This window comes from Tenrec ecaudatus, chromosome 5 (assembly GCF_050624435.1).
Source record: "Tenrec ecaudatus isolate mTenEca1 chromosome 5, mTenEca1.hap1, whole genome shotgun sequence".
NCBI classification, from domain to species: domain Eukaryota; kingdom Metazoa; phylum Chordata; class Mammalia; order Afrosoricida; family Tenrecidae; genus Tenrec; species Tenrec ecaudatus.
This window is the reverse complement of record NC_134534.1, coordinates 64,105,663-64,177,751: the sequence shown is the minus strand read 5'-3', so window position 1 is coordinate 64,177,751 and position 72,089 is coordinate 64,105,663. Positions and strand designations below refer to the sequence as shown.

General features: G+C 39.8%; 1 pseudogene; it reads right to left on the bottom strand.

Annotated features, from left to right (window-relative positions):
* Positions 1 to 34,672: 34,672 nt before the first annotated feature.
* On the bottom strand, positions 34,673 to 35,990 carry LOC142449102 (serine/threonine-protein phosphatase PP1-gamma catalytic subunit pseudogene; annotated as a pseudogene).
* Between the last annotated feature and the right edge of the window lie 36,099 nt (positions 35,991 to 72,089).

Genomic DNA, 72,089 nt, shown 5'->3' with positions numbered 1-72,089 from the left:
AGCCAAGTGTCTGTTATGCATTGCCCTGGTCACCAAAAGAGAATAGACCTGGTGGCCCTAGGCAACTGAAGGGCAGAAGAAGTGGCTCAAGCTGCAACTCTAAAAGACAGATCTAGTGTTAGCTGTGTTCTGCCTGCCCGAATCCCCCTCGCTAACAGCCCTAGCTCAATATTAGACTCCCCAAGAACTTCACGAGTACTTGCTACAAGCAAACACGGAATGGCTGATACTTGCTGCTGGACAGCTGTGACATACTAGCAGGACGTAAAAGTAAAAGGCTCATAAAGCAGCTGCCTGCCTATATGCATCTGGGCTCAAGCAAGCTGGCCGGACTAGTGCAATTAGATTATTGGGCTCCTCAAGTTGGCAAAACAGCAGAAGTAGTAGCTGCCTGTCAGAGCTGCCTGCGCTCTGTGCCCTGATGGGACCAGAGAACGAGAATGCAAGTTAAGGAAGCACTGGGAAGTAGATTTTAGAGAGATTAAACCAGGACAATGGAATTACAGGTCTTTATTAGTCTTTATAGACACGTTTTCAGGTTGGATAGAAGCATTTCCCACCAAGAAAGAAACTGCTCAGGTAGTAGGTAAGAAGTTACTAGTTGAGATAGTCCCTAGGTGGGCTGTGCCTGACACCATTAGGTCAAACAATGGGCCCAGATTTGTTGCTAGACCTATACAAACATTAAGAAAAATGTTTGGACTCCAGCTGCTGAGCAGGCGGTCAAGGAACTCAAGAGAGCCTCCCCCCCCCCCCCCCACTGCTCCTGCTCTAGCTTTGCCTGATATCACAGATTTGTTTTTTTCTCTTTGTGAAAGAAAAAAGGGGAATCATGAGGGAGTGCTGGCTTAGAAGTTAGGTCCCTGGCCAAGCCAAGTGGTTTAGCTGTGAAAGAAGCAAGACGAGGGCTGAGGGGCCGTCCTGCGTCAGAACTATTGCAGCAGTAGCCATACTAGTGAGAGAGGCGGATAAACTATCACTGGGTAAACACCCGGTGATCAGTCCTCCGCCTACCATAGAGAGCCTGCTGCAGCTGCCTCTGGCAAGGTGATCTCCAATGTGTGCCTCGCCCAGTATCAGGCTTTACTCTTAGACCATCCTAAAACAACCTTTTCAGCTGCTTTCCCACCAAATGCAGCCACTCTGCTACCTGAGGCTGACCCAGAGGCTGTCCTCGAGGGTGGTGACGTAATCCAACTGACCCAAAGTACCCAGCCCAACCTAAGCAACACCCACTCAAGAAGCCTGAACTCACCCTCTACACGGATGGAGGCTCTTTCATCAAAGTCAGAATGGCTAGAGCTTCAGTGGTCCGTGATGACCCTATCTTGTGGTCCAACTTCCTACCAGCTTGGACCTCGGTGCAGTGGGCAGAACTAATTGCCCTTACCGGTGCTCTTCTGCTGGCAGATGGTAAGACGGTAAATATTTGGACTGATAGTCGATATGGGCTTGCTACACTTCATATGCATGGGATGATATCTAAAGAAAGAAGTTTGCAACCTCAGAAGGGACTGACATTAAAAACAAGAAGGAAATTTTACAGCTGTTGGGAGACATCTGGGTACCCAGCCAAGTGTCTGTTATGCATTGCCCTGGTCACCAAAAGAGAATAGACCTGGTGGCCCTAGGCAACTGAAGGGCAGAAGAAGTGGCTCAAGCTGCAACTCTAAAAGACAGATCTAGTGTTAGCTGTGTTCTGCCTGCCCGAATCCCCCTCGCTAACAGCCCTAGCTCAATATTAGACTCCCCAAGAACTTCACGAGTACTTGCTACAAGCAAACACGGAATGGCTGATACTTGCTGCTGGACAGCTGTGACATACTAGCAGGACGTAAAAGTAAAAGGCTCATAAAGCAGCTGCCTGCCTATATGCATCTGGGCTCAAGCAAGCTGGCCGGACTAGTGCAATTAGATTATTGGGCTCCTCAAGTTGGCAAAACAGCAGAAGTAGTAGCTGCCTGTCAGAGCTGCCTGCGCTCTGTGCCCTGATGGGACCAGAGAACGAGAATGCAAGTTAAGGAAGCACTGGGAAGTAGATTTTAGAGAGATTAAACCAGGACAATGGAATTACAGGTCTTTATTAGTCTTTATAGACACGTTTTCAGGTTGGATAGAAGCATTTCCCACCAAGAAAGAAACTGCTCAGGTAGTAGGTAAGAAGTTACTAGTTGAGATAGTCCCTAGGTGGGCTGTGCCTGACACCATTAGGTCAAACAATGGGCCCAGATTTGTTGCTAGACCTATACAAACGTTAAGAAAAGTTTTAGGCACAAATTTGGAATTACGCAGTGCCTATCACCCTCAGAGGTCAGGGCAATTTGAAAGGATGAATCAGACCCTCAAAGAGACCCTAGCTAAATTAACTCTAGAGACTGGCTCTGGCTGGGTGGCTCTCCTACCCTTAGCATTGTTATGTGTCCAGAAATTGCATGCAGGCGCTCCACCTAGTACATGTTGAAAATGAGAGGCAGGTCAGGGAAGAGTACCAGAACTCCAGGTCCACACACATTCGCAGTATACATCTGTGGAGATCTGGCCCTGGTAAAAGACATGAGTCCACTGGTTAAAGCCCCACTGGACAGGCCCTTACTCTGTTGTTCTTTCCCCCCCTACTGCCGTTAAGGTAGCAGGACTCCATCCTCGGATCCACTGGAGCCACTTAAAGCCAGCACCTCCTGATACCTCCAAGTGCTGGAAGGGGTCCTCAAACTTTTTAAACAGGGGTCCAGTTCACTGTCCTTCAGACCATTGGAGGGCCGGACTATAGTTTAAAATAAAACTATGAACAAATTCCTATGCACACTGGAGGAGTTGGTTGCTAAGCAGGACAGGTATTTCCGGCAAAACACCTGGCGTGCTGGATAAATGTCCTGCATGTGACCCGCGGGCCAGTAGTTTGAGGATCCCTGTGAGGGTCAAGCAGCACCCGCAGGGGACCCACTTAAGTTGACCATCACCACCAGGCATGAGCCCCATCTCCCTAAAGCCTGGTGCAGCTACTCCCACCACTCCCAATGACCACCAGCCTCACGGACACTGACTGATACTAAAAGCGTATGTGCTGTCTCGTCCTATGAGTGGTACTAACATCCCAGATTCAGGTTTGACTTGTGTCAGTTGTGGCCCAACTCCAGATCACAGGCAACAAATAGAGATTTTAGTGTAAGAGCTGCAAGATGAGCTAGTGTCACAGGCAGGGCTGGAGAAACAGTGCATGGAATGTATTGGAAACGCAATAGAGGGTGTGGTAATCTCAGAGATGAAAAGTCTTGGCAGGGAACTGAAGCCTATGTGTGCCCCATCACTGGTCCCAGATCCTGTCATAGTGAAGGACAGTGTCATTGTGTGTTATGGAGCTGTGTAACAGAAGCCACTGGGTAGACTGTTTCCCCCTCTGACCCATATTTATTTTTTTAGCAGAGAGACAAATGAATGTAAATCCTGCAAACTAACTCATTGTAATCATATCACATTCAACTCAAAAAGTATGACCCAACCTCAAGGGGATCTGAGCGGGACTTGGGAAAAAGTTGAGGATTTAGATCACATGTTTCAGGCACTGACCAAGGAACAGAGTTCACTATCCAAAGAAAAGTTCCTCCCTTGAACAAAGAAGGCACTAATAATTGGCCCAAATGAAAACCCATAGGCCCTCTTGCACCCATTGTGGTCCATCCACCAACCCCATCAACCTTTATAAATTCATTGCCAACCCAAGAGACCACCTTCCCAGACAGCTGCCTTGTCAGTTCAGACAGAGATGAAATATTACAACTGTTAGACGCAGTATTTGCTTTTTCCAACTGCGCCAACTCAACATTACAACTGATAGCGTTCTATGTTTAGATCCCGAGCCTCCTCTTTGTGTAGGATTAGCTGTACCCTGAGTGAACAGCAGTCCATTAAGCCTGTGAAGCTTGAGTCTTTGGAAATGGTCTGCCCTGGGACATCAAACCCTGAGTGACTCTGGGAGATGTCTCAGGGGCTGGAGCTTGCATTGTAGGTGGTGCCCATTCACCGATTATGGCCTTTACCATGACACCTGTAACCAGACTCTTACTATAGCTAACTTTACCCTCTTCCCAAAGAATAGCACCAATGGCTTAAAAGCCTCAAACGTTTGTATGTCCCTATTCTTAACCAGAGTAAAAATTCAGAGCTGTGCATTTTGGTGCATGGGGTGTCCCAAGGATATTTTTTTAGTGGAGCAGAGTGAAGAAGATTTAAACCTTATCACAGGAGATCGCCGGTACCGCTGAGCTGCCCCAATTTTAGTCCCATCACTGGTAGGCCTGAGAGGGACAGGCTCCTCAGCCATTGGAACTTCAGCTCTTGTCACTGTCCACCAGAGCTTAGCCTAGTAAAGTAGTTGGGTAGATAGTTCTTTAAGAACATTAGAAATAGCCATTGATACTTTATCTGAAGCAATAGACTCACTGGCTGAGGTGGTCCTCCAAAATAGAAGATTAGACCTGTTGTTTTTCAAACAAGGAGGACTTTGTGTTGCCCTAGGAGAAGAGTGTTGTTTTTATGCCAATAAAACAGGGATTGTGAGACAGACATTATCACAAGTCAGAAAAGAATTGGCTGAGAGACAGAAAGTAAGAGACCAAGGGCAGAGTTGGTTTGAAAAATGATTTAATGTGTCCCTGTGGCTAACCACCCTCCTATCTGCCTTTGCGGGGCCAACTGCCATTTTAATTCTTTTGTTAATTTTAGGTCCTTGTGTTAAAAATGCTTTAGTGAAGTGTGTGCTGGCACGAATGAGTAAGTGAAGTGACGTGAATGGCCCTGAGACGACACTACAGATAGAGTATCACCAGCACATGACACTGAGTTAATTGTAGAAGAACAAGGTCCAACGGAGTCAGGAGACTCAGAATTGACCCAAGACCAGTGGGGGATGCAATAAGGATGTTAGATTGAGTCTGAGTCTGAAATAAGAATAGTAGACAACAGGATGTGCCCAAGCTGGTGAAAATGTCAGCCTTATTGCAAAATGTTCTGCTTTTGTACACTGTAACTTTAGAAAAAACACATGTTGGTACAAGCAGCTTTTGGAAAGAAACCAGCAAACTGAAGATAATGCAAAGTTTGCTTTAAAAAAATGAACAAACACACCTGTGTGCGTTATGCCTATCAAAGCTTGTCCCAGGTCGAAGCGTGGGGTCCCCACTCGGTACCTGACAGAGTCTGGTGTGGTCCCTCAGTGTTGAGTCTGGGTTTGAACCCAATAGTCCTCTTTGGGCTGTATTCGTTCTCTGCTCATTTTGTCTATTCAACAACCTGCTTACATATAGACTTTTCAAGGACACATTTCAATTAATATCAGATGTATATTTAGAAAAAAATGGCTTATTAAAGACTTATTAAAATACACATGTAGGGTTTCTGTTCTTGGCTAACTTGGATCAGATGTTGTGGTAGGTTTTGTGTGAACTTGGCCGGGCTAGGATTCTCAGTAGTGTGGCAATAATCCTCCATGAAGTAATTTAAAATAATGTAACTAACTCAATAATGGGATCTGCTGTGAGCAGCCAAGCAGTTGTGGGAAGATTTGGGTGAAATACAACATCCTGCCTCCTAGTCAGATAATAGCCCTGGTGCAATTGGAAGCCGTTTCCTAGGGGAGTGGCCTACTTCCTCTATCAGTTGATGCTATGGGGAATCTAGATGACTTCCTGCTGGATCTTGATCATGTGTTGGGTTCATGGACCTTCAGTTCTTTGGTCTTAAGCCACTGGCTCACCATATTGCCTGCTAACCCTGGGACCATCTGCAGGCTGACTTTTGGCCTTCCAACCTTGGACTTATTGGCCTCTGAAGCGACAAGTCTGACCTGCTGACCTTGGATTCATCTGCCTCTGCATCTACCAGTCTGTAGTCTTCTTGCTTTGTCTTCCTTCTTCCTGCTTCATCAGTCCTTGAAGCTACAGGAGTCAAGCAAAGCCTCTTGCTTAACATGTGACACATGGGCTTCAACTGGACTGAATGTTCTCACTTCTACATTGTGTGAGATGATTTCTGGATGCAAACCTGTGCTTCTCTCCCTGTCTTTGAAAGATATAGATAGATAGATAGAGAGAGAGAGAGAGAGAGAGAGAGAGAGATCCCTAGTGGGTTATACGCATTGGGCTGTTAACTGCAAGGCTAGCAGTTCAAAACCACTAGGTGCTCATCAGGAGAGAGATGAGGTGTTATAGTCGCAGAACCTCACAGGGCAGTTCTCCCGTGTACTATAGGGTCATTATGAGTTGGAATTGATTCAATGCCAGTGAGTTTGAGTTTGGAGTTTGTGTTGTCTTTTTAAAATTTAGTTTGATATATAAATACATCAGTATCTGTATCTATCTATCTTTCTATCTATCTGTCATCTATCAGTGGTTTTGCTTCTCTAGAGAACCCAGTCCAACATAGATGTATTAATATAGTAATGATTTAAAATCAAATACCCAGAAAGTCAAAGAATAATGAATTCTTTATAAGAACATAGAATACATACTGCCTTTCATAGTTACCTCCTGCAGATATATTCTAAATGGCAACTAATAATGAATTCAAGAGCGACATTTGGAATAAATTTAATAGTGGAGATAAAAAGTAAGGAAAGGCGTCTCATAAATACTGTAGTGATAAATAATAATTTGTTACATTTGCATGGGAGAGAATATACTCAGAAATAATTTAATGCAACACTTTTAGGATTCTTTTGCCACAAATATATATATTTGAGAAAAATAAAATTATATGTAGATTTTAAAAAGCTAAAAAACCAAACGACCTCAAATTAGCGAAGAACTGTTTTCGTTTTGTTTTGAAATTGGTCATGGTGGCTTTTGTGAAGCACTACAAATATATCTTTTCTGGATTTGTAAATAAATGATCTAGGGAATCTTGTTTAATTATATTACGTCTCTAACAGGTGGTAGGCAATTTTACTTAATTTTTTCCATGCTGACTACTGAATTTCCTTTGCTAATAAAGTTTTATGCCTCAGGGACTTCTATGTTTTAAGCCAGAGACCACCCGCCACGGAAGTGCGCGCATCATGTACTATCTGTGCTTCTGATATTTTTCTCCAGAGAAACATTCATTTTAATTTGCCCCTTGTGTGTTCAAAATTCTGCAACCTCTTTTTATGATTGCATATGCACCTACACATGCTTCCTTTTCATTAAGCTTAAGTCCTCTAAGCTTACCCTTTCTGATTCTTTCTTTCCCATGGCTTTCTTGTGTGGGTCACTTTGTCATGCTCCCAGTTTTCATCTGACTGGGAACTTTTTCACTTGGAAGTGAGCCATTGGGTTATATCCTTCTTTTAAATATCAAATTGAAAAGAACTGCCAACAGAAAGATTAACTGAAAGAAAAGTGTCATTTTCTAAACTGGTAAGATCAAGTTCTCCCTTAGGAGTTTTTTGTTTGCTAAGTGATATCTACAGTCCCACTAGTATTTTTATAAAGTTCTATGGTTTCATTTATAATCTTTTAACATTATTTTGAGTTTTATGTACATTTTAGACAGATTAAAAGAAATGTATTTAAATTTAGTTATGATGTTTAAGTTTATTTTAAATCAGAAACCCAGGTAGGTTAGTTTGAGAACTTTTAAAAATAGGAATATTTAGAGTGGAATTTATTGATGAAAGTTTTCTCATCAAACCAAGATTATCCCAATTTCACAAAGCAGTGAAATCTGGAATTGCCAGCTGTCAGAAATCAGTTACCCTATCTCTGACATGACTTCTTATTACTGCTTTTCTGTGCTTTTTGGTATCCATCTTCCTTTCTCCTTCAGATGGGCGGGCATTCTTTAATTACCTGGATAGGAAATGTCTGCCATTTCCCTTGAGGATCTTCTATGCCCACGAAAACAAAAGAAGCTGACTACGGTATTAGTGAAACAATTCCAGTAATGAAAATGTGTTGATATTTTAGAATTAAGATATGGATGGGAAAAATCACAGATAGGCCTAGAATTGAGAATAGGCTGGGGAAATGGATAAATATAGGTGGGGCAACATATGGAATAAATCACACATTAAAAATTATTTTATTAGAGCTCTGACAGCTCTGATCACAATCCATACATCCATCCATGTGTCAAGCACATTTGTACATATGTTGCCATCATCATTTTCAAAACATTTTCTTTCTACTTGAGTTCTTGGTATCAGCTCATTTTCTCCCCTGTTTCCCGCTACCACACTTGATAAATTAAAAATTATTATTGTTTTTCCCAACCACAGTCCCCCCTTCACACACTTTTCTGTTGTCTATTTTCCTTGGAGGCGGTTATATGTAGATCATTGTGATCGGTTTCCCCTTTCTCCCCCCACCTTCTTCTTCCCCTCCTGGTGTTGCTACTCTCTTTATTGGTCCTGAGGGGTTTATCTGTCCTGTATTATCTGTTTTTTGAGCTCTATCTGTACCAGTGTACTCTGGTCTAGCTGGATTTGTAAGGTAGAATTGGGTCATGATAGTGGAGGAGAGGAAGTATTAAAGAACTAGAGGAAAGTTGTATGTTTCATCAGTGCTACACTGCACCCTGACTAGCTTGTCTCTTCCTTGTGACCTTTCTGTAAAGGGATGTCCAATTGTCTACTGATGGGCTCTGTGTTCTCCACTCTGTGTTCTCTCTCAATTACAATGACATGATTTTTTGTTTTGGATTTTTGATGCCTGATACCTGATCCCATTAACACCTCGTGATCACACAGGCTGGTGTGCTTCTTCCATGTGGGCTTTGTTGATTCTCAGCTAGTTGGCCGCTTGTTTATCTTCAAGCCTTTAAGAGCCCAGATGCTATATCTTTTGATAGCTGGGCACCATCAGCTTTATTCACATTTGCTTATGCACCCATTTTGTCTTCAGCAATTGTGTTGGGAAGGTGAGCATCACAGAATTCTGGGTTATTAGAACAAACAGTTCTTGCATTGAGAGAGTAGTTGAGTAGAGGTCCAATATCCATCTGCTATCTTAATTCTTAACATACAAATATATGTACATGGATATATTTCCTTATTATATATAAATATATTTACATATGTACATGCCTGTATTTAGACCTCTATCAATGTCCTTTGCTCCTAGTTCTTTCCTCTATTTCCTTTTACTTTCCTCTTGTCCCACTATCATATTCAGCCTTCAATCGGGTTTCAGTAATTCCTCTAGGCTACATTGCCCTTGACCAAACCCCACCACACTTCCTATACCCTCCTCATCATTGATTTTAGATCACTTGTTGTTCTCATGTCCCTGGGTTTGTTGACAACCCCCTTCGTTTCCCCCATATCCCCCTCTCCCATAACCCCCAGAACCATCAGTCTCATTGTATTCTCCTCCGGAATGTTTACCCACCTATCTTATCTAGATAGACATGCAGAAATAATAATAAGCACAAAACCGAGACAGAGCAAAAGAAAACAACAAAACAAAACAATGACCACCACCACCACAATAACAACAACAAAAAAAAACAACGACAAAAAAAGAAAAGCCTATAAATAGTTCCAGGTCTGTTTGTTGACTTTTAGGACTATTTTCCAGTTGAGTCTAATGGTGAGCTATGCCCTGGCCCTAAAGTCTATTTTGTGAAAAGGATATACTACCAACCATAATGAGATCATTCAGAAACAATAATTAAATTTGATTTGCTGAGAGTAGGATTCACTTGAAAGGTTTTGATTAGTTTTTAATGAAGTATTTGGACATTCATAAATATTTTATCAGATAAATGTATGACTAAAATTATTAGGATGCCTAAATGTGTATTAGACTTCTAAAATGTCTTTTTCATACGGTATGCAAAAGAGACTCGAGGAAATGTAAAAGCCACATGTTATTCATTTTTCATGAATATAAATATTCCTAAAATATTCCGAGGAACTTCAACTGGTAGTCCAAAGAAGAGGCGCCCTTGGATGGTTGTCTTGAAATTGAGCTCTTTGTTGACTGAGTACCTGTCTTAGGCTGAGTTCTCTAGAGAAACAAAACCAGTGAAGGTTATATAGGTATGTACACGGGTTTATCTCTAGAAAATGACTCACATAATTGTAGAATTGGGCAAGCGGCAATTTTGTGGCTGTCAGGCTGAAGGCTTCTCTTGATTCATGTAGGTTCAGTGGGTGGGGGTGGGGGGTGGGGCGGCCGGGCACAGATTAATCCCAGATTAGCAGGTTATATGGAAGGGTTCTGGTTTCAAAGGTGGATGAATCCAAGATCAGCTGGTAAGATGGCAGGTTGCTGATAACTGTCACAATCAATAGGCAATATGGCAGACCATTAAGTCAAATCTGAAGAACCAGAGGTCAGACGATAAACCAGATGCTGGATCCATATTCTGAGAAAAACAAGCAAACTTTGTAAGTGTGTCCACATGTAAGCAGACCATGCCTCTGAGGAAGCTCCCTTCAGTGATTGGCTGCTTATAGCAGATTTTAAGGAGGTGGACATAATAGGTCTCCTCATAGGGATGACTAGATCTTAACTGCCAAACCTCTGAGACTCTAGTTTAGCAAAATATATAACTTTAAGATCACAGCTTTAAATATCACGGTGTCAATAATTTCATCATTGGTCAAACCAGTTTATATCTGAATAAAAATTTGGGCTTCTTCTAAAGTTTTCTATGCTTTTCATTCCCAACAAAGACTAATGTATATGATGGTGGAAACTTATTTTCCACTTTTGCTCGTGCCTTTGTGTGGAAGTGAAATAACTTGGTTGGCTCTTCTGTTCATAGTCTTCAGAACTCCCACCAAATGACTGAGTGCGAGCATGCAAATAAGGTGTTTGGGAGTGCTATGAGGGGGCTGGTCAGCTTTGTTATTGTACTATGTACAATGAGCCATCTCAGAAGCAGGAACAGACAATCCTACAACCACCATTGTTGGAGCCACTGTCAACCTATCTCACTGAAGGTCTTCCTCTCTTTTGCTGCCACTCCACTCTACGAAGCATAGTGCCCTTGTCCTGTGCCTCAGATTGTGACCTTGTTCATGGAAATATGCCATTTCTTTAAAGATATTTCCCGATAGTTTATTGGGTCATAACAATACAGGGTGAATCCTAATCCTTCACGACTGATATGATTTTAAAGAGGAGGGCAGATAGATACAGGCTCACACACAGGGATAGACATCAAGTGTAACTACTAGCCAAGGAATACCTAGAAATGCCCAGAGTTGCTAAGAGCTGAAAAATACAAGGAAGACTCTTCCCCTAGAGAAAGGAACGGAACTTTAAGACAAAAAAATTCTGTTGCTTAAAGTCACCATATTGTGATGTTTTGTTATAAGAGCCCCAGGTAATTAAGTCAGAAATACTATACACAATAGGGAGGAAAATGACCAAAGAAATAAAAATAGGAAAACTGCAAGGACAAAAATCAGCTAACTTTTATACTAATAGTCTATTTCTAAAAGTGTGAGGGATTCACTTTTAAAAATTAAACTGCATTTGATTTGAAGCCCTCAGTAAATCTAGACAATTTCTACTACAAACCCTGGTGGCACTGCCTGTTAGGCATTGGGCTGATAACCTGAAAGGTTAGTAGTTCCAACTCACTAGCCTTTGTATGGAAGAAAGATGAAGCTGTCTGTTCCTTTTATGAGCTACAGTTTTGGTAATTCTCTATAGCAGTGCTTCTCAACCTGTGGGTCATGAACCCTTTGGGGAACGAATAGCCATTTCCCAGTGGTCGCCCGATTCATAACAGTAGCAAAATTACAGTTATGAAGTAGCAACAAAATAGTTTTATGGTTGGGGGTCACCACAACACGAGGACCTGTATTAAAGGATCACGGCATGAGGAAGGTTGAGAACCACTTCTCTAGAGAGTTGAGTCAGAATCAGCCTTATGTCAGTGGTTTTCGATATATGTTAGGGATTTTAATCGTTAAAACAGAAGAGGGTCACATAATGTATATAAATATTTATGCATATGATTTATTTAGGTTTTATTTTCTACATGACAAAAATAAGTGGAAATATAAGACCTATTGGTCAACAGTTCCCTAGTATATTTATTCATTGTTTAACAGTGACTTTTGTTTTGGTGTTTATGTTTACAATATTTTCCCCCAAAGTTTTGTATCTGTTATGAAGTTTTATGTTTGTCAATGGAGTGAAGTGTGATTACTTGGTATGGTCGTAATCCACAGTCTTTGCAACTCCCATCAAATGACTGGGTGAGAGCGTGCTGATAAGTATAGAAGACTCGGCCATACAAAGTAAGCCATCGTGGAAGCAAGGGTCCAGAGAATTCCAAGACCACCAAGGAAAAGAACAAGAAGTGGTTCTGCAGGCCCTGCATGGAGAGTCTGCAGAGGATCACTGGAGAGACCATGAGACAGAGCATTGGCCTACCTGACCCACAGAGCGAGTCAAATTGAAGGCCTCCTTTGGGAACTGTAGCAATAAAAGAACTTTGTAGCACCTGCTCCAGCAAAGCAGAGGCTAAGGGACCATGTGGCTGAGAGGCCAAGGCTCAGAGCGAGATGTTGTCTGCCAGTGTAGATGAGACGTGCAGCGACAAAACAATGATATCTTTAACATTTTGTACCCTTTAGCATCTCTAAGAAACTCCATAATTGTCAGCGAGCTCTGGGGACCGCTGCAACAGACTAACAAACGCACAGAGCAATACCGCACCATGGGAGGGCACAAAAGGTTGGAGGAGGGAGACATGGCTGGATCATCTTTGGACTGATGTGGAGTTGGCTTCTCCTCTGTGATCAAGATGTAGGAGGTCATTCGTGGTCTCTGCACCACTTTACCAGTTACGTTGAAGATGTTTTCCATGTTTCTAATTAGGTAACATAGTCAAGTCACGTAGTTTATCATTCAGCTTACAATATTATCTAGGATACATTTGACTTGAACCACAGGCATCTTCATGTACCATATTTTCATTAATTTCAAACTTTTTACCGATAGTTGATATTTAAAATAAATACAGTGTGCTTTCTTGTACATCTACAACAGTTATGATGTTGCCCACCTAACAGTGATGTTTAATTAATGAATATCTTTGTTTTGGATTAAGTTTGACATGGGTTGTGTCCTCAAGTATACATAATATCTTAGGTTGAACCCAGATTTGCAAACTCGTCCCGTGTGCTATAGAATGTTAGGTGATACAGGCTTTCAGTTTATCAGGAATTATTAAACAGCTCCTCCTGGGGGTTACTGTGTGTGCACTGGTGTTTGGAGGTGAGCCTTAGTCACGCTGTTGGATCCGTGCTAACTGTAAATCTGCTCCATGGGAAAAAGAAGAGGTTACAGCCTCAGAAGCTCGGACTCCGAGTCAACTCGCTGGCAGTAAGTTGGCAGCTAGGAGTCCAGTGAGTACCTAACAGCACCAGGGAGGGTCTTTCAATAGGATTAATTTTAAGATAATAGATTTGGGTCTACGATTTATAATTTAAAATTTTAAAAAATATATCATTTATTGGGGGCTCTTATAGCTCTTATAACAATCCATACATCAATTGTACATATGTTGCCATCATCATTTCCGATTTACAGGTTTGAAGGTGACCATGGCAGTTACAAAATCTCCTGTCAACTTGAGAAGGGGTGGAGTTTAGCCTGTCAATCAGGTCATAGCCAATAAGGCCTCTGTGTGGGCACGACCTTCTGCTGAGGTTTCTGGGAACTCAGGACTTCCTCCCTGGAGGCAAGACACACTCTCTTCCCTTTCTTGCTGTTGAGACACTCAGAGAGCTGGAGGAGACATGTGGGAAGCCATGCCAGAGTTGAGATGCTTCCACTCCCACTGGATCCACAAGACCTTCTACCCACTGGCCTGTTATCTTCCTGCATTCGGCACATTGCATGTGCTGCATGAGTCTAAATAGGGATTTATGGACTAGTATCAGACATATAGGCTAATATCGGACTTACTGGCTTGATCTGGACTGGGCTGGGATGTTTTCTCAATATGCAATTGCTCTTTTATATAAAGCTCTTTCTTACACACATATGAGCCTCCCTGGATTTGTTTTTTTTTAGTCTACCCAGACTAACACAGTGACACTTTTAGAAAAAAAATGTAATTCTTGTAATTCTTTAGGAATAAACACATACGATTTGTGTCAAAATTAAGTGTGCAAGGTTGATGGTTCAAACACATCAGTTTCTCTAAAGAACATGAGGCTGTTTGCTCCTGTCGAGATTTACAGCCTAGAAACCTTATGAAGCAGTTCTGCTCTGCACTGTATGATCACTGTGAGTCAGAATCAATTACATGGCAGCGGGCAGGACTCATTGACATGATAGAAGATAGGAGATTGAGTTAAATAACATATATGTGTATGAGAAAGTATCAAGTTTTATGAGAAAGTATCAAGTTTTAGCCAAATATAAAGATCGATAGTAATTGCAGTGGGTAGATATTCAGTCATAAATGCCTACAGCAGTGGTTCTCAGCCTTCCTAACGCTGTGACCCTTTCCTACAGTTCCTCATGTTGTGGGGCCCCAACCATAAAATTATTTTTGTTGCTACTTCATAACTGTAATTTTGTTGCTGTTCTGAATCACAGGTGATGCCTGTGAAAGGGTCGTTCAACTCTCAAAGGGGTCTCGGCCCACTGGTTGAGAACCGCTGGTGTATAGGCTTGCCAACACATGGTTCACATTGCTTCGTGTCTGAGGAGAGAAGGAATGAGCTACTGCTTGTTGTTTCTTCCCAAGAATGACTCAAAAAACAAACAAACTCCTTGTCTGTTGTTCTTATTCCCTGATGGGGATAAGGAAGGGGCTAGAGAGCTGGTTTCTGAGTGATGAGTTTCTCTCTTTCTACACATATTAGAGCCTGTGGCCACCAGAGCTCAGATCACGTATATGGAGGCTTGATGGGATCCCTAGAAAAACAGAGCACTGTGCTTCATAGATCATTTCTGATTCCTTCTGTCTGATGAGAAGGAACACTTTGTTATTGTTTTCACCAGAAATGAGCATGTTTACAGGAGAAGAGGCAATCAGCTAGAATGACATCCTAATAACCATAAAATTAAGCATGACAAAATTCTTAAAGCTTTAACAATTTGACTTTGGTCTTCTAGGCCTTTAGGAAAGAAAATAACAAAAAAGGACTTGCTATCACTGCTTGGGGATTCAGGGTGGAGGCTCTTGACCTGCACCAGAGTTGGGCTTCAGACACCCACCCAGACATAGGTCAAAATTTGTAGGTGAGCCCATGTGCTTTTCTTGGAAATAGGATCCATATATTTTATCAGATTCTCTGCCCAGACTTTTGCCCAACCCGTCTTGGTATCCTTTCTGCCCCTTCGGTAAGTTTAAGAATCACTGGTTTGGTCATATTCTATAGACTTGGGAGTTCCTGGGTGGTAGAAATGATTAATGAGCTTGCCTGAAAGTAAAAAAAATTGGAGGTTTGAGTCTACTTAGAGGTAACTAAGAAGAAAGTGTTGGCGATCTACTTGTCAAAAATCAGTTAGTGAATGCTCTCCAGAGCACAGCTCTGCACTGCCACACCGGAAACCGCCAAGAGTCTCAGTCTCCTTAACAGCCACAGCTATTTTTGCATTTATTTAAATGTTCGTTTTTAAAATAATTTTATTGGGGGCTCTTATAGCATTTCCTTTCCAAAGCATTTTCTACTTGAGCCCTTGGTAGAAGCTCCTCTTTTTATCCTTCCCTTTCCCACCTTCCCACCCTCGTGTATCCTTGATCAATTATATTTGTAATTGATATTTCGTATCTTACACTGTCCATTGTCTGCTTCCACCCACATTTGTTATTTGTCCCCTTTGGGGTTGGGAGGGGTGTGTCTATATAGCCAATCTTATGATAAGTTCCCCCTTTCTTGTTTAAATATTTTTAGGAGACAGGAGTGAGATTCATGACCCTTAGTAAAAACAATTTATTCCTAGAGTTCTTTCAGAGACTAAATATAAGAAAAGCTTTCAAAGTTGTACAAGATTGTATATTTTCACATATGCTCTTCTGATGCTTACCGCAACTCTTTTTGATAAGTGGATACAGCATCATAATTGCTAGGATTCTAAATTGCGGTCTAGAGAAATTAGAGTTCTTCGGTTCTTAACGTGGAGAAAACATTATCTGGGGACCATTAAAAATGCGGTGGTCAATCTTTACCCTCAAAAACCCTTCTTCAGTTTTCTTGAGTGGAGGCTGCTAAATGAAAGGTCAGTCATTCAAAACCACCAGTTGCTCCGTGAGAGGGAGGAGAGGCTATCGACTGCCGTAGTAAAGATCTACAGGCATTGGGATCCTTACAGAGCGGAGTGGTGGTGCCGCCTTAGCTGCAAACCTTGTATGTAGTTGGCACTTCAAAACCACCAGCTACTCCAAGGGAGAAAGATGTGGCTTTTGACTCTCCGAAACAGTTACAGTTTTGAAAACTCACAAGAGCAAATCCACCCTGTCTCATAGGGTCACTATGAGTCAGCTTTGACCCAATGGATTTTGGATGAGTTGAAATCGATTTGATGGCAGTGGGTTAGGGTTAGTGTTGGACAATGAATGACATAATTTTTTTTTAAAAAAGGAAGAAGAAAGGGTAGATTTTTCATTAATTGCAGAAAACGTGAAGATTTCAAACATATTTTTGAAAGGAAATAAACATTGTTGTGGTTAAGCCTTATGTCCCCTTGCTGATATGTGACCGTGTCGAAGTGGAGTCAATTCGTCACTCAGATTGCAGCCTGGTGATGCCTTCTTATAAGAGAGACACTCAGAACCTCTCTTTCTCTCATCCTTGTCTTGCTTCTTGCTTGGATGCTGAGTCTGGCCCCAGGGTCGACCCCATGGGGACTGTTATTCTTGGGAGCGACTTTGGGTCCCCGTGACTCTGCATCAGCGCTTACATTTTCTTGCTTTCTTTTGCATCACTGACTGGCAGCTATGTGAGTTGGAAGAGAGCACACTGGCCTCAGAGCCAGGAACTTGACTTAGGCTGGACTGGGTTCCCTTCTTGATGCAAATTACTTCCTGATTAAAGTTCTTTCTTTCTTTCTGTCTTCTTCTTTGTTTTAAATATCTAATCTTTAAAAAAATATATAAATCATTTTATTGGGGGCTCTTATGGCTCTTATAACAATCCATATATCAGTTGTATCGAGCACCTTTTTACATATGCTGCCATCATTTTCAAAACACAGAAAGATCTTTCTTATGCATATATAAGTATCATTGATTTATTTCTCCAGAAAACCCAGCTTGACACAACATAAAATGAAATGCTATATGAATAATTGTTTAAAAATAACAATTTTATTCAAAATGTTAAATGTTATTCTGAACTATTTTAAAACTATTAAATATATTTTAAATATTTTAAATGTTATCTGAATTGTGATATTATTTTGTTGCCTTGGGCTCACTGAATGTCTCATATTAAACCTGTGTGAAATGGTAAGTTAGCATATTGAAGAAAACAGGGATAAAGAAATTTAGAAAAGTGAAAAGTCACTTTTTATTTTCTTTTTTCGCCCTTGCCTGTTAATTCTAACATCTCTGTCTGTTTCAGTTCAGCTACATTTGATTTATTTTTTTGCTCCATGTGGTCATATTTTCTTGCCTCTTTGCATATCTAAAAGTTTTTCACTATAAACTTCCAGACATTGTAAATTTTGCCATGCTTGGTGCTGGGTATTTTTGTATTCTTGAAAATATTTGAGGTTTGTTTTAGGATGTAGCTAAACTAAATGGGAACAGTTTGGTCTGTTTGGAGTTTCCTTTTAAGATTCAGTAGGTAGAAGCGGAGCGATGCTCAGTCAGGACAAACTGTCCTCCAATATGAAGGCAAGAATCTTTCCAGTGCTCTCACACTCATGAACTCTAAATCATTTGTTTGTCCCAGTTTAAGTGGATAAAAGAAGACCCATCCAAGCTCTGAATGAATATCTCTCTTTCTTCCTCTTATCTTTTAAAAAGCAGTTCTTCTTTCAGTTTGGAGAACCTTTTTACATGCATGCAATATTCATTTCTAATCATTGCTAAGCACTGTGTTAATTCCCCGAGGTTTGCAGGATTCCCTCTCTGGACAACTCTGCTCTCCAATACTCACTCCTCTGACCGGTCACTTGTTGGGTTTCCTCAGGCTCTCAGCTCTGTCTCCCCAACTCAGCAAGTGTCGGGTGCTTTTCGTACTCTGCTGGATATCCTGGAAATGCTCTCAGGACAATATGCGGAGCCACCATCAAGATCATCTGGTTGTTTCCTGCCTTTCATTTTCTTATATCGAGTGACAAGAAGATACTTTTATCCCATATCTTTTGCTTGGTGTTTGCAGTATGTTTTTCATCAGGAAAGCTAAGTCCAGTTCGAATGCCAATGGAAGTGAAAGTCCAGGAAAACAGTAATTAAAAGTGATTAACATGTTTAATCATTTAAGTCATACCATCTTAAATTACTTAAAGTGTATTAAGAGGTGACATGAAGAATGAAGATTAACGAAAAAGTTGGGTAGAAGTTAGAGAATGAAAATAAACTACCAAGTAACTATTGAGCAATGAGCTCTGTATATATTTTGTGTTAATTAATTTTTAATCTTATGAAGTTACCTTGCTATTGCTGTTAGTTTTTCTTTTTAAAAAATGCTTTTCTGTATATGAAATCCAGTATAGGTAAATATGGAGACAGTAACTGGATTAATGGTTCCTTGCGGGTATAGCAGGGAGGTTGTGGGAAATAGGGAGCTAATAACGATGACTACAAGATTGAAAAAAATGTTCAAAAACAGATGTGATGACTGTACAACTCTTTGATGTGACTGAACTATTGAATGTATTATATGTGAATTAAATGCTAGTAACACTATTAATAAAATGAAGAAAATAGAGGAAAGGTAAACTAAAAAGAAATGAAATATCACAAATAAAAATATATAAATAGATATGAGAGCAGGGATATATAGGTATGATTTGATTATTTTCTACTTTTGAAAATCCAGAACAGCATTTAGAAATATGTTTCTAAATGTTTGTCATTTGTCTACAATACAGAATTTACAGGAATAATTTCATAAGAAGATTCATGAAGAAATTCTTGAGCAATTTTAATGCAATGAAGTTGGCTAGAGGCTCTGTGAATTTGTTTTGTCCATGTATATCTGATTATTTGTATTTTGACAAAATGACATACAGAATTGTAGAGACTAGAGCTTAATATTAAATTCACAGTCCACTAGCATTTGGTTTAATCAGTCATTTAGGCTTTATTATGTCTCAAATCACATCAACTGGGATTTCCCATTCCTAGAATCTCTTATTCCTGTTCCAATTTTGATGCCTTTGTTATGCTACTCTAGATAAGAGAATGTGTCTGAAACACTTTCCCACATCTGTACACAATGCAATCATCCCATGTTTCTAGACTCAGCTCTTCAGGCAGGATTTTTGTTTTGATTTTTTTTTTTGGTGTTTCAGTTGGAATGGATCTCTTTCTACCCCTTTATCCCGTGGGTACTTTTATCTAATATGGATCAAATGTCATGTTGGACTGGAATTGAGCCTTGGTAGCACAGTGGGCTACATAAACATTGGTCTGCTAACTTCAAGGTCAGCAGTTCAAAATAACCAGCTGCTCAGTGGGAAAAAGATGAGGCTTTCTATTCCCATAAAGACTTACAGTCTAAGAAACCCACAGAAGCAGTTCTACCTTGTAGCATAGTAACTAAGTAGTGTTTTAACTATGAATCAGAATCGACTGGACGGTAATGATAATGCATTCAATAACCATTTAATTCCTACAACATATAAAAAATCTTCCTTGTTTCCTACCCACCAAATTATAATATATTTTAGGATATGAAATGGCTATTATTAGTTTTGTATTTCTTTGGCTACATCACAATACCAGGCCTAGGCAACATTTAATAAATAAAATACCTGAATTGTTTGTGGGTTGGCATTCCCTAGCTGTACTTAGTGTTACCATATTTTGACTGGCCACTCTTGCATTACTCGGGAGTAATATTGCTCACATTGAACTGCATCAACTCCAACATCTTCTCACCTAGAAGCATGCTTCACTGCTCGTGTGAAAAGCAGAAGTCACAGACCAATATCTGTATGAGAGCATGTCAAAAAGTTGGATAGTTTAGGCAAGGGCTCACTTTACCAAAACATGCTTAATATGTCTCAACACTCAGCGGGTGGCTGCAAATACTCAGTTCTCTCAGTAAGACACTTGTTTTGGAGTTGTTAAGGTTTCCTTCAGAAGAAAGGTCCAATCTGATTAAAAGCAGAGAGTTCAGCGCAGAAGGTGGTTGTGTCTTGGGATTCCAAAAGGCTAAGCTTGAGAGATTTTCCTCTAAAGACCCAATTTGATCACAGAGTCTTATTAAGAAGAAGTTTTAAGAACATTAAAAACAGCATTGGTGAAATTTGTGCCAAGGGATTTGTTTTCCCTGGTGATAGCGTATCTTCTCGTTCTTAGAGGGTCACAAGGGCTGTCCTATGAGAGCTTCACTGGAAAAACTTACTCCATCCACCCCCAGCCCTGATCTTGCCCTTTCAGACTTCTTTTTGTCCCCAAAGCACAAAGCAGTGGTACCCAGCCTGCATCCCCGGAGGAGGACAAGACTGCAGTTTAATGTGAGGCAAACCAGAGTGCAGCAGAATGCTTCAAGGAAGGGGTAGAGAGAAGGACACATTGCCTCCAGGAGAGCATATGGTCCTAGTTGGGGGACATGCTGATGATCAAACCAGCTGACTCTATCTGACCTCCTCTGACTTCTCTATTGCCACGAGGCAGAGGGCAGGCATGCCTGTGCTAGGTCTCTCGAGTGGGTAATACCTCGGTTCTTGGGTTTACACACGGAAAGAACTCACACCAACACACGCTGTGTGATCCAAGTGGCTTTTTATGAAGGACAAAACAAGTTTCAGGTTTTACTGGCTCCAAGGGATCCACAACTGGGCATGAGCAACCACATGGAAAAGAGCACCCCACATGCAGAAAGAGGGGTGGGGTGCGATCCCAGGAGGCCAGAAGCCCAAGAACCCTACAGGCTAAGAGCATGTGGGCCCTGAGGGGGCACGCCCAGGGAGCATGTGTGTGCCCCCACCCTCCGACCTGCCAGTGACCAGGAGTGGGGTAAAAGAGAGCAAGGCCTTCCCACAGCTGGGGTATTACAAACCCCTGGCTGGGGAGGCGTGGTGGGTGGTGGTATTGGTTGACCCCAGTGGCTAGGTTAAGCCCACCTGGGTGAGGTTATGAGCCTGGGCCTAGTTTAGCCCGCTCAGGTGTACCTCCTACCTGTTTGGGAGCTTGAGTAGGAGCATGCTCAGTTTGGGGTCTTCATAGGTATCTAACAGTTGCCTGATGTCTTTCCAACCTCTTCTGTGGGGGGCTGTGCAGGCATGGGAAGGACAACCCCCGTCCCTAAGCTAGCTACCTAACACCTCCACTCTCTTTCCTTACCCTATCCTGATAACATTCGTTCCCCTCATGGTGGCCTACTTTCATGTGGGCTCAACCACTTGCTAAAATGGTCACACAGAACTCATAGACGGTACTCATTATGAAAAGGATTGGAGCCGGGCATTTATTAGGGGATTCACAGGTCCCCACGTGCCAGGATCAGGGATATTGTTATGGTCTAGAGCAACAGCCTTCAACCTCTCAGCCATGTGGTCTTTGGTGTCTGTCTCTGAGGGCCAGGAAGCCCACCAATGGCTCCCGTTGTCTTGGAGCTGCTCCTCTGTACTACCTCATGGTATCTGTGCCTTGGCCTCTGGTGCCTCTAGACTCAGTCTCCACCACTTTCAATGTGATACATTGCCCTGGGGTTTCTCTACATTGCCCTGGGGTATCTGAGATGGTTCCTATATGCAGAGGGATGGCTTTGATGGAGGAGTGGCTTTTTTATTCCAGCAGACCATAACAACTCATAACAATCCTATAGGATAGGGTGGAAATGTCCTTGTGAGTTTCAGAGACAAAAACTCTTTCTTTTTTTCAACAGTTTTGTTAGCAAGTAATTTATACATCATATAATTCAATAGTTCAGTCATTCAATCATATGACGGATAATTAGAAAATCACCCCCACATCAATTTTAGAGCACCCTCCCCAAATAGTTAAATCACCTCTAAGATGAGTTATGCATTCACAATCCATTCTAGTGCTCTCTTCCCCTCCCATCTTCATCAGTTACTCGTGAAATCAAATCCCCTTACCCTTATTATCATCATAGAAACTCTTATGTATATGAGAGAGTTTTATATAAAAGGCAAGTGTACATTAAGAAAGCATCCCAATCCAGTGCTGCTCACGCTCATAAGTCCAACATAGCCCATATGTCTAACACCAATCCACAAAGTCCTCCTCCATCTCACAAAACACACACTATAACGCCAACTGCAGGAAGAAAGCCAAATCAGTGAGCATGTAAGCATCTCAATGTTGGCAGTGGTCTCCACATGGCTGCTCCAGCAACTAAGGATGCATCAGGGTAGGTCCATGTGGCTCTCCTCAGGGATGTCTTGCAGAAAGTGAGCCTTGCCAGCTGAAGCAGGGAACTGGCTAGCACCCTCATCCTACCATCAGAGAGCAAGAGACAAGAGAACTAGGAAGGCAAGGCTCACTGAGCCCTTTATCTCTCCACCCTTCAGTTAATCCCACATGTGTTTATCGGCCAAGTTGACACAATAAACCTTAGCTATCTCACCCTTGTATCAGTTATTCTCATTATACATCCACTCCTCCTGTGCTTCACAGCTGGGAGACCCCACAGAAAACAATGCAAAACAAAATCACGTTAAGGTGGCCAGGATAAAAACATAATAGTATACAGACAAAAATACAAATAATGTGTAAGAAGGAAAAGACCCCCAACGACATTCAACAGCCAGGGAAGACATTTCCGTCATGTCACAGGTAAGAGATACTTGTACCAGAACAAATTCAGGTCACTTCTATAGGGTGGTCACCTGGCCACCTATGAAGGCCAATCCTGCATAATCAAGATTACAATGTCTCTGCTTGACAGTAAGGGTGTTCAAGACTCCTGCCTATGGCTAGAGTGGATCTGCAGTGACTTGCTCAGTTTGACTTGGCACTCTGCAGATGGGCTTGGGGCTCCCACTTTCCCCTATAAATCTGGTGTTCATAAGTTTTGCTCTGTTGTTTTTCTCCTCACCATATTCAGATGCTGTCATTGTCATCCTTGGTGTGCTTCCTGGTGTGCATCCTCCATGTGAACTCAGTTGGCCCTTCACTTAGATGGATGCTTGTTTGAATACAAGCTTTTAAGAACTCCAGATGCTATTTCAATCGATAGCAGGAACCATCTGCTGTCTTTATCACACTTTGCTGTAGCCCCTTTATCTTCAGTGATCATTTCATGAAGGTGAGCATTGAGTGGGACCATGACATAAGAACTGATTGATTGTTCTAAAGTTGGAACTAGGATTTAGTGTGAGCCCAAAACCCATTCCTGGATCTATGCCTTTATTTTATTTTTTTAATTTGCTGTGGCTTGGGATCCAATACCTATGTCATGTCCTTCTATAATCCAATCATGTCAAACATAATTGTGCAATTTCTTCCGTAATCATACATGTTTTCCAAAGCATACTTTTCCTTTCTGGACTTTTTCACTTCAACCCCTCCACCCTTTCATATCTCCCATCCCCCAACCCTTGTTATATTTTCTTTCCTTGTAGTCTCAACATCCCTGGGTTTCATTTACTAAAAAATAAACAAATAACACAGCTGCAAGAGGGTGAGCCCCAATGGCAATGCATCTCTGAGAAACACCCTAATATAAACAAGGATGAGCAGACCATAACAGAATGACTGTCACAGGCTTGCCAGGATAATACGTGTATTAAGAAAGCACACAGGGTGCTGATGTACCAAGACCTTGTTTGTCAACCAACAGTACACTGCTCTTAGCACACCTGTCTTCTTCTGCCTCAGACACAGTGTGTTTTCCACATAAGTCCTCAGGTTACAAGTGTGTCTGAGGTAGAGTTCAGTTCACCCAGAAGAGTTCCCATTTGGGGGAAGACTATAACTCTTTGGGAATAGAAAACTCCATTTTTTTCTCTCATCCTCTACTGGAGAATCAATCCCATCTTAATCCTGTCCCTCAGCATAGCAGAGAACTCCATTCAGAATGATATTATAACCACAGGCACAAACCCAAACCAAACTCATTGCCATTGAGTCAATTGTGACTCATACTGACCCTATAGGACAATATAGAACCGCCCCTGTGGTTTCAGAGACTGTAACTGTTTGTAGGAGTAGAAAGCCTCATCTTTTCCCTGTGGACAGGCTAGTGGCTTTGAACCACTACCTTGAGTTTAGCAGCCGGACATATTATTTACTAAGCCACCAACGCTTCTCAGCCATCACATTAGGGGTGAGTTAGTTAAATGTCTGACCAAATATAGCAGTCTGATTTTTAAGTTGATATATTTTGTATGACCTTTGAATGACATTCTAAATTTCCCAATGAACTTTGGCAGAAAAACACATTCCCTATTTCCACTTTAGGACAAAGTAGAACTGTCCCAAGGGTTTCCAAGACTGTACTCCTTACAGAAGCAATTTGCCACATCTTATTTCCTACAGTGGGGATGCTGGTCTTGAACAACTGACCTTGTGGTTAGCAGTTCAACACATAGTCATTATGCCACCAGGTAGAGAGGCTAGAACTGATAAGCTATCACATAAGGGATTATGGCTACAAAACAAGGGCCATATATATAGACATCTCAATCAAGAATCAATGGCTTCATATATCTATATTTTTATTAATAATGGGTTTATGATGTAGCAATACTTTTGACTTATAATTTAGAATTACTGCTTCAGTAATTCTTCATTACAGTTCAAATTTGAAATTTTGAATATTTTTTTCATTGCATTTTAATAGTCATAATCCGTACCTTATGATGATCATCATTTGGGACCCTTGTTGCTCTCCCACATCTTTCATTTACAGACAGCTCTCCTTTGGGGCTGCTTTCAGATACCTTATCTACATTCTCCCAAAGTTGCGCAAACTTTGTTTATGTTACCATCACCTAGATCACCATTCTTACACACTAGAGTAATAAACAGGCAGAAACTTAATATTAATTAGTTGTGATAGAACACAGACGACTCTGCCTTGGGCAGGGCTTTATAATCAGAAACAAATATTTCGGCTTAAAAACATGGGCAAAGTAGAGAGACAGGAAGTTGCAAGGCAACCTGGAGCTAAGCCGGGGAACATGAAACATCACTGCCCACTGATTTAATTCCTCAGAGCACTCACAATTAATCACCAAAAAAGTTCCTCCTTCACTGTGGCCCTGTGACATCTAGGAGGGAACTGCACATAGGCTGTGAGTTGCCTATTTAAAAGTTCTCTTCTGATTTTATCAGTTATGAGTCCCCTCCTGTACGGTATAAGGAAATATAAAGCCAAACTAGATGACAAGGAAATATGTAAGAACAGAATACTTTGAAAATGATGGCTATATCTTGCGGGACCATGATGAGAAAAATAATCACAATATGACTTTTAAATGAAATGCTAGCCCTTTGCAAATAATTAAGTAATTTTTTTCGAACAAAGAATAAACTTTTTCTGCCAGTGAGAGAATATTTGATCTGAACGGATTACAAACAATGCACCCAAAAGAATAAAGGTCATAGAATATTGCAGCAGCAAAACAAATATAAAATATAAACACAAAAGGATAAAGTAACAATGAGGAATAGACAAATCCATAACTACAGCTTGAGATTGATATTTCTTTTCTCAATAATTTATAGAACAGTCACATAAAATCTGTTAGGCTATTGAAGTCTTAATACTAACTGTTAGCAACTAGGTTGGCCTAGTTAACCTTTACAGAGCAATACAGAGTCAACTCAATGGCAGTGAGTTTGAGTGTGACATCTAATAAAAGCATAATGCATTTATTTTTTATCAAGTGAACACTAAATTGAACAAGACAGACTGTATTATGAGCTATATATCAAGACTCAATAAATTTACAAGGAGTCAAATAACATGAAATATGTGCACCTACAATAGAAGTAAATTAGAAATTTGTAATAGAAATATCTCTGGAAAATAATCTCTTCATATCTGTCAATGGTAAACACATTTCTAAGTAAATTTTAAGTCAAAGTAAAAAAAAGAAAAAAAAATAGAAAGTGTTATGAATTCAATGAAAATGAAAACATAGCTTATCTAATTGTGTGTGATGCTTCTAAAGCAGTATTTAGGGAGATATTGGTGGTGCCACAGTAGTAAAGAAGAATGTCTGTATTAGTAATGAAAAGATATAATTTCTGTAAGTTCAACTTCCACCATAAAAATGAGTGGAGAAATGAGGAAACCTAGGAGAATGACAGCAAATGAAACTCAGAGCAAGCAGAAAACAAAAATAGAAAAGGGTGGTGAAGAAATCAATTAATGAGAGAAGAGAAAGATAGAGAGAATTAGTCAAACCAAAGCGGATTATATGAAGTCAATGGAATGAATAATTTTTAATTAGTGAGGCTGGCCTGCAGAGACCTGTAGCTGCGACCCGGGGCGCTGTCTGCCTGCTGAGGGCGCCCCTGAATCCTGTACACTGCCAAGATTTCCATTAAGATAGAGGGTGAGATAAGGGTCTTCCATGACAAGGAAAGACTCAAAGAATATGCTGCAAGACACCCGACCCTGTGGAAGATACTGGCTGACTCACTATGGCCAGAGGATCAACCTCCACCAAGAACAAACAGGAGACCACCACATAGCCCATCTCCATCTAGAAGCCAACATGCCAGCAACAATTACCAGGACACCAGGGTCTCAGATGGAAAAGAGGACAAGACAGAAACTCTCCACTCAAACACAGCACACTGATATGAAGTGAGATTGGTAAAGACCCAAAACACAAAACAGGGAATGACAACTAGGAATCCACAGATAGTGATAATAAGTCTGAATCCCAATGGACTCAATCCATACATTAAAAGAAAAAGGCTTGAGAACTGGCTCAGAAAACATAATCCATCAATCTGTTGCCTGCAAGAGACACATTTTAAGCGCACAGACAAGAATATGCTAAGAATAAAGGGTTGGCAGAAAGTTTACCAATCAAATAGTAACTCCAAAGAGACAGGGATAGCTCTTAATCTCCGACAAAATGGACCTCAAGATCCAAACCATAAAAAAAGACAGAGGGACACTACATAATGCTCAAGGGTTCAGTAAACCAGGAAACACTTAGCACATTGGATATTTACACTCCTAATAATGGTGCGGTGGATTTTGTCAAACTATTAAAAAGATGAAAAAAGAAATCATGGAATCAACAATCATAGTAGGTGACTTTAACACTCCACTATCAGAGAAAACAGATCACTGGGAAAGGAGCTCAGCAAAGAGGCCAGAGAGCTAAACAATGAAAGACCAATGGCCAACATCATAGACAATGGAGAAAAGACAAGAACAATCCCACTGAAAAAGGGTACAAGACAAGGATACGCCCTGTCCCGACTTCTATTCAGTATCGTTCTGGAGGTTCTGGCTAACAACATAAGCCAGCGGAAGGACATCAAAGGGATCCAAATGGGAGAGGAGGAGGTGAAACTATCGCTATTTGCAGATGACATGATCCTGTACATTGAAAACCACAAAAGCTCCACAGCTGGAGTACTTACAGCGATAGAGGAATATGGAAGAGTAGCAGGATACAAGATCAATAAACAGGAGTCGGTAGGTTTTCTATACACATTGGACAGGACCATGGAAAAGGGGATTAAGAAGGAAGTACCCTTGACAGTAGCTAAGAACAAACTGAAATACCTAGGAATATATTTAACAAAAAATACTAAAGACCTATATAAGCATAATTATAAAACCCTATTACAAGAAACCAAAAGTGACCCCATCAAATGGAAGGTTCAACATAGTAAAGATGACAGTTCTTCCTAAAGCACTTTACAAGTTCAATGCTATTCCAATTCAAATACCATCAACCTTCTTCAAAGGATTGGAAAAACTGACCACCAATTTCATATGGAGAGGGAAGAAACCCAGAATTAGCAGAGAATTCCTCAAGAAGGACACAGTTGGAGGACTCACCTTACCCGATTTTAATGCCTACTACACAGTTTCAGTGGTCAAAACGGCACGGTACTGGCACAATGGCAGACACTCAGACCATGGAAAAGAATAGAAAGCCCAAGAATAAAACCATCAGCCTATAGACAACAGATCTTCGACAGGGGTCCCCAAATCATCAAGTGGGAAGCTGATGCCCTTTTTAAAAAAAACAACATTTTATTAGGGGCTCATACAACTCTCATCACAATCCATACATATACATACATCAATTGTATAAAGCACATCTATACATTCTTTGCCCTAATCATTTTCTTTCTTTCCTTTTTCTTTTCTTTTTTTTAAACATTTTATTAGGGGCTCACACAACTCTTATCACATACATCAATTGTATAAAGCACATCCGTGCATTCTTTGCCCTAATCACTCTCAAAGCATTTGCTTTCCACTTAAGCCCTCTGCATCGGGTCCTCTTTATTTTTTTCCCCTCCCTCCCCACTCCCCACTCCTGCATGAGCCCTTGATAATTTATAGATTGTTATTTTGTCATATCTTGCCCTATCCAGAGTCTCCCTTCACCCCCTTCTCTGCTGTCCATCTCCCGGGGAGGAGGTTACATGTGGATCCTTGTAATCAGTTCCCCCTTTCCAACCCACTCACCCTCCACTCTCCCAGCATCGTCCCTTACACCCCTGGTCCAGAAGGTATCATCCACCCTGGATTCCCTTTGCCTCCAGCTCTCATATGCACTAGTGTACAACCTCTGTCCTATCCAGTCCTGCAAGGTAGAATTTGGATCATGGTAGTTGGGGGGAGGAAGCATCCAGGATCTGGAGGAAAGCTGATGACCTTTTAAACAAGTGGTGCTGGAAACAATGGATATCCACATGCAGAAAGGTAAAGCAAGGCATTTACCTCACTCCATGCACAAGAATAAACTCAAGATGGATCACAGACCTAGAAGTTAAACTCCAAACCATCAGGACCATCAAGGAGGGAATTGGGACTAACCTTAGAGCACTGTCCCAGGGAACTCATAGGCACACTGCAATAGGGAAGGGTACACACACAGGCAAACTGGAAATTGACAAATGGGATTTAATAAGAATAAAGCACCTGGGCACCTTGAAAGATTTCACCAAGAGGGTGACAAGACAGCCCACAGACTAGGAGAAGATTTTTAGTAATGACACATAAGACAAAGGACTCATTACTAAAATCTACAACAACCATCGTGACCTACAAAAAGAGGAAAACAGTTAATCCCCTAAGGAAGTGGGCAAAAGAACTGAAAAGAACTTTCACTAGGGAGGAGACCCATATGGCCAATAAGCATATGAGAAAGTGTTCCAGTTCCTTAGCCATAAGACAAATGCAAATCAAAACAACCATGAGATACCACCTAATACCCTCGAGGCTAGCCCAGATCAGCAAATCAGAGATCAACAAGTGTTGGGGGTGCTGTGGTGAAGTAGGAACCCTCCTCCACTGCTGGTGGTCGTGTAGATTTGTACAGCCACTGTGGAAAGCAATCTGGAGATACTTAAAGAAAATGGAAATTGATCTACCTTATGACCCAGCCATCCCTCTACTGGGCATATACCTGGTGGAAGCAGCAAATAAAATATGACCAGTCACAGGCACTCCGATGTTTATTGAGGCACAATTCACAATTGCAAAGACTTGGAAACAGTCTAAGTTTCCATAGATAGATGAGTGGGTTAGTAAACTTTGCCTCATACACACAATGGAGTACTATGCAGCACTGAAAAACATGGACGATCACATGAAACATGTTGTTTCGTGGGTAGAGCTGAAAGGAATTATGTTAAATGAGGTAAGTCAAACTCAAAAGGACGGGTAAACCATGTCCCCTGAGGTAAGTACAATCAGCATGCCAGGAATGAAGAATAAACACCTATCTCGCAATAAATGGGTGGAAGCATAGATAGTTGGAGGGAGGGCGGCCACACATAGGGAGGTACATGAGAGCCCAGCATAAAGAAGGGGAAGTAGGACAGGTGGAGGGAGAAGCAGGGTGGGGAGAACCTAAGTGGATGGCATGGGGGGAACAGGGTACTAACCCACCTGGGGGACAGTATTGGTTGTGTCCTCACAGAACTGGAACATGCATATGGACCCTACCATGACACGTCAAACCAGGAGGGCAACATAAGCATGGAGGAATACACAAAGAGACTGGACCATACACTGGCCCCAACCAGAATTACCCCGACCCCTGCCATTGAAGGGAGTACCACAGAAAATGAAAATAGATCATCTGGTGTGAGAAAGGAACTGACCCACCACACCACATCCAGAAGGAAGCTGAAGCAAAGGAAAGAGGAAGAACGGAGTGGAGCCCACCTGGGCCCACCAAGCCCAGAGGACGATAGGCCGGCTCGAAGGTCTCAATGTACAGAGAGGACCATATAGTCGGCCCCACAGCGAGATGCGACATCCTGCACTGACCCATGGCCCTACATGGGACAGCACCAGCGACACAGTGGGGGATGTGTGACTGAGTTGACCCCACTACACTGAGGCAAAACACTGGGGGCATGTAATAGAGCAGCGGGGGAAGCAGAGCAAGGTCTTGAGGGAGTATAAAGGATGGACTTTAGGGCCAGAAGGTGGCACCCCATCAGACTCATCCAGAAAACACTCCTAAAAGTCAACAAACAGACCTCGAACTACTAACAGGTGTTTTTTTTTTTTTTTTGCTGTCTTTTAGTTTAGATTTTTTCTTTTTTTCCTCTTCTTTTAAATTTTGTATGTCAGTGGCTTTTTGTTTGTTAGCATGTCAGTGTTGCTGCTGTTGATGCCATGTTCTTATGTGCCATTTTGGTGCTGTCAAAGCCATCCACATTTTATGCACATATTATTAAATCTGTAGGTCCACCTAGATAAGATAGGCTGGGCATACAATGTGAGAAGAAAATAATGGGACCAATGGTCCCAGAGGGACATACGAGTGTGGGAGGTAGGGGAAGGGAGGAGGTGTTGGCCAACCCAGGGACAAGGAAACAACGAGTGGTTCAAAACCAGTGGAGGGAGGGAATGGGAGGACTGGTAGGGAGTTACCAAGGGCAAGGTCACTGAGAGGAATTACTGAAACCAGAATGAAGGCTTAATATGGTAGTGGGACAGGAGGAAAGCATAATAGGAAATAGTGGAAAGGAGTAGGAGGCAAAGGGCATACATAGAAGCCTAAATACAGCCATGCACATATGTAAATATATTTATGATTATGGGGGAACTAGACCTATGTGCATTAATTTATAGGTTCAGTAGTAGGGTAGCAGGTGGGCATTGGGTCTCCTTGCGTGCACACCTTCAATACAATAGCACCTAGCTCAGTTAAATATTCATTCCATGATACCCACTTTCCTGACATGATCGCCAAAGACAGACGTGTGCATAAGCAAACGTGGTGAAGAAAACTGATGGTGCCTGGCTATCAAAAAGATATAGCATCTGGGGTCTTAAAGGCTTGAAGGCAAACAAGTGTTCATCTAGCTTGGAAGCAACAAAGCCCACAGAGAAGAAGCACACAAGCCTAAGTGAACACGAGGTGCTGAAGGGATCAGGTAGCAGACACCAAAGAACAAAAACTATCATTGTGTGATCACCTTCCCCACATAAACACCGAAGATGAATGTGTGCATAAGTAAGTGTGGTGAAGAAGGCTGATGGTGCCCGGCTATTGAGAGATATAGCATCTGGGGACCTAAAGACTTGAAAGTAAACAAGCGGCCATCTAGCCCAGGAGCAACAAAGCCCACATGGAAGTAGCACACCAACATGTGTGATCATGAAGGGCCAAGGGGACCAGGTTTCAAGCAACAAAGGCGGGGGGGGTGGGTCATATCATCATGAATGAGGGGAGTGCATGATGGGGACCCAATGCCCAACTCTAGACAACTGGACATTCCTAGCAGAGGGGTACTGGAGAGGAGATGAGTTACTCAGGGTTCAGTGTAGCAATAATGAAACTCACAACCTTCCTCTAGTTCTTAAATGGTTCCTCTCCCGCAGCTATCATGATCCCAATTCTACCTTGCAAACCTGGCTAGACCAGAGGATGCACAGCAGTACAGTTGGGATCTGGAAATACAGGGAATCCAGGACAGATGAACCCCTCAGGACCAATGGGAAAGTGGCGATACTGGGAGGGAAGAGGGGTTAGAAGGGAGGAACCGATCTTGGGGATCTACATATAACCTCCACTCTGGGGGATGGGAAACAGGAAAGTGGGTGAAGGGAGACGCCGGGCAGAGTAAGATAAGATAAAATAATAATTTATAAATTATTAAGGGTTCATGAGGGAGGGGGAAACAGGGAGGGAGAGGGAGGGAAAGAAGGGAGAATGAGCTGATTCCAGGAACCCAAGCGGAAGGTGAATTTTGAGAATGATGAGGGCAATCAATTAATGTATAAGGGTGCTTTACTCAATTGATGTATGTATGGCTTGAGATAAGAGTTGTATGAGCCCCAATAAAATTAAAAAAAACCCACAAAAAACAAAAAAAACTTTTCATTAGTGTGGCCAGGTACGAGGAGTATAGACCCAGATGATCAGTATCAGGATAGAGAGTGGAGACATTACTCTGGAACTTATAGACATAAACAATATGAGAAATGAATATTATTAAAATTATCAATAAATTTGACCAATTACAAGAAGTAATATAATATTCTTCAAACTTTTACTAACAAAATCACTAATAAAATTTTAATTAATCAACTTAAACAATTCATAATAATAATATACACATCTATGCATAGTTTAGCCTAAGAATGCACGATGGCTTAATATTGTAAAAATCAATCAATCTAAATTACCAATTTGTTAAATCAAAAAAGAAGAAGAATACTCCATTAGATATAATTAAGGGATTTGACAAATTCTCATAGCCATTTCTGATTAAAAAATTCTAAGTAAGGAACATCATCATCCTACTATACTTATTCATGAAAAAGTATAGGTAACATAATACTTAATGCCAAAAGATTGAATTCTTTCACTCTTTATCCATGTGCTAAGGAACTAGTTTAGAGGAGCCGCACTTACTGTGCTATGGAACATTGTGTTAGGAACCCTAGCTAGTGCATACAGGCAAGCAGGAAAGCAAATGGGGCAACGAGAACTCACTTCCATCGAGTCTTTTCCAACTCCGAGACCCCGCAGGGCAGAGCAGAACTGCTCTCAATGGTTTTAGAGACAGAATCTTCACGGAGCAGAAAAGCTCACGTTTCCCTAGTGGAGCAGCTGGTGAGTTCAAACTGCGGAGTTGACTTTAGCGACCCGACTTTTAGCCCACTCCACCACCACGGCTCCTAAGAGAGAGCGAATGCGGTAAATCTGTCTTTATTTGCACACAACATAGCATCTACAAAGTAAATTCTATGGAATCCATTAAGTATATTAGAATTAATAAGTATGGAATAATTTAAAAAACCCTCAAAGTCCCTGTCATCAAATCAATTCTAACTCATAGATGCCCTATCGAACAGGATAGAACTGCCCTGTGGGTTTCCACGTCAGCGATTCACTACAGAAGGAGAAAGCCTCATTTTTACCCGTTGGAGCTGATTAGTGGTTTCAAACTGCTGACCTGGTGGTAAGCAACCTGACCTGTTTGTGAAACAACAGTAATGTTTCTAATATTGGAAGCTCTCTGAATGCATGATCTCAGGCTTGTTGCAATTTCAAAAAATTACTTAGTGAATAGACTATATGGAGATTGTACAAAATGTTATTAACTCACGTCAGTAAAATCATAAGTATGGCTAGCTTACTATTCAAAATTAAAAACCTGCCGTTGAATCTCCAAAAGGTGGCCGGTGAACATAGCTATGCCCCCTTACATTTAGGGCCATGTTGATATATATTGCAACAGAATCTTTGGCTTTAGGTAAGAGTTACAAACATTTAAAGTAATGGCTTTAATTGTCATTTTTAAGAATATGATAGGGGACATAGGTGCTTAAATTAAATCTCATGCCAGTATTTCTGGCAAGATTAAAGTTTACTCCTAATGTTGATAGCAATAAAAACAATTCTGTACATGAAAAGACAAGGAGAAGGGAAAATGTAATCAATTTGAAATAATAAAAGAATCAAAATGAGAAGCGCTACAAGTTGACAGTGGTTTATATCAACCATAATGCATTTTACGACAGTGGCACATTCAGAAGCAGAGCGCCCTGGGACTCTATGCTGTAAAGAAATCGAGTCTTTATATTATTCATGGCTGTGTTCTTGCGAACAATCAGCCCTCTTGTTCCCCTCAGACAGGGACAATTGTTCTGAGTGTACAGAGCTCAAACTCCACCATTAAAGGTATTTGCAGAAGGAAGATGATTAAAAAACCAAAACCAAACAAAAAAAACCCCCGCAAAACCCAAAAACAAAACTTCTCTCAGAAGTGGAGTCTTTCATTTGTTGTTACAACCAGCTCATGATATCCAGTAAATAAACCATGGAGGGAGAGCCCACTGATACAACAAATCTATTTGAGCAAGCTGACCAACTCACATCACAGTTTCAAAAAGGAAAGTTATATGCTCTATGTTATAAGCTCCCACGAGGCAGCGTCCAAAGGACATTTATTTCTTGGCTTGCTTTGTGACCCCACCCCTTGGTGGTGTTCTAGATCTGGTGTTTGCTGTTTGGCTTCCTTTCTCTGCAGTGTTCCATCTGCACTCATCATCGGACCAGCATCGGCAAATTCTCCACAACAATTGGGGCCAGAAAACAGAGGGACCTCTTGGTAAAAAATTATATTCATCTTCCACTACCTGATGGGCTCTTCGAATCAGATCCAGATCATGGTTATGGAACAAATTTGCAACCATTTCTGCACCAATGTGAAGGGCACCCTTCTGGCAGTCACCCCAGTCCCAGGCATCTTCATGAGAGACAAACCACACAAGATCACAAGGAAGACTTTGATCTGGTACGTCAATTGGGTACACAATTCACCAAATTTGTCCCATAGATTGAAAATCTGTTGATAAAGGGAATCCATGATGGATGATCCCTTCAGGACCAGTGGGCAGAGTGGCGATACCAGTAGGGTGGAGGGAGGGTGGGGTGGAAAGGGAGAATGGCTTACAAGGATCTACATGGGACCTCCTCCCTGGGGGATGGACAACAGAAAAGTGGGTGAAGGGAGACGTCAGACAGGGTAATATAAGACAAAATAATGGTAATTTATAAATGATGAAGGATTCATGAGGAAGGGGGAAGCAGGGAGGGAGAGGAAAAATGAGTTGATACCAAGGGCTCAAGCAGAAAGCGAATGTTTTGAGAATGATGAGGACAACAAATGTACAAATGTGCTTTACACAATGGATGTATGTATGGATTGTGATAAGAGTTGTATGAGCCTCCAATAAAATGATTGAGAAAAAAAATGGAAAATCTGTTGATAAATCTCCATGACAGCAGAAACAATTTCTTATCCATGATGATGGCTATTGGGAAACAGTTAAAGCAGTCTGGAAATTTTTTCGAGTTTAATCATGTGTCTTCTTTTACACGCACCTTAAAATCCATAAATTCAATTGCTGTTGGCACATTTGGAGTTCCCTCTGAGAAAAGTTTTCAGAGTACTTGATTTATAGGCCAGTAAGCGGAAAATTGCTTCCAGATTCTGCTTCCCCTGGTCTAGTAGCCCATGAGAAACAGTCCGTTGCTTTCTAGTGGGAAGCCACAGTACTCAAAAAAGGTGAGTCAAATTATAGTATTGCTCATGGATATCATCACATATTTTGAGGGCATGTTCTTTCAGGACTTCAAGCACTGGCCTCTGATGTCTAAGAATATCCTGGAATTGGACATTTTTTTCTCAGGCTTAGACCCTCTCACTTCCGCCAACCATTGGATGATACTGTCACTGTTGAGTTTATCTATAACCACCATTGTGGTCTCAACCCTGGACTCCATGCATTCTTCCCACGCCAAGAGCACACGGGCAGTGGTAGCTAATGGGCAGCAGTCATGGTGGGTCCCACTTTCCTGAATCCTTGCTTCCTCCTTCTCTCCCTACTGGAATCACAAGAAGCTCTAAATTCAATTTTTAAAAATGGGCATAAGATTTGGGCACTAGCCAAAGAAGAATACTGCTGATAAATAATCAGAGTACAATGCTCAGCATCATATTCATTGTAAAACTCCAAGGTCATTGCCACAAATCGAGTTCAACCCATAGGGGAGAGTAGAAACGACCGGGGACATTTCAAAGTTCACACTCTACCAGAGTAGCAAACCTCATCTTTCTCATGAATAGTGCCTGGTGGCTTTGAACTCCTGACCTTGCAGTTAAGGTAGTAGCTGAATGCTAACCATTATGCAACTAGGGTTCCTTTATAGAAATACAAAGTAAAAACACTAGGAGAGACCAGCACACATCTATAACAAATGACTAATTTTAAAGAATGTTAGAAAGAGTGTGGAACAACTCTGGTATGCTGCTGATGGGAATCTAAAATGGTACTGCTTTGGAAAACAGTGTGGTGATTTCTTAAAAATAAAGTTAAGTATGTGTATCATGTGACAAAGCTATTCCATTTCTGTTCCTGTAAAGCGTTACAGTTTTGGAAATTCATAGTGGCATTTCTACCCTGTCCTATAGGGTCACTATGATTCAGAATTGACTTGATGGCAGTGAGTATATATATATATATATATATATATATATATATATATATATATATATATACACATATAGACAAATTTTACTCTGTGGGTGCAGTTTAATGTTTTTCAATTAGAGCTAATTAAAGGTGTTAAAAGAACAATCAAGTTTACTCTGATGAATGCTAATTTTCTGTCACAACCTGACTGTGGTTACTCATTGATGATGTTTCAGTTTAGGGACATCACTTAAATTAGGTTGTGATTGCTAGCTTTTCAATCACATCTAAAGGCCAACAGGAGACGTATTTTGAGGTGTTTATTTCAGCACTTCTTGTTACTTGTTTATTGTCTATAGGTCCACCAATTTTATCTAAGCTCCCTCTAAAGTTAGAGAGCTAGGATTTTTCATTGGGGAGTTTCTTGAGCAAGAAGCTCGATTCCGTGGGGGAATGAAGAGTAGCAGTCAGCGTCTCTAAAGGTGACAGGCTTGGGTACCCTTTGGGGAAGTTCCACTCTGGTCTGTAGCCTTGCTCTTAGAATTGACTTTTAGCAATGGGCTAATCGAGCTGGGAGAACAGCTCTCTTTGGACACATGGACACTCCACCTGGATTGATTATCATTTACTTGGATACAGAACAAACTCACTACAGGTCATTAACATATTAAATGTGAAAAAAGAAAATATGCAATTGTAAGCATGAACTATGAGCAAAGGGGCAAAGAGGAGTTCTTCTAACTGTAATGAAGATTACCTAATTTGGAAAATGAACCAGCTGTCTCAGTGACCTAATTACAACTTCCAGCTAAGTCTTAAAATTTATCTTATCAGGTTAAAGCATAACACTGGGCCTCAAAACTGGATTTGACAGATAATGGGAGCCTGCACAAGCGTTTTGAAGCCCCCTCGTGCTTTAATATGCTTCAGGGGGCTTATGTTTTCATTCTCATGTGAATGGAGCAACGTAAGCAGGAAAATAATCAAAGTGCGTCTATTAAAAAGAAAATGTCTTGTTCCAGTTACTCTGAGAGTTTGATCACAAGGTCCAGGGACACAGGTGGAGATTTTGGAAATAGGAGGAGTGCCAAAAGAGATCCAGTCTGGGAAGAAGGTTGGAAAGCTCCGTGGGTGCAGCTGTGTGCTGTGTGGGAAGAGATGTCTTCGTAAAGGACAAACAGCTGTTTGACTCAGACAGCGAAAAAAAACACTGAAAAGAGAGCACACTGAGCTTATTACTGAGGAAAGAGGTCGTGACTCCGGTTCCACGGGAAAAGGTTCAGTTCAAGGGGGTCTCGGCACGGGTATTCTAGGAGATAAAAATCAGAGGGATTTGACAAATATTGTATGAGATCACTATCATAATGAAGACGAGCACCACCAAAACAACAACAACAACACAAGACAGACACTTCCATACCAAAGGGAACAGAGCTAACAGACCGCGGACATTATTTAAGGAGGGGCAATGAAACAATCGACTGGGGGGTTCTTGGGTGAAGGGGAAGAAGATGGTAATCCACAGAAAAGAAAAGAGAAAGCAAAGGAGGTGGGTAGCGTACACTAGCTCAGGGTTTGATAGGTAGTTTAAATGGTGGAATACAAAAATGTAACCCCCACCAAGTTGACAATAAAAATCTTGTTAAAATATTCAGAAAATCTGAAAATAAAAGATCATGGAAAATTTCCACAACCTTTAATACATTCTTTTTATATGAGGATATGTAAACAAATACTGTTACAAAAATCACATAGACTTTTAGTAAACAAAAATATCAAAATGTGCAGCTTGACACATCTCCCATTTACATCTACAAACGTTTGAAGGCAATTTTTCCATCTCTTTAAGCCTCCCCCAGATAGTTCTACACTGTGATTTATACCACTTCAAAATGGCAGTTTTGGCATCCTTAAAAGACTCCAATTATGTTCCATCTCAATGTTCTTTGTGTTCTGGGAACAAAAAGAATTATGAAAGAACATGATGAGGGCTGCAGGGAGAATGAGATTAGGATTTCCAACGGAATTCTCATAAAGGACCAGAGATACCATCAAAGAATGAGAAGGTACCATTTTAGCCCTCCCAGTGCAGTTTCAATTTCCTGATAAGCGACGGTGATTGTTCTCTATCCTTCTAGAAAATATATCAAAATGACCCTTTGGGAATCTACGCTGGCCTATCTGCCTTGAATTCATCGTCCAACCGTCCATTACACGCTCTGTCCATTAAACACGGCTGTTTCGCGTGGAGAGCATTTCAGTGGTTCTGTTGCAGAGCTTCAGGGACTGTGGAACCTGTCCATTTGAGTTTTTCAGAAAGCTTTCACATCGGCCCTGATCTCAAAGGCCCCTTCTCCACGGCTGCTTCTTCGGGAAGGCACCCTAGTTCGATTAAGGTGAGTGCATGAAACAGAGAAGCGGCCTGCAGCCATCCATCTACAGAGAGAGAGACCATGGAACATATTTTGTTTGAAATGAACTCATGAATGTATGAAATATACTATTAGTCATGATACTTTTTGACTTACCCATATATTATGACTTTTAAAAGTTTGTGGAAAAATAGAATTAAAAGATAATGGAATATTTTCATGAAACCTTACAGACTTCATATATAGGTATACATACATATGCATTTTATTATTTTTTAATTCCATTTTCTCACAACCTTATACAAACTCCTTTCTGTGTGAACACACATACACAACAACAGCAACAAAAAGAAAGAAAGAAAAATCATGTATGGAAAGCAAATAGTAATTACAAAGGATAAACGAGAAAAATCTGAAGTCAATGACAGAACAGATTTTAAAACTTGCTCTTGAACATAAGTTACTTAAAGCAAATGGGAAAAATGGGGAAAGAAAATAGCTGAAGACAAAATTTCACAGGGCAGCATGAGATGTACAAAATGTACAAGACCTGAAGTATGGAATCCCCAAAGGAAGAAGATGCCCCAGCATGTACCAAGCTGAAAGAATTGAAGAAAAAAAGAGTAAGCCTTGAATTGCAATATTGAAGGTCACATGGGCAAAAAATCGAATATGCAATAAATGAAGATGGAACTATTACACAGAATCTCTGTACCAAAAATGGTCACCCATTTCTAGAGGTAGCATACAGGTCAGAAGGAAGAGTATTCAAAGAAGTACAAGCTGCACTGAAGGCGTTAGTGAAAAATGAGTCTCTCAAAATTCATAAGTTACCAATTGCAATGTTTCCATAGCTGATGGAGCACTGGAAGCGCTCACTCATCTATGCCAGGAATGTGGCCAACCAGCTGGAAGAGCTCCTTATCTGTGCCAATTCCAAATAAAAACGAGCACAAAATCATTGAACAATATCACACATAAGTAAAATTTTGATGAATATAATAATTTTTTGCAGCTGTGCACATACAGGAAATTTCCATAAACTCCAGTTGGATTCAGAAAAGGATAGCGAACAAGAGATATATTTGATGATGTCAGATGGATCTTTGCTGACAGCAGAGAATACCAGAAACATGTTTATTTGTGTTTTATTGACAAAAGACATTCAACTGTGTGGATCATAGCAAATGATGGATCACATTGAGAAGAAAGGGAATTCTGCAACAGTTCATTGCGCTCATGGGGACCAAGAGGCAATCTTTAGAACAGAAGAAGGAAACACTGCTTAGTTTAAACCAGCATTGTATATGGTCAGGGTTGTATTCATTCAGGTTGTACATCAGTCTTGTATCCTTTAACCATACTCATTCCAACTGCATGCTGAGCAATTGCTAACAAAGAGCATAGCTTTCAGTGTGGATTGCAACTCAAAACCCTCACAATTCAACCTCCCTCATGATAAATGGAGAACAGATTGGAGTTGTCAAGAATTTCATACTGCTTTAACCCACAATCAATGGTTATGGAAGTGACAGTCAAGATATCAAAGGACAAATTTGCTTCACAAGACCCTCTTAAAGTCTTCAAGACCAAGGTTGTGACTTTGAGGACTAGCGTGTGTTTGACCCAAACCATTGTATTTTTGATGGCCTCACATGAATGTGAAAATTGGACAATGAATAAGGTACACTGAAGAAGAATAGATGCATTTGAATTGTAGTGTTGGTGAAGAATGTTGAAAGTACGATGAATTATACCAGAATAACAAGCAAATATGTCGTGAAAGAAGTACAGTCAGAAATCTCTTTAGAAGCATCACTTTGTGTTATATCTTTTGGACATATTAACAGTGGAGACCTGTCTCTTGAAAAAGTCATCATGCTTTGTCAAACCTCACAGGGTTTCCTGGGCTGTAATATTCATAGTAGCGGGTCACCTGGTCTTTTTTTCCCAAGGAACTGAGTAATTTCCCTCATTGCCATCGAATCAATTCTGACTCATAGTGACCCTAGAGGATGGAGAAAAATGTCCCTGTGGGCTTCCAAGGCTATAAATATTTATGGAAAGAGAAAATTTCACCTTTCTCTATGGGTTATTCCATTAGCATCCCTGGCTGAGAGAACCGTCCAGAGAACCGTGCTAAGACAGTTAAGTATATACTTAACATGGAGCCACTTAACGACACAGAGTTTAATCCACAACTTTCTTCTTTTCTCTCCAAACTTGAACTTCAACTATTATCTTTCTGTTAATTTCCCCCATTTATACAACATTCATATTTTTGGCTTGAGATAGGCCACTCTTTCATGTAAGTTCCAAGTATAATATTAAAGATGATCACATTTAGATGAAACTTAGTCTACCTTACTTCATTCCATTTTTGCAGATGTTGATGGCTGAGATCTGTAAGGGTGTCTCAAAGTCACACACCTAATGGTGGTAGGCCCATGTCATTTGCTGCAGGCTATGGAAGACCGTAGAAACTCCACATCCATTGAACCCCTGATGAACCCCCTCTGACCACAGTCCAGAGGTGTGAACAGTCTTACTTTAAGACAAGGAGCGTTTTAAAGATGATTATGGTAGATAGCTCATTAGGTCAAAATGTAACACCTTATCATTTGCTCTCCCATTTGATTAATTTTAAAGTTCCAGTCTTAATATTATCTGTTTTCTTTTCAACTGAAGTTTTCCCTCTGTTTTATTTTGTTATTGCTGTTGGTTATCTTTTGTTTCTTGTTTATGTTTTATATGATTTTCTGTATGTAAAATCTAGGGCAGGTAAATATAAAAGACAATAACTGGGTTAATAATTACCTAAAGCAATGTCATTGGAGGTTGAGAGAAAATAGGGTGCTAATAAGAAATATAAGAAAGAAGAAAATGGTATAAAATTGTTTGTGAATATGATTGAACAATTTTTTAAAAATATGCATACCATTGAATTGTATGGTATGTGACCTATATGACAGCATAATTAATCATATACCAATATAGAAAACCAAGAAAAGTAGAACACTCTCAGTATATCTCATGAAAAATCTCAAGCCTTAGGTTGCAATATTAAAAGATTCTATGAGAAAAATGATTGAATAATGCAGGAAGTATTAAAAGAAGATGGGAAGACTTCACGGAGTCACTACATAAAAAAATAATAACGATTTGATAATCAACCATTTCAAGAGATAGCATATGATCAAGGATTTATCTACAGGAGGAAGAAGTAAAGTTGCACTAAAAGTATTAGCAAGAAAACTCTACTCTAGGAATGGACAAAATATTGATTAAAATGTTTAGAACAAGCTCATGAAGCTCTGGAAGTACTTTCTCATTTATGCCAAGAAATTTGGAAGAAGCCTCCTGGCCAATTGACTAGAAGTGATCTGTATTTGTACCCATTCCAAAGCCACAGAATGTGGTAATTATTGTACAGGATCGTTAATATCACATGCAAGCAAAATTTTGTTTAAGATCATTCAACAATTGTTACAGCAGTACACTGACACAGAGCTGCCAGGAATTCAGGCCAGATTCAGAAAAGGCCATGGACAAGGAAATATCATTGCTTATGACATATAGATCTTGGCTCAAAGAGGGAACCCAGAAAGAGAAAGATATTTACTTGTTTTTTAATTTATTTTACAAAAGCATTCAACTATGTGGATTATAACTAACTATGCCACGGAAATTCCAGAACAGTGCATTGTACTCATGTGGAACCCATACCTGTATCAAGATCAAAGAAATATGGTACCATTTAAAATCAGGAAAGGTGGTTGTCAGGGTTGTATCCTTTCAGCATACTTATTCAATCTATATGCTGAAAAAATTATCTGAGAAGTTAAATTATATGAAGAACATAACATCAGAATGGGAGGAAGGTTTTTTTTTTTTTTTTTGGGAGGAAGGTTTTTTAAGGACCTGAGGTATGCAGACGATACAACTTAGCTTGCTGAAAATGGAGGACTTGAAGCACTTGCTGATGAAGGACCAGGATTGCAGCCTCAGGATGGATTACAACTCAATGCAAAGAAAACCTAAATCCTCACAACTGGGCCAATAAGTAGCATCATGATCAATGGAGAAAATGTTGACGTTGTTAAGGATTTTGACTTGCTTGGATCCACAGTCTGTGCTCATGGATGAATGATATACTGCATCTAGAAACTTTGCCACACGGGATCTCTTTAAAGTCCCGAAGAGCGAGCATGTCACTTTGAGGACTAAGCCGTGGTTTTGTTATTGGCCTCATATGCACGAGATATTGGACATTGAATAAGAAAGACTGAAGAAGAATTTAAATTATGGTGCTGATGAAGCACATTGAAAATACCATGGACGGCCACCAGAACAAACAGCTGTCTTGGAAGAAACACAGCTATAAGACATAATGGAACTGCTCACATTGCAAAGCTAGTTTCAAACTGTGTACCTTTAGGGTTCCTCGTGAGTATATTAGATTCAGTTTATTCTCACTTGGGGATGTAGGGGTGTGGCTATAATTAATTTCACTTTCCCCTTTGACTGCTCTGGTTTTTCTTTCAGAGTCACTCCCAGCTCTACTTTTCCCTGAACCAAATAGGCATTTCTCAAAGTGTGTGCTTGATCATGCCCTTCACTTTCTGTGGTATACCTTTCGGTGATCTCACCCATAGCTACCATCATGATTCAATGCAACGGATTCTATTGCATTAAACATCTCCCAAGCTCAAGGCTTATTTTCCCTATAACTAGTAACCTTTCCATTTCATGTCAGCCCCTTCAACTTGAACTCCCCTAGAGTCATCATCTTCTTCACCAAAGCAGATCCCGCGACTTCCCTTTATCTTGTTAATGTCCCACTCAGCAACTTGTCAGTCCCTTAGATGGCAACTCATTGCAGTTTCTCCCTTTAAAAAAATATCTCCCGCTTATTTAATTAGTTACTACATCCTGATGGTTCTCATCTTTCAAAGATCTCTTCTCCAGTTTCGCTGCTGTTGCGCTATTGTACGCTTTCATTGTAGCACATTACGATCTCATAACGAGCACATCTTGACTTATTTCCCTGCTTCTAGTTTATCCCTTTGGCTACTCTAAATGAATCTGTCAGGTCAATTTTTCAAAAATAAAATTCTGATAACTGTATCTGGTCACAATATAAAAGTATTCAAGATCCCTCATAATCTAAAAAGTGAAGGCCAAATTCCTCAATGCGATCATTTCATCAGGGCATGTGTAGGTCAGGTGTTGGACAGCTAATTACAAGGTCATTGGCTTAAACCCATCAGCTTCTCTGAGTGCAAAAGATGAAGCTTTCTGCTCTTGTCAAGATTTACAATCTCCGAAGCCCTTCCTAGTATCACTGTGAGTAGAACTGGTTCCAGTCTTACTTTATCTTAGTTTCCTGGCATCCCTTCTTAGTGTTATCTTTATAAAGTTTCATCCTCTTTTCCAATAGTACCAAAGGCACTGATTATCTCTCCACAAACCATATATACATATGTCGGAACCTCTTCCTTTCGTCAGCAACAATTTCCCTCTATGGTTTTGCATGCCATAACCTTCCTTGTCTTTTTGGACTTTAATCATTCATGAAGTTAAAGACAAGCCCAAGGCTTTTCATATCTCTCTAGGGTGGTAGTCAAGATATTCTAAACATGTCAAGTAATCAAAGACTAGGAAGGGTTGCAGATTTAATCCCTACAACAAAGATTAACAAGAAAAGGACTTGATCTGTGACTCATATGCTGAGTCTCCAATTCGAGTTCTTCATATTAAGTCTTTATCTTCATTGCTAAATAAACTGCTTGGTGCAATGTTTATAAAACATACTGAACGCTGAGAAGACCATTGAGAGATAAATCTTGTTAAAGATTGTTGGATTGACGAGCTTAGAAAAGCAGATCCTTTTATCCATCTCAGCACTGGGTGAAGCGCTGCCTGCTCTGGTTGTACTCCCCATTATATTTGGCATCCTGGTTGCTGTACTTTTCCAAAAACTATTTTCAGTGCTTCTGAAATGAGCCAGCTTGTGACTAATTGGTAATGTTTTGGAGAAAACTAATATATATTTTAGTTTTGACAATGATGGCAATCATGGACATTTTGGTCCAACTGATTTTCCATTTTGTTCTGGGAATGATTAGCCACAATCATGTAGTATGGCTTAGAGGGCACCACCCAATGACCAAGTGAATCCCTTCAAATTGAAAGCATATCATTCTTTTCAACATCATCGGTGCCACAGCCAAATTCTTGGGTTTATGACACTTTGCCCAAAGTTCCAGGAGGGGCTGATTGTACTTCAAGCACATATTTGATCTGTCTTCTAGGCAACCAGTGTGGCGTGATTACATTGGCTCACAGTAAATACACTGGGGAATTTTTATGGAACCCGATTCTGTTATTGAAATGAAGTATTTTCTGCTAATCAGTTTCTCACATCATTAAACATACACTGACTCTACACTTAATTTTCCTTTCTTTTTTTTAAAAATATAAATTTCCAACTCGTTTCTACCTGACCTCTTGTCATAGTGAGGGATTTTCTGGATTTTTTTTACTTGCCATATATTGAAAGGCAGTATCTACTTATTAACAAATATATTTGTATGCATTAACTTGAGCTGTTACTATTTCAGTTTTAAAATTTATATTAGTATGGCATGTTCCCTCATTGCTTTCTTTACTGGAATCATGACACTTTTGTATTTAGGTTGTTGTTATGTGTTCCTGACACTAAATTATCTTGAGGATTTTTTTTAGTTTTATTGACATGTACGCTACAAAGCATATGTTTCAGTAGTTCAATCATATTGAAAAAGAACTGTGTCATCATCACCACGATCAATTTTAGGACATTTCTTTTTTTCTTGTATTCATTGTTCTTCGCTGCTTGCAGAATGATATACATTGTTCTAGTTCAGTCTCTGAATTGATTCTCTAAAAATTTGAAGGAAGAAGGAAATGTGAAGATTTTCTTGGAGCTTTTGCTGCTGAGGAAGAATAGAAGGAGATCACGGAGGGTGGGATGCAGCAAAAGTAAAAGTAGGAAAGGATGAAGTATCTGCATCCCCAGATCACTTAGGACCAGGTGAAAGGGGCCTTGATGGTATTTGACTGCTAACTTAAAGGTTAGTGGTTTGAACCCACCAAATGCTCCATAGGAGAAATATATGTCAGTCCAATTGGGACAAGTCTACTCTGCCTTGTAGTCTCTATTCAATGGAATCAACTCAATGGCAATGAGTTTACATCGTGTTTGGGGACACAATGTTTCTAAAACGGAAATATACAATTTAAGGAATATATGGCTATTAGATGTAGAAAAAACATCAAACATTTGGGAGAAAACTCCGCTTTCTTCTGCTCATTTTCAGATAATTATACACAGTTCTTGATTTCTTATTCCACAGGTTATACCTTCAAAATCCTCTTAGGTGCTATCATTGAGACACTGTGCTCACAGGCAGTGAATGAAAATTTAAAAACATTTGTTTTAAACCTGAGTTAGTCTGGGTAAACGAGGGAAACAAGCCACAGAAACTCATATGCATAAGAGAGTTTTATATAACGGGTAAGTGCACATTAACAAAGCATCCCAATCCAGTGCTGCCCACACCCACAAGTCCAATATTAGCCCACATGTCTGATACCAATCTACAAAGTCCTCTTCCATCTCACAAAACACATGCAATGATGCCGACTACAGGCGGAAAGCTGACTCAGTGAGTGTATAAGTATCTCAGAACTGGCAGGGGTCTCCACATGGCTGCTCCAGCACCCAGGGCTGCATCGACGTAGGTCCATGTGGCGTCTCCTCAGGGATGTCTTATAGGAAGTGAGCTTTGCCAGCGGAAGCAGGGAACTGGCTAAGGCAGCTGCACCCTGGTCTGACCATCAGAGAGCAAGAGACCTGAGAACTAGAAAGGTGAGGCTCACGGAGCCATTTAGCTCTCTGCCCTTCAATTAATCCCACATGTGTTTATCATCCAGGTTGGCACAATAAACCATAACTATCTTAAAATCCATTCAAAGATAGTCAAGTTTAAATTTTGTTATATTTTATTAAAACTCTTCTTTAATTATCAAGTTTGATTTCAAAGGTCTTACAATTATGAAAATTGCTTTTGGATCCAATTTTACATATGAAATATTTTAAATTAATGATAAGTCTACAATCTTCAAGATATGTATGCATTATAAAAGTAATCATCATGTAGCCATATTGGATACCATTGAAATGTTTAAAAAGTGCAAAGATAAATATTTAAGACTACCATTTGTAACTATGATTGGTAGGAACTTAAAAGAGGCCCCTTGCCATTCTTCTTGTGAGACTAGTCACTCTCAGTGCTGCATGCCTACTTCTCAGTCACCTGAAACATCATCTCCCCTAGTTGCTCCATAACTACTTGTTCACAGCGGCAGTATGGGACAATTGTTTGCTAAAGTGGTACAGGAGTAATAATGTATCTCTTTTATTTAGAAATTTGGAGAAGAACAGCAAATCTTAGAGTTTGCTCACATTAAGTAGCCAATAAGAATCTTGGAACACTGCTTCAGAATCTCTTCTTCTTGAGTGCCCTCCCAGAGTCCTCAGAAGTTGTTGGCACTCAAAGGAGTCAGCTCCTTCCACCCACTCTTGCAGCTGTAGTTGGCCTGCAGGGTTAAAAGGATCCTTCAGGTAGCCTGTAACTCATTTATTTGAACATCAGTGTGTTCAAGTCCAGAGATTGGGTCATTCCTGATTAGTCATATCCCTTTGTAAATGAAAACAATAGAGTTACCAGTCAAGGCATCTGAGGGTTTGAACCAGGTCCCATGAGAAGGGTTTCATGATATACTTGAGACATTGACCTTACATCTGTTACAAAAGGTCTTTTATTTTAGTGAGAATTTCAGGAATCTAATCATGTGTTGTGATCCAGAAAGTCCCCGTCAATCACAACTAAATATTTTGGACATGTTCATCAGGAAAGATTGATTTTTAGAAAAGGTTGTCAGGTTCGGTTAAGTAGAGGGCCAATAAAAATGAGAACTGTCTCAATGAGATGGGTAGACAAAACAATTACAATGATGAAACATACTAGCAATAATGAAGATAGTGCAGGATAGGACCACATTCTGTTCTATCATATGTAAGATTGTCATGAGTACTATCCAACTGGATGGTAACTAACAACAATTAACAACAATACCTTGGTTATCTAATATTTCTATAACAGAAACCCCACAAATGTATTGCTGGAACAGATAGAAATTTATCCTTTCACAGTTCAGGAGGCTAGAAGTTAAAATTCAGGGTACAACCTCTAGGGAGTGGCTTTCTTTCTCTGTCTTCTCTGGTGGAGGATACTAGCTATCAACCTTCTCCTGGGTCTAGGGAGTTTCAGGGAAGGGAGCTGTGATCGAAGGACACATACTTGAGTAGAAAGAGATCAACTCAATATCCAACCTAATCGTTTGGATTACATCCTATCTCATTAGCATTGCAGAGGTTAGGATTTACAACATATACACTGATAAATTACTTCACATAATAATGGAGTATAATTGAATAATAATGTGTCTCATGAACTGGCCTCATCGACATATAATTTGGGGAGTGGGATGCAATTCAGTCTATAACAGACTACAGCGTGCAGCAAGGAGTTGCATCACCTTCTATGTGCGATCAATATCACCATGCACTCTAGAGAAAAGGGTTTCCTATCATCTGAGGACCTCTCCTTCTATACGTGTAGTTATCCAGTATTTTTAGGTGCTGCTAATAAGATCAAGTCCACCATCATTTCTCACGTGGACACTTCATATCTCATTCTGTATGCTGCCCCCTTCCTAGTATGCTCTTTCACTAGTCAGTCTGTGCTATTACAAACACAGTTCAGATGATATCAAAGTCTGCTTAAAAATGTTAATGTCTCCTCACATTTTTAAAGAAAGAGAGCAAACATGGCTCCATGTCTTCTATTTCATCTGTTTAACTCTTCAGCTTCAACCAATCCCATTCTCTTATTTGATCATAATTGGGAGGCAAGGCGACCTCTTATATTGCTTTAATTATGACCTACTCCTTTTGGGCCTCCCACCACACAGCTAGTCTTCTTAATGCTTATTCGTGCTTCAGATCGCAGCACAAATGACATTTTTAGGCTGCTGTTTCTTTTTTTAAGAAAATTATTCATTTGGTTATTTTAACAGTTGCATTGACATACAATTTCAGTATCATACATTTCAGTGGTTCAATCACATTCATTCATAAGAGTTGTACAACCATCACCACCATCAGGCCCTGGACATGTCTTCTCCTTGTACTTGTTGTTCCCCATTGGCCTCCCTGTAATGTCCCTTTGAACCTATCAATCCAGCTGTTTTCTCTATACGTTTACCTATCCTGGGTTTCACATACAGAAAAAAATATACAAAATGAAAAGATACAAACAGCCTAACAACATAAAAGTAAGGAAAAACAGTAAAAAACAGAGCAGAAAATATTAAAAACCGAAACAATTATATATTGGATCTGGAAGGAGATACAGGACAAGGTGTGACATTTTGGCCTAACTGCAGCTTCAGTAATCTACCCTACAATGTACTCTGCCTGATAAAAAGGTCTTTTCATTCCTGGTTCATAGTCAGGGGGTTCACCACAGGCTTGATTTCTCTTAATGAGTTTTAGGATTTAGCTCTCATCCATAGTTTCTGCAAACTGGGTGTTTAGAGTTTAAACTCTGATACTTTTCCTTCCTGAGTTTGGATTTTGTTATTTATGCTTCTTGGATCACACAGGCTGGAGTGCTTTTTCTGAGTGGACTTAGCTGATGCCTCACTTAGATGGCAGTTTGTCTTAAGACAAGTCTGTAAGACCACAGACAATATTCTTCTGGTAGCTGGGAACCATCTACTTTCTTCACCATACTTTCCTATAGTACCTATGTCTTCAGTGATCACTTCTTCTGGGGGTCAGTACTGTGCAGAAGCATGTCATAAGAATTAATTATTCTTATATTAGGTTATAATTAAGTTCACACTCAGAATCCATTCATATATGTATGGTTTGCATATATCCCTGGTTCACTTTATTTTATTTATTTATTTATTTTTAAATGGTTTATTAGGGGCTCATACAACTCTTATCACAATCCATACATATACATACATCAATTGTATAAAGCACATCCATACATTCCCCGCCCCAATCATTCTCAAAGCATTTGCTCTCCACTTAAGCCCTTTGCATCAGGTCCTCTTTTTTTCCCCCTCCCTCCCCACTCCCCTCTCCCTCATGTGCCCTTTGTAATTTATACATCGTTATTTTGTCATATCTTGCTCTATCCAGAGTCTCCCTTCCCCCCCTTCTCTGCCGTTCCTCTCCCAGGGAGGAGGTCACATGTGGATCTCTGTAATCAGTTCCCCCTTTCCAACCCATTCACCCTACACTCTCCCAGCATCGCCCCTTACACCCTTGGTCCTGAAGGTATCATCCACCCTGGATTCCCTGTGCCTCTAGCCCTCATATGTACCAGTGTACAACCTCTGCCCTATCCAGCCCTGCAAGGTAGAATTCGGATCATGGTAGTTGGGGAGAGAAAGCATCCAGGATCCTGGTTCACTTTGAAGATATTATTTTGTTGGAAGATATTATAAATTATTTTCATGGACCATATGGTAGGTTTATTGATATTACCATCAATTTAGCCAATGGTATAGAATTTAAAACATTGTCAAGAAAAAGAAAGTATAGATGTGTAGGACAGTTTTATAGACCAAAATCCACGCATTGTTGATTTGTACAGATTACATATTTATGCGACTAGGCACTGTTTACACAAAACATTATGGTTGGAGATCGACAAACCTTTGACTAGTGCTCATCACAATGGCAGAACTGGACTAAAGCTTTCCTACAAAGGCAGCCAGAGTATAGAAACGGCACATCTGTGGTATTTTGAGTTGGGCACTCTCAGGATGAGGATTGTGTGCCAAAGTCCAATAACTTCCATATTCATAACCTTGGGCTAACAGTCATCTGCTTTTTCTCACACCGAAGCCTTAGGCCCACGGGAATATTTCAGCTCCTTTACCCTGCTACCAGTGTGGGTAAGACGAAGTTCAATTCACTTAATGGAAGTTCCATATAGGATCCTTCTCATGTGGAGAATGAAGGAGGCTGTGCACCTTGAAAAGACAAAGTCTAAAGTCCTGATTGAGTCACCGAGCCCTGAGTAAAAGCCGGGTCAAGAGTGCCCAGTTAGGAACAGACGACCAAGCTTACCATGTTGAAGGAGTCTATGGGAAAACGCAGCAAAAGGGCAATGCCGAATGCACGCCTCAAACACAGATGAAAGGAAAACATAAAACCACTATACCAAATGAAACTGATCAATGTGCAATCATTTGAGGAAGTGCCCTAGGAGAAGAACTAAAGGTATGGAAAAAGAAAGCCAAACTACTAAAGGCACTGTCAAAAATATGACTAGGAATTGACAGATGCCAGTGGAAATGTTTCAAGTAACTGATGTAGGACTAGCGGCTCTTACTCATCAATGCCAAGAAAATGACAAAACAGCTACGTGGCCAACTGACTGGTACAGATACATACTTGAGCCCATCAAAAGAAAAGAGACTCAACATACTGTAGAACCTAGCAAACAATGTAATTAATATCACATGGAATTAAAATTATGAAGAAGATATTTTAAAAATGGTTCAGCAATATATCAAGTAGGAACTTCCAGAAATTTAAACTGGATTCAGAAGGGATGGTAGAAGGAGGGATACCAAGAAGATGTGCACTTGTGTTTTATTGACTATGCAAAGGTATTCAGCTGCGTGGATCAAAACAAATTATGGCCACCGCATTGAAGAGTAAGAATTCCAGAAGACTTACCCGTGCCCACGCAGAGTCTGGAAATCGCCCAAGAGGTGGTCTTTTTAAACAGGAGGAACTGGACAGCTGAGAATCAGGAAAAGTGCACACCAGGCTTATGTCCTTTCAGCATTCTCACTCAATCGGTACGGGGAGCAAAGAGTTGAAGAGGCTGGTTTAGACGGAGAAGAACGCGGCCTCAGGATTGAAGAACGGCTCCCTATGAATGTGCCACATGCAGACGAGACAACTTTTTTTGTTGAAAGTGAAGAGGATTTGAAGCACTTAATAAGGAAGACCCAAGACTTAAGTATGGGTTACCCTTCGGGGTGAAAAAAAACACCCCAATCCCCCAAACAACATCATGAGAAGTGGAGAAAAGATTGAAGCTGTCACTTTACTGAGTATACAACCCATGCTCATGATGCAAAGATCAAGAAATCGAATGACAAATCTGCCAAAGACCTTTTTAAAGTGTTAAAGAAGGAAGATGTCACAGACAGGATTAAGATGTGCCTCAGCCAAGCCAGAACATTTTCAATCACCGCATATGCATGAGAAAACAGGAGAGTAGATAAGGAGTAATGGAGACTTGAAGGCTTTGAATTAAGGTTCTAGTTTAAAGGTGTGGAAATGACCATGAACTGATCAGAAGAACAAGCAAATCTGTCTTGAAAGTGGTACAGCGAGAATGACTTTTAGAAGTAAGGGTGGTGAAACTTTGTTTCATATACTTCAGATAGGTTATCAGGAGGGATCGTCCCTGGAGATGGTCACAGGCTTGTTAAGCACAGAAGAGGACGGCCCTCAAGCAGATGGACTGACACAGTAACTGGAACAATGGGCTCAAACTTAGCAACAATGGTGAGCATGGCGTCGGACCAGGTACTGCTTCATTCTGTTGTAGAGGGCTAGCTCTGGAGCCATGTCAATGGTACCTAATAGTAACAACAACACTGTTTGGCTGAGAATTGAGCTATAGATGTCTTTTCTGGTCCAGGGTGACTAAGGATCAAAGATTGGTAGCTCCGACCAGTCTCATCTGACCATTCAGTCTCATCTGCCTTATAATTTTGAGTTTTGTTCCATATTTCACTTCCACTCTATCCACGACTTTCTAATTTGATACCTTTCAAAGCAGTTGGAAGTGTGACTCAGGCAGCATCTAATTTTCCTGGTCTTAAGATCATGGACGCTGAGGTTCACATGGCCCATTAAACCTTTGGAGTAATTGTTTCAATGTGTCTTTGCTATTTTTCTCTCTTCTCACCAGAAGAGGAGAGACCAAAAGTTGCATCTTAGTTGGCTACTCACAAACGTCTAAGGCCCCAATCACGACTCACCGAAGTATCATGGAGAACTTTTTCTTTGTGTCCTATTTTGCACCAATTGACCTTATTGAACTCAGGACTGAGTGCCCAGTCTCCGAAATTCACTTAATATATAAAATTAGGAGCCCTGATGGCATAGTAGTATTAAATGGGGCTGCGGTCTACAAGGCCAGCAGTTCGAAACCACCAGCAGCTCTGCAAGAGAAAACTGGGACTTTCAACTCCCGTAAATACTTACAGACTCAGAAACTCACAGAGGCTGTTCTATCCTGTTCTCACAGGGTTGCTCTGAGTCAGAATGGACTCCATGACAGTGACTTTGATTTTGGTATAGAAACATAATTAGAAATAACAAGGGAAAAAAAAGAAATAACATCTCCCAAACACACACACACACACGTAACTTATGTGCCTATTTATATATCCATTCAGAGTATTGCTATTCTTGTTATTGTATATAATATACAATATAATTGTATGTATATAATAATATTTACTTCTGTTTCCTCCTGATGCCTTTCTTTGCCTTGATAATTTTTTCTGGCTCCCTTCATTCTATATTACTCTCCTCCTTACCAGAGTTAAGAAACCCTTATGGCACAGTGGGCTAAGTATTAAGCTACGGACCTCAAGGTTAATAGTTCAACTGCCCTGGCCATTCTGTAGGAGAAATATAAGACTACCTTTTAATAGGTTTACAATCTAAAGAACCGAATGAAGTAGTTATCTGTCCTCTAGCTTTGCTATGAGTTAAATATACTGGATTAAAGTCATTAGGCTTTGTTAGTCTTCTCCCAAGTTAGTAGGTTTTGATCTTTTACTTAGCTCTGCAATTAATGCTTATGGAGTGGATGTTAAGAAATCAGATGATGAATTGCATTGCACAGATCAGCTGCACAAACTCTCTTTAAAGTGTTGAAGAACAACGATGTTACTTTGAAGATAAGATAAGCTTGATTCAAGCCAGCTCTGTATGAGGATTGAAATTTCTCTGTACACTCACCAGGAATTTTTTTTTCTGTTTTTTGAACTTTGCTGTTAATATTGGGTTGAGGTGATGTCCAATTGTTGTTTTAATTTACCTCTCTGGAATAATTAATTATATCTTCTTCATATGTTTGTCGGGTGCCTGAATCTCTTCTTTTATGATGTGCTTGTTCAAGTTCTCTGTCCATATTAAATTGGATTATTAGTGTTCTTGTTGTTGAGGTACTGAAGTTTTCTGTGCACTTTTAGAAATTAATCCTTTCTCTAAGGTCTGTGTCATTGCAAGTATTTTTCCAGTCTGTGGATTAGGTTATACTCTGTGAATTCTAACAATTCTCCTAAGGGTCTAATTTTTAGGAGATCCCCACATCTACTTATCTTCTGAAGTTTTGGGTAGTGTATTTGTGCCATTTATTAGGGCCCTATATTTGTCCTTAATTTTTAAATGATGCTCCTATAGTTCTAGGTTCTTTACACTTAGGGCTTTGATCCATCTTGAGTTTGTTTTTGTTAATGATGTGAGCTGTAGACCCTATTTCATGCTTCTGAAATTGGATATCACAATTTGTCCTCACTGAAGTACAGCTCAGTGCTCCTTAGAGGCAAGAATGGCTAGAATTCATTTATAATCTTTGCACATGTTGTCAGGGGAGGCCAGTCCCTGGAGAAGGGCATCATGCTTAGTAAAGTGGAGGGGCAGTGAGAAAGAGGAAAGACCTTAGTGAAATGGATTGACAGTGGCGGAGGCTCAGGCATAGGAACAATGGTGAGGATGCCACAGACTATGTTGTGCTTCATTCTGTTGTGCCTAGGGTCACCATGGGTGGGAGCCAACACAATGGCATAAACAAACATCTGTTGAAGAGATTCTCTCTTCTCCCTTCGATGTGCTTCCACCCTTGTTAAAGATCATTTGACTGTAGGTAAATGGATTTACTTCTGTTCTATTGATCTATGTATCAATCATTTACCAGCACAGACTGTTTTGGTTACTATGGCTATATAATAGGTTTGAAACTGGAAAGTGAGAAGTCTCCTATTTTGTTCTTTCTGGACTCTCCTTTTCATATGAAGTTTGTTACTATTTTTTTCATTTCTATAAGGATGATATTGGAATCTGGATCCTGGATTGCATTATATAGGGAAGATCCCTTTGGGTAATATTGACATTTTCACAATGTTACATCTTCTTATCCATGAATATATTTCACTTATGTTGATTTTTCTCTGGTTTCTTGAGGTAGTGTTTTATAGGTTTTTTTTTCTTTAGTACAGGCCTTTTGTTTCTCAGGTTAAATTTATTCCTCAGTATTTATCTTTGTGGTGGCTACTATAGGAGATATATTTTTTTTACCTGATTTCCTTTTCAGAGCTCTCTGTTAATATAATGAAATCTGAATGATTTCTGTATGTTGAACTTGTACTCTGCTACTTTGTGGAATATTTCAGTTAATTCTGACAATGTTTTCTCTGAGTTTTCAGAGAAAGTCTTCTTTTCTATGCAGTGGTTTATGTCATCTATAAATAGAGAGTGGTTTACTACTTCTTTGCCAATTTGGATGTCTTTAATTTTCCTTTATTGATTGACAGCCCTGGTAAGACACAAAACTGAATTCGAATAGCCATTCTTGTATTGTTTTTGTTAAAAAAGGGGAGACTTTCAATTTCTCTAGGTTGCTAATGTACCTAATGTTGGATATATATATCTGTTGTTATTTTGAAGCATTTCTGTTCTATTATTTTGGTGAGTATTGTATATGTTGGATATAATGAAACACTTTTCTACATTAATTGATATGATCATATGGTCCTTACCTTTTATGTATGTGATGAATTACATATTGCTTTCCAATTGTATAATCATACTTGCATACTTGGTAGGAGCCTCATTTGGTCATGCTGTATATATTTTTTATATATTCCTGAATTCTATTGGGTAATATTTGGTTGTAAAATTTTGCATTCATGTTCATTGGGGATACTGATCTACAATTTTCATTTTAACGATTTATCTGCCTGGATTTTGTATCAGGGAAATACTAAGTCATCATATTGAATTCATGAGTTTTCATTCTTTTCTATACTCTGAATCAGTGTGAGTGAAATTAGTATCACCTCTTTTATTAATGTTTGATAGAATTCGCCTGTGAGATCATCTGGCACTGAGCTGTTTTGGTTGTTCTTGGGTTTTTTAAATGAACTGATCAATTTCTTATTTTGTTATGGATCTATTCAAGTTTTCCATTTTAGTCCATGCTAGTCTAGGTGATAATGTGTGTTTAGAAATGTGTCTATTTCTTCTTTGTTTTCAAGTTTGTTGGCAAAGAGTTCTTCATAGTATGCTGATATTATCCTTTTTAAAAAATTCATTTGGTTCTATTGTGATGTTGACCCATTTAATTTCTTATTTATATTATTTACCTTATTTACCTTTGTTAGATTTTCCAACAGATTGTCCATTTTTCAATCCTTCCAAAGAATAAATTTCACATATTGTTGGCTCTTCCCATTGTTTTTTCTAGGTTCAGTTTAATTCATTTCTGTTTTCATCTAACGGAAAGGTGAGCAATTTGACCACAGCACCTGCTCTGTGGGAGAAAGCTGTGGCAAATTGAAGACTCTGTGGACACCTTTACTCTGTCTTACAGGTTTCTTGGAAGTCAAAATCAACCCAATGGCAGTGGGAATTTGGGGTGTGGGCATACAGGAGTGTGTGTATCAGAATATGTGTTTATATTTCTACTCTTTCATACATGCCTCAATACATTGGGAATCATGGAGTCTAAATGTAATAAATATACTGAATAGGCATTTTTAAAATGAAAAAGCTAATAAAATTATTCATGCCTACTTCCATACTTTTTTTTCTTCACCTTACATATTGGCATGACTTGTCAGATATTTGAAGTACTGGAAAAACCTATCAGTTTAAAATAAACCAAGCTCAATAGTCACCCCATTCACTGTGAAATAGAGAATGAGTCCTTCAGAGAGACTAGTTCTGCTTATTCCTGTCCTTCACAAAGTCAAGAGGAAGTAGTGTGCCTCCTGTTTAACTGAATTAAAGACCAGTTAAAAGTTACAACAAATATCTGTTACAAAGGACTTGGCCTTGGGTGCTGGAGAGAGATGAAGAGAAGGGGAAAGTACAAAACCAAAGGAAATAAGGCGCCCAGAGGAGCCAGGGAGTCTTTTGACAAAGGTCTTTGTGTGATGTCTGAAACCAGGCTTTTGTTTAAGCATTTATATGGCCAAAAGCAACAAAACATAACTACTTTGAGAAATGAGAGAAAGAAAAGCTACGATAATCATTGAATCAAGGGTAAAATATAAATGTAGAGCCATGTGGCTCAGATGAAACTGAGTTGTAAAATATTTGCCAGAAACTAGTAGTAGAAGGTTGAAATGATCGATGGATCTTGCCAATTCAGCTCTATGTCCAACGGATTCCCTAAAAGGAGTGCTTGGGGCAAAGCTTATGCTAAGTAGTTTCTCATTTTGTGGTTATTTTAATATGATAGGTATTTGGTATCAGCAAACCAGAAAATGGGAACATTTTTGTGGGCAAAATTTCCATTGATCGACTCCACAATTTAGATGCCAAATTGCTTATAAGGTATTATTTCAGTCTTGAGTGATGATTACGAGTTGTTATCTATAACAAAAGTTTAAACTTCTCTCTAGGAGTTCATAAGTGGTGTAAGGAAGGTATTTCATTAAGTTGCAATCGGGGAAATAGAAGGCACCCTTCTGGCTTGTGCTACCGGGTTTCTCTGAATTAGAATTGATTTGACGGCAGTGAGTTTTGAGTTCACTCTGGCTGAGTTGTCTCCTCCCCAAATATAGGTTGTGTCCAAAGTACATGAGACAAAGTCTTACAACACGGGCTTCTCTGGAACATTCTGACTGGACTTCTTTTAAGATATGTTTGTTTGTGCTTCATCCAGTCTATGGTGCTTTAAATAATCTTTCCAGCGCCAAATGCACCAATCCTTCTTCAGTGTTCCTTATTCATTGTCCAACTTTCCCATGTTTATGAGGCAACTGAAAAGTATCATGACTGTATCAAGACTGTAACTATTTAAGGAGTAGAAAGCCTGTCTTTCTCCTGAGGAGCCACTGGTGATTTCAAACTCCTGACCTTGTAATTGCAGCCTAATATGTAACTATTATGCCCTCACGACTCCTGGTTTAAACCACAGTGTTCCCTTATTTTGTTCATATGACAGCTTCTTAGTCTATGTATACCTTTCACACAAGCACAATGAAGTGTTCGGGGCTTTCCATTCTTTTAAGTGTTATCCACGGTTTGTTGTTACCAAAATAGTCTATTGTCTTTGCACAGTCAATAATATATTAGTGAACATTAAAATACAAAGAAGAAGAAGAAGATGTATTGAAGACCTAGCCACTGTTCCTGTGAACATGGCCATGCTTGGGAATAAGATTTACTTTAATGCATTAATGAGGTTCTAATATTGTCCAGTGGGATCTAACTCAATACCTTCTGAGTGGTGTCTTATAAAAGACTGGGGCTTCCTAGAATAGATATATGGGGACACACAAGGGAAGAGACCATCTGAAGATCCATCTAAAAGTCACAAAAGTTCAAGAAATGCCAAGGTTATAGGAAGCTGAAGGAGATAAGGAACAATCTTCTAAGACAGTAAACGGAGGGCAGTTCTATCAACACCCTGCGTCCAGCCTCCTAAACTGTGGGACAATACATTCTGTCTGAATCCATCTGCTTCAAGCAGCACCAGCAAACAGAGACAGACATAATACAAGGGAAGGTGACATTGCATATTATGTACCTGTTGTGATCTTCGGTGACGATTTTCATTTGAAAGCATCTCAATCAGGTCCATAGTAGACTCCGGTGTCCCAGGAAGCAGAACTGATGGGAGAGCAAAAATATGGCAGCTTGGTAAATGGTATAGAAAGGGGTTACATAGTTTTCCAATAGGTTGGGAGCCCTTTTATTTATATATTGGATTAATTTATTCAAATGCCATTTAGTGAATTTCTGTTACATCAGTCAACATGCTGTTGATTTCATGTGCACTTTCTCTTTGTATTAATTTGTTGCCTTATGCTCTTAAACTTAATCACATAAACTTTTATTTTTATAAGTTAAAGTTGTCAAGTTGGCATATAATATACTTGGTAATAGAGACTCTATGCCTTGTAGGTAAACTATTAAATATGCGTGTCGCACTTAGGAACTATTTATTCACTCATCTATTCCTTGATTTAGTGAACACATATTGAACCATTGTTATGAGACAGAACATGCAGTTAATATGAGGGATAGAAGAAAATAGAGAAAGCTAATTGTACAGACAAATGTTCACTTAGCTTGAGTGGAGGAGACTGTTTGGAAGAATATTTTTAATAGTAGATGTGATGGTGATTTTTCTTTTAAAATAGTATTTCACTGTGTTTTCAATGAAGATTTTTACTGCACTTTAGATTCTCATCCAATAATTTCTATGTACATTATCTAGTTACTATACATTGATTATTTACTTTATAATGCATGACCACGTTCATTATTTTTGTTTGGTGGTGCTTTTTCCAGAAGTCTAGGTTCTGGCCTTTTGGGAGTTCTCCAGCTTTAAGCAGTCTAGTAGGTCTATTTTTAAAAAAATGCATTTCAGTTACTTGAAGTTCTGCTCCACCTTTTCCTCTGATTCTATGAAAGCCCATCCTTTGTGGCCCTAATGAGAATTGTGAAGAGTGGTAGCCAGGTACCCGCTACTTTTTCTGGTGTAAGGGGAGATGAGTTCATAGTTCTTGTAGACTAGTTTTTTCACGTAGTCTTTGGTTTATATTTTCTTTCCCCTTGATGAGTAGAAACCAATAGTTGAAATGTAGATGGACTTGAAAAAATTTAAAACCCCAATATTAGGTGGGCAGAATATAATATTATAAATTGTAGCCATATTATACCAATTGTCTGATGTGTCCCACACCTCTATGGTCCTAACGCTTCCCACCCAGGTGCTCAAGACCACGAGGGTTTCGGTAGTGTCTTTGAATTATTTGTAATTGTTCATCCTGTGTATCCTCATATATACCAGTTTATGATATATATGAATATATGTGTATATAGTCACTTAGAGACATATACACATGCATGCATCTTTATACGCACATCTATGTGCCTATGTACATAAACAAAACTCAAACTCCCTGCCATCAAGTCGATGCTAACTCATAGTGACCCCATATGACAGGATACATTGCCTCACTGAATTTCTGAGCCGGTAACCCTTTATGGGAGTAGAAATCCCCATCTTTCTGCCTTAGAGCTGCTGGTTTCCAACTATTGCTTCAAAATTATATAGATCATAACAATTAGCCACCGGTCTTTGTTTGTGGATATGCTGTTTAGTAACATTGTTTCTCTTTATCAAGCTGTGTCCACTTCCCCCTCATCTCATCTCTAAAGATGGTGTTAACTCTCTTGAGAGTGGATTCCCCTTCCCTCTCCCGTCCTTGTTATCCATAATGAGCATTAGTTCTGTAGATTTAATTGTTTATGGAATTTCATAAAAAAGTGTTTGTGTGTGATTGCCTTATTTCAGTCAACACAATGTCCTCCAGATTCGTCCGAGTGTCATTTGGCACAGAGACGTAGATATCCCTTTCATCTTCTTGGGACGCATTCTGCTTTGTCCTTTGGGTACTTTAGCCCTCACAGTCCTTCAGTAGGGGGGCATCCTTTAGGCTTGGCTTTTTCTTTGAGATCCCTCAGCTTGAGAAATGCCAAGAAGGTCTTCTTACAGTTCAGTGTAATATTTTGTCTTCTCAAGCTTCACTTAATTTTTTTCTCAGCAATTTTATCTCATCACTTATTCCAGTTGGTTTGCCCACTCTGTGTTCTATGGGGTCTCTATAAGAATAAGCCCAATAGCACTGAATGCTTGGTGTTGTTTTCTAGAAGTTTCAGTCTGTTTTTAAAAAAATGATATCCACTGAAGTTTTTTCTCTCTTATGAACTTTGGTTTTCTTCATTCATAGTGTCTTGATGTCACCTTATAATTCTTCTGGTCTTCACTCACTAGTGTTCAATGTATCCAATCTAGCCTTAAGATGATCTCTAAATGTAAGTGGGATATACTCCTGGTCGTGGTCTGGTTTTCCTAGACTTCTCCTAATTTCTTTACCTTCAACTTGAGCTTGTATATAAGCAATTGATGGTCTATTCCATAGTCAGATCCTGGTCATTTACCAACAATATTGAGTTTCCTTCATAATATCTTTCCAAAGATGTCAACTAAGTCCACATGGAAGAAGCACACTATCATCAGTCACTGAAGGTATATGAAACATATGATCCAAACTTGAAATGAGGGATTCATATCAGAGCCTGAAGCCTGAGAATCTGGTTTGCAGAGGCTATGGAAGTCCGTGGGAGCCAAAGACTCATTGGTGGAACTATTCGGGAGATAAATCTCTGGTGAACTCCCTCTACCAACAGCTGAGGGATTGAAAGAAAGTGGTTATTAAACAGGGTACATCAGTGAGTGGAGTATAGAAGGTCAAAGGCAGAAGCCTGACTTGAATGGTTAAAACTTGTCAGCAGACTCCCCACAGGATGTGTTCTAGACCCGATCTGTTTTCCAAAATGTTATGCCATTTTTCAGTTGTATTGTTTTGTTTGGTTTTTGATTGTACCTATTAGGGGGTATCTCAGTATAGAATTGGGAGTCACTCTCTTGAAGCTGTGGTATATGTTTTTCATTTGGGGGACACGAAAACCTGGAATGATGAACATATAGGGTCAGCAAGGGGGGAGGGGACACAGGGTGGGTATGGGTGGTGAAGGCGTGATGACATCAAGGGGTCCATACAGAAAAGCAATATTTAGAAACTGAGTGTGGTAGGCAACAGTACAATTCTGCTGGATGTGATTGAACTATGGAATGATTTGATATATGTATTAACCCAAATTAATGATAATAATAATACATTTTAAAAGATGTAGTTAATTTTATTCTGGCGTATATTCCTCCTGGTGAGGTCCACACATAACAAAGTGTCTACAGGGGAGAAACTATGGGCCATAAAATAAAATATTCTTTTTAATTGATAACTGGTGCCATTGCTATCCCCAACGCCATCGTTTCAATGCTTATTCCATTTATTGAATGCTTCTATGTGTTTCTGCCATTCACATTCCAATCACTGGTAATTACCAATGCATCTTTTTTCTTTTATTACCATTTCCTCGTTATCAGTAATAAAAGTGCATAGTACAAGCGCTTTATCTCAACCCAAGTAATGAGGAAAATATTAATAATAAATCTAAATCTTGGGTGGCACAAATATGATTCATTTGGCATGATTAAAATGAGCAGTTAATACTTAGTATACCACAGAACCATTATTTTACTTTTAATAAAGTAGTCAATATACACAATAACAAACATTTTCACTTAGTAATTTTATTTTAAGATAACCTACAAGTGCAATAACAAAACATTGATCACAGACTAAACTCTCTTCATTTTTTCTTTTTCCACAGTGCTGTTATGCATCTTAAACTGAATTGGCTAAATTTTAGCACATATTCATTTCAAGCTATCGATTTCCCCTCAGAGTGATAGGCTTCAATGAATATTTTGAAAACATAAGATATCTGTAATTTAATAACTATGATCACATTATATATAATCACAAAGATATATCACAGAGTAGCTATATTCCATAGTTATGTCAGAAAATTGTTTGAAGTTATAAAATATGACTTGCTGTACATTGAACAGTAGTCAGATACTTACACGATGACATCTTTTACTATAAACATTTCCAATATTAATTTTTACCATATGGAAATAAAAAATATTATGCATACATTAAATAACTCTAAAACAAAATAAACCCTTAATGGCATTGTGGAATGTTTCAGAGTCAAAGGTAATTCAAATGTGCTTTTCTTTATTCATTCAGATTATTTTAAAAGGAATGTAGCAACAGTTCAGGTTTATATGTTTATGTTAATAGGCCAAGGACTCATTTAAGTGTTCTCAATTTAAAACACACACTCACATATAAGTTTAAAATGTTTAATAGAACAATATGAATTATTAGCTAGGTTGACAAGGATACTGTATGTGTAGTACAGTGTCTTTTTCAGGAACACAGAGAAATTTCACCTGCAAAAATGATAACAATAATAACAAAAAGACTAAGTATTTCACCAAGATAAGAATTTTGGTGACAAAGAGGGTAGATTCATACAGAAAAAAGACTAAAATCAGATATAATGTCAAGCAACAATCAAGAATTCAAATTATGTGTGTCACTGAGTGAGTTTGCAGAAGACCTCTTTGAAGTGCTACAGGACAAAGGTGTCAATGTGAAAACTAAGGTGTCCCTAACCCAGTTTCAGTTACCTCATATGCATGTGAAAATTGGACAATGAATTAGAAAGACCTATAAATAACTGAAGCATTTGCTTTATTGTATTCAGAAAGAATATTGAAATACCAGGCACTCTCAGAAGAAACACATATCTGTCTCTGGCAAAGTACAACTCGAATGCTCCTTGGCATTGAGGGTGGCGAAACGTGACCTTACATACTGTGGAAATCCATCAGGAAAGAGCAGTGTTGGGGAAGGACACTGGGCTTAGTGAAGTCCAAGGGCAGTGAAGTGAAAATGGATGACACTCCAGAAGGATTCGCACAAGGACCACAACACTGGGCTTATTGTGAAGATGCATGAAACGGGGCCCTGTTGTGCTCTGCTGTTCAGAGGGTCGTGATGAGTCAGAACTAACTTCACGGTGCCTAGCAACAATGACATCATTTAAGTATATGTGACAGAAAGGAGGTACTAGGGATAAAAATCTAGATTTTCAGGCCTATAGCTCCCTCACACATTCTCTTTCCATGTATGGCCATTTCTTAAACTTAAGTCTATTTTGAATTATTTGTAAATTGTAGCTTCTAGGTATACATCAGAATGTCTTCTGGAGGTTGGCTTTCTAGCAGTTTAGAGGAGAGTTTGTTAGGATACAGTGTTACATCTTCAAAATTCAAAGAACTAAGGCAGAAAATAGAATGCTATCAGATTTGAGGTACATTTTATATTGTTTCTCCTCCTTTCTGCCTTTAATACGTTACCAGCTATAGAGCTTGGAAGGTGTGGTAGAACACAGCAAGAAGAAAAATGGACTTTGTGGAATTGATTTATTCAAGATCTGTGAGAAATTAAGAGGTCAATATTGGATTATACAATGAAATGATGCCTATATGGCTTAGAATGTGATCCTAGTGGAGAAAAGAAACAAAAATTCCACGGGTATGTCAGAAATTTATAGGCATTATTGGCAAGGAGCCCTGGTGGTGTAGTGTTTAGCCAGTGGGCTGTGATTCTAATTGTCAGCAGTTCGAGACCACCTGCAACTCCATGGGAGAAAGAATAAGCTTTCTACTCTCGTAAACAATTACAGTCTCAGAAACTTGGAGGGAATCACTGAGAGTGAGCACATGGCAGCTAGAGAGTGAATTTTATATTGGTAGCAAAATATTTTCTAACTAAGATAACTCATCTGCAATCACTTGCTATGAAAAAATTCCAGAGTCATGTAGGTAAAGTTCAGTAGACTTTAGAAAGAAAACCATTTGTATTAATTTTTTTCAAACTGAGAAAAATAAATGTGACCTTTTACATTTTTTGTGTGCATTCGAACACTTCACTTACCGCAATACTCACCTTTGTTCCAACTGGCTCCCATACCAAGATTGAAAGATGAGACAAACCCACTGCTCTGAGTCAATTTCAACTCCCAGCAACTGTGTACAGGGTTTCCAAGATGGTCAGTCTTTACAGGAGATAACATCCTTGTTTTCATCTGACAGAGCGGATATTGGGCCTGAATCTTCAACCTTACCCTTAGCAGCTGAACATTTTTATACAGAATTCCACCAGACTCCTTTCTGGTGGTAGCAAAGGAAGCAAAAGTAAGCTAGGAAGTGAAATGTATAAAAGCTCATGGCAACAACATCCACTCGCACTGAAGATGTAAAGGGAACAATTGTTTTAATGGAGTGAAGAATACTGTTTTAAACAATATTTCTACATTGGCAGCAAAATCGAATGCTATCAGAATTTATGTTCCTTTTAGGTTATTCCTACCCTTTCTACCTTTAATATAATAGTTTTCTTCCTTCATTTGGTCCTACAGCATGTTTAGCTATTTCACATCCCATATTGCAAAGTTAATTTGCAGTAGAAGCTAGTTGGCTTTTCATATAAATTGAATCATCGTAGATTAGGAGACCTGTGTGAGATTAATTTAAGCTATTGATCATTTAAGGTATTAAGATTATGGTGATACTAGTGGCATTATCACCTCAGGGTCCTTGGGCCCCTTAAAACAGATACTCTAGATAAGCTCTTAAGAATCCTTTCTCTTAATTTCTTTCCAGAGAGAATATCTGGCATGTTTAATCAGCTGACTGAGGAGCAAGTCCTTTATTTTTCCCCAAGGCTATCAATGGCTGCTGTCTCTGGATGGTGGGGCAGAAAGATGCCATGATATATGCAAATGTTCATCTTTTTGTCCAGTCACAGAGAGGGGAACCGCACAGAGAGAGAATGGCTCAAAGGGATACCTGGGCACTTTCCTGACAAGATTGCTGAAGATAAAATAGGTGCACAAGCAAATGTGGTGAAGAAAGCTGATGGTTCCTGGGTAATAAAATATATAGAATTTGAGATTGTAAAGGCTTGAAGTTAGACAAGCGGCCATTTAGTTGTGAAGCAATAAAGCCCACATGGAAGAAGCACACTAACCTGTGTGTTCATGAGGTGTCAATTGGAATAGGTATCAGAACTTCAAAAACAAGCAATCAAATTGAGGTAAAGGAACATGGACAAAGTGGAGACCCCAAACCCACCTGTAAGATAGTAGGACAGTCCCTCACAGAAGGGCCACACAGAAAGAATGACATATTTAGGGTGTGATATAGCACTGATGAAACACATAACAGTCCTCTAGTTTTCTTTTTAAATATTTCTTACCCTTAGTATTATGGTCTTTGTTTTACCTCATTAATCTTGTTAGACCTACGTATGTTCATTTGTATAATTAAGTTCATTCATTGCATGAAAGGCAAGATAGATAACCCTTCAGAAAGAGTAACGAGAGTAATGATTCCCTGGAAGAGGGGGAGCTGACAGCAATGACGACTGCATAACTCCACTCGAGGGGAATGAATAACAGAAATGTAAGTGAATGAATACATTGGATGGTGTAAGATATGGCAAAATAATAATAATTTTTGGAGAGTATGTGGCAGAGGGATGGGATATGGAGAACTGACATAAAGAGTTCAAAAAGAAGGAAAATGTTTTGAAACTGATGGTGGTGGCGATTATACAATTATGCTTGATCTAATTGATTATGAATTGTTATCATATCTATAAGAGTTCCCAATAAAATGATTAAATTAAAAAAGGAAGAAGAGAAATTGCCATGGAAGAAAGGAGAAAAGGGTAAAATGACTTCTCATAGAAGAACAAAAGGACTCTTATGCTTAAAAATCTTTGAGGAGAAATTCCATGAAGGAAGATGCTTAGAAATAACATGGGATATAACTTTCCTAAGTAGGTCCTCCAGAAATGGGAGGGAATCGTATTAACTGGGAATTCTTGTTCAGAAGTGAAAAAAGGCTTATCACAAAATCTGTACATCTTAGCGATCTGTTATATGTCATACTTAGCAAAGACTTCACAAATAAAATGAGTGAAAAGTGTTAAAAATTATTACTTAATATCTCTATGCTGCAACTATTGTTGATCCATAGAATGATGGTGTATCACTCTTAGTTTTTAAGCTGAGGAAGCTCGCAGGACTTACAGAGTTTCAGTAATGTGCCTGTGTTAGACAGGGTTCTCTAGAGAAACAAAACCAGGACACATAGTATATATATTTACAGCACAATTGAATAAAACAGCTAATTAGTTCACACAGTTGTACAGAGGGCTCAGTTCAAATCACTTCCATGAAACACTTAATATACTGGGAGTCTTTCAACTCATGAAGGCTGCTCAGTCAAAGGTCCAGGAAGCAGACAGTGGAATCTTCTGTGGAGCAATGCAGGCAGTCTGGTCAGATGTAGCGAACAGCAGGATTGGCTACTAACAGCCAGATGACAGGATCCAACAGTCCCAAGCTCAAGTGATGTATACACCAGAAGTGTGGTGAAGCAGGTCCTGAAGGGACCTCAAGCTCTAGGGACACGATCCACAGGTTGGGTGTCCTACAAGTAGTGTCGCTTGCAAGTTGAGGCAGAGAGCTAGCTAAGGCAGCTGCATACTGGTTCAGTCCCCAGAGAGTGAGCAAGAGAGAGGTGGGGGTCTCCGAGCCATTTATCTCTTTGACCTCCAATCAAACTGCGACCATGTTAATCCCACATATTCTTATTTGTTAGGTTGGCACAATAAACCTACCTATCAAAATCCACCACTTGCCAACTTGGCACCGAGGCATAATTCTTTAGCCACATATAATTTCCAGACATTAATGAAATCACATTTATACATAGTATCAAACATATATCGTACATATAAATAAAAACACACCAGATCTAATTGGTAAATGGTACATCATACATAAATAAAGGAAATATATTCAATAAGCACATATAAAGAAAATAAATGGACAATCACAAACCTCACGTTTGCAATTGGTCATGTGGTCATAACTGATAGGTAGAACTACCTTCTACTACCCATTCTGTATTACCTTTGTCCTCAGCAAGCACCTCAGCTGGCTGTGGTTTTTTAGCCTGGTCGAGTGACCCAAACCTAAATCATTACCACAATATTAAAACATTTAAATAGGTAGCATATGATAAAGAGCCTATGATATGGAAGGAAGAAATCCGAACTGCACTACAAGCATTAGTGAAAAATGAGGCTTCAAGAATTGATGCAATATCAATTGAAATATTTCAACAAATTAATGAAGCACTGGAAATACTCATTCATCTATGCCAAGAAATTGGAAGACAGCTCTCTGGCCAACTTTCTGGAAGAGATCCATATCTGTTCCCATTCCAAAGAAAGGAGACTCAACAGAAAGCAGAAATTATCCAACCAATATCATTACGATCCCATACAATTTCCCCCCCCTGAGGACTATACAATACCAGTTGCAGCAGTACGTCACCAGGAAGCATCCAGAAATACAAGCTAGATTCAGAAGCTCTGGCTCAGGGGCTATCAGCACAACGTTTGTGAGGATGGTGCTCCGCTCTGTTCTGTTGTGCATGGGGTCACATGAATAGGCGCCAACTGGGTTCCACCGAACAGCAATGCAGTATTGAACACCAACTAGAGAGATACACTGCATGTTCTTTTGGCCCTTAAACGTTTAAAGTGATTATACCTTCTCGTACATGGATGCTATAAAATACATGGGGGCTATGCTCTTTACTTAATAGGAAACAAAAAGTGTTCTCTATCAGTGTCAATATATAACTGGCTGGAATATGTTGCTGGATTTTATCACGATTTGGGGTTGGAAGCTGCCGTCAGGAGTATTTAAGGATGAACACCCTCAGGAGACTGCACAGTAAATCTTTAGCTTGAAGTCTTTTGAAAACGTTTCTTTGAAGAAGTATAAAATCCAATATATTGTGAATGGACTGCCCATTTTAAAAAAGAATACATGGTGGAAGGCTCTTGCTTTGCCAACTGCTGGAAAGGAAAATGATGACACATGAAGTAATGGAAATGTGGGAATTGAAACTTTCACACACAGAGAAAACAAACTCATCATTTCTTTCTTTATCTCCGTGCCTGTGTCAGGCTCCCCTGCTGGCACATGCTCTCTCCTTTGAGATGTCCTCAATCGCCTCTATTCCAGAGCCTTTGGATTTCCACAAGGGAGTGAGACACCATTTTGGAATTTAGCAAGTCTCTCTTGGCCTCCGTGACTGACTATCACTGGAGTAATTTTATCATATTTTTTCCAGTGAAAGAATCTCATCCGTTCAGATGGTGGAGCTCTGTTCTTCTCTTACCTTTTTTGCTGTCTTTCCTCGTTCCAAGTCCTGCAGAAATGATAACTCTTCGTGTCTTTCTGACGTGTGATGCTCCAATAACTCAAATATCCTGCAAATTCCTATCTTTGAATTCCGATACTTTCACATATTTCTCTGAAGACAGTTTTACCAGATGACAGCCAGAGTCAACTAAGTGCCATATATAAATTTATGCAGGAAGGAGAAGAAGAAGAAAATATGCAGGAATGAAGACAAATATTTGAATACAGTGAAAGAGTTATAATCTAAAAGATGCCAAGCTGTGGTGTGTTTTCAAAAGGTTCTTCAATTTACCGAATACTTTACAACATTTTTTGCTCGGAATTCCAGGTTTGTATCAGTGTATTTTTACCCTTTTATGCTTCTTAGTTGTATTTTGTGATCAATACATTTACTATATCATTCAGGATATCTAACATGTATCCTTAGATCTATTTCTAAAACAGATAGGTATACCCACATGAGCGCATTAAATGCCCCTCCCTGATTTTCTATGCTTTCCACATCAATTCCTATATTCATTTGTCAGAGAAGATTATAGTAATCATCTTCCATGTGTTAGGAAACATATTAAATGCTCTATGGCAGTACTTTATCATGCCAAACATAAACTGGGCATGAAGTGCAATGCATATTCTGAGGTCTAGGGAGGACTTGAAAGTCTGCATTTCTATCAAGGTCACAGGTCTGCTTCTCTGGGGACCATACTTTGAGGAGTGAGGTTGTTTGGGGTTCTCTTTATTAAAGTCACTTCTTATGTGATAGGTGAAACTAGACACATCAAAAACAATTAGAATACAAACCCCAAACCAAACTCACTGCTGCTGAGTCGATGCCAACTTGGAGAGAATCTACGGATATAAGAACACAATGGAGGAAAGCTCTTGGGTTTTTGAGAGGAAAAGTTCAGGAAAGTTTCACAGATAATACTTTAAAATGGGTGTAGAAAAATGTGAGCTTGCAAACAGTTGATGCGCTGAATTACCAACCAAAAGGTACTGTGGAAGAAAGAGCTTCTTCTACTTCTGAAAATTAATTATTGAAAATCTTATGTTCTACATATAGGCCACTGTGTCCAGCTGAATTTTTAGAGCAACAGAACCAGGGATATGTGTATACACACACATATACACATATATACACATTCTTTGATATAAATTTCTTTCATATATATGAAAGCTTTGTGAAGGAAATTTGTGAAGAAAGAAATTTAAATCAAGGAAGTGGCCAGCCTGGTACAACTCAATTTATGGGTCAGATTCTAACCAGCGCCCCCTTCAGACTCCCATAGCTGCCAGCTTATAACGCAGAAAGGCACGGCAAGAAACAGATGGATCACAGTCTAATGGGGCAGGCACGTGGGTCCAAGGTGGGCAGGAAGCACTGGCCACATGAGCCTTTCCTCAGAGCCAAGTAATATCCAAGCAAGCAGGAAGGCGAAGAGGGACAAAAGAGAGAGGTCACTTTTCCTCAGTGTGTCTCTTCTGAAGAGGCAATATCCCCAAGGAAGTTGTGACCTGATTGATAGGTTGGACCTTGACTCTTCCGTCATTCGGGTGGAACAAGTTGACATAAAATTCTAACCATCACAGTCACCAGCAGTCAAAATCAACTCAATAGCAACTGGTTGTTTTAAGCATGCATGAATCATATTCAAGCCAGAAAAAAATGTGTGTCAGAATTCATGAGCCTGCATAGGTTCATGTGGATGGGATTTAGAAGTTGGAGGTTGCATGTCCGTCTGTATTGCACAGGTAGACAGGATGTACTTTCGACTCCCAGATGGTTATCACACTGCTCCTAGAGATGAGATGCGTACACCCACTGGCACCAACCATTCTATGAGCTCTACGGGAACCCATGATCAAGTCAGACACAAAGTACTGGCAAAATAAAAGTCACTAGTATTATTCATAGAAAGCAAGCAGGAAACAATAGCAACACTTTCTCAAAGGGGAAATGTTTACCCTTCCCCAAATACCCAAGTTTTTCTTCTGTCACTGAGAAGACACACAGTTGTGCAAGTCAGAGACTGCATTCATGTCCCTGCTGCCTAAAGTTAACACCACCCTGTGGGTGGTGTTGGGTGGTGGGGGTCAGTATGGACCCTTGAGGGGCCTCTTCTCTTCCTCTAGTCTCGGTTGCTCTCTCCTGCAAGACTGTGCTAAGCAACCCCACATGCTGCACCTCACTGTTAGGAGTTGGGGTGGCATGCAATCCCCGCACAGTGCTCATTGTGGCCTCCCTCTCTCTCCCTGGGCAAGCATGTAGTGTCGTAGATCTTTCAGCTCTGTTGCCAAGTCTCCCACCATAGGCTATCACCTTATCCTGCTATATGATGATCCCTGTATAGGACCCCTAGCCAACCTCTGCACAGGGCAGAATCAGGTCTCTGCCCTGTGTAGGCAAGCATCATTGTGCTTTTCCTCCTGCATGCAAGCCTCCTACCTGAAGATGCTTAACTTTCACGCCGTAGGCCTACCAGCTTACCACAACGTTGTCTTCAGTCTCTGGCATCATCTTCCGTGTTAAAGCTCCTTCTTTCTGGTTGTTTGTAGGAGTTTCTCCATGTAGTAAAACTGGGTCCTTGAGCCAAAGGATGTGCTTCCCTCTAGTCTTCTTGATTCCTCTGCATCAATTTCTATAGGACTAAACTTGATGAAAACTGCTCTCTGTCAATTTCAAAGCATGATCCTTTCAGCAGGACCACAATTGACCAATGCTCAGGTAGATCATATGTCATTCAATTTGCATTGTCTCAGTCAGTCCTTTGGT